General features: G+C 45.9%; 1 protein-coding gene across 1 annotated transcript; it reads right to left on the reverse strand.

Moving 5' to 3' along the window:
• Positions 1–1,346: 1,346 nt before the first annotated feature.
• On the reverse strand, positions 1,347–22,624 carry SMARCA5 (SWI/SNF related, matrix associated, actin dependent regulator of chromatin, subfamily a, member 5). Its single transcript, XM_066573697.1, has 24 exons — positions 22,198–22,624; positions 18,898–18,978; positions 16,687–16,853; positions 16,267–16,367; positions 15,833–15,933; positions 14,995–15,174; positions 14,617–14,772; positions 14,406–14,537; positions 14,248–14,316; positions 14,055–14,164; positions 11,330–11,556; positions 10,615–10,736; positions 10,391–10,543; positions 9,277–9,409; positions 8,999–9,147; positions 8,503–8,622; positions 8,223–8,333; positions 7,997–8,110; positions 7,785–7,907; positions 5,555–5,687; positions 3,889–4,007; positions 3,576–3,788; positions 2,711–2,821; positions 1,347–1,652 (listed from the first exon to the last, which is right to left on the reverse strand). Exons 1-24 carry the CDS (start codon positions 22,369–22,371, stop codon positions 1,584–1,586), a joined length of 3,168 nt encoding a protein of 1,055 aa, XP_066429794.1. The 5' UTR covers positions 22,372–22,624; the 3' UTR covers positions 1,347–1,583.
• Positions 22,625–72,089: the final 49,465 nt, after the last annotated feature.

The raw sequence follows: 72,089 nt of genomic DNA on the forward strand, positions 1-72,089 counted from the left end.
TTTTTCTTCATGCTAGTGTCTCCACCAGCACTCTGTGATCCTGCCTCCTGGCAGGACAGGAAGAACACTGAGCAGGTGGGAGAGGGGGGGGGGGGCTTTTAACCTCGGTGTGTTCCTGTCCAACCAGGAGGCGGCTATCAGGTGGTGCTGTCGTGGAGACGACTGGGAAAACACTGGTTTTCTAAGATTTTTCTCTTTAGCTGACGGTGTATTTACATACTAGTGCTATATTTTTAGGCATTACACACATAAAAGGGTATTCCTGACATGCTTTAGCTATCTTATCCACAGGATTGAGACAGAATGAGCAGTAGTTGCACTAAAAGCGGAGTAACATGGATGAAGGTCAGGGGACCACTTTTCTGAAGAAAAAAAAGTCCTAAAAAGGTCAAATCTGACCCATTATGAAGGAAAAAGCCAAAAAAAAGCAGGATCAGGTGCGCTGAGCAGAGGACCAGAAAGTCACTTGACAGTAAAGCATTTCCATGCTATACCGGCACCAACTTCTGGCTGTTCCAAGTATTCTTCAATTATCCCGGCTCTGCTCCTCTGTTCAGTGTGCTGCCCAATCCGGCTTTTCTTGGGATTTCTTCTTCATGTTCTGCACAGCCAAAGGTACAGACCATGACAGGTATTCTTCTCCCTCTAATGCAGAACAAAAGGATTCATCTTGGACCAGGAAGAACGCTACATTAATTTTACACAGAGTATTTTTTCTTTCTTTTTTTTAAACATTGGTATTCCATTGAAGATATCTATGCCATATCCCAGGATGGGTCCAATAAGGTCTGTCATTCCAGAAGGGACAAAAGGAGAAGAGGGGATTGTACATGCATGCAGCTCTCTACATTGTAGCTTATGGGGGTTGCAGCTTCCGTGAATCCTATAAATAGGGAGAACCTTGACTTTGGAGTGCAGAGCAGAGAATCCCCATTCTCTAAATAGTTGAGTTACTCGAGTGAACCAACCCTCATCCATTATAAAGATACGGTATATATTGTCGATACGCTATAGATCTTGGATGAGAATACCTTCAAGTTTTGTTACATTAAAGAACTGCATTCTGATTGAATTGTTTTTCAGTTAGGAAAAGGTTGTGCACCCTTGCTCTAATTGATCAGTTTTCAAGTAGTAATGGAGGCCTTCTAACCTATAAAGTACTACAATCTTATTTTTTTTTTTTAAAAGATGACACTGAAGCAATTGTTTGGTTAATTCATAAACAAGAAAAACATTGTATTTATCTGAGCAATGGCAGGTAAACAAAAGTTTTTACAAAAATAGTTTTTACAGTTAATTACAGACTACTTAATAGCAGCAGAGAAAAAAAAGAAAGCACACATTAACACAATTAACGAAGCCAATTTTATTACTTCAAATGTTAATGGTAAAAAAATGTCCAGCACAGCTGTCTTTATTTAAAAAGGGAGAATTAACTACAATAAGTACTACTAGTTTAATAAACAGATGAACCTGATGTCGTTGAATGACATTATAGCCGATCAGTGTACAGTACATCTTATGAAGACCCGTAAAGCAAAGAACTACTTCTGAAACGTATTGAATACAGAATATATACTTCTTCAAAGCTTAAGCTTCTTTCTCCTTCCTCCTCTGCCATCCGGAGCACCATCCATTTTCCGTTTCTGAGCCTGCAACAAGAAGTTGTTCATAGTTAATAGGATTTAATATGGTTAGTGAATTATAGATCCAGCTGCCTTTAGCTTCATGCGAATATGGTGTAAAACCAGACCGTCATTAGAACAGACCCGCAACTGATGTCCGAGTCGCTGTGTGAACTTTTAAAATCAGACTGCTGCAAAGAAACCTTTCCTCTAGATAGGAGAGTGTCCTTCTCTTCCTGCTGGCCAAACTGGCAGGCAAGCATAGTACTTTTAGACTTTCTATGCTGCGCATAGGCCTGTGTCCACCTAGCATTCAGGTGATAGCGCTCACAAAGCTGACTGGCGGGGTCTCTGCAGCCAGTGCTCCAGCAAGCAGAACATTTGACACATCCCTATGACATGTCAAAAAGGTTAAGAAAGCACAGTTTCACTTTAAATTTCACAATGTTGGCCACTTGCAGCTCTTAGCACCATGGTAAGCATACTGAAAAGGCATTCAGACATAATAATCTTTATCTGTATAGCGCCAACATATTCCGCAGCGCTTGACCTAAAATCTCGTTGTAGTAGCATATGGTATGGGGTCAAAAAGGATAGTTTCTCCTTAGGGAAAGCACCTAAAAGACTTGTGAGGAGACCTATAAGGCCATAATGCTCTTTTAGGATATATGCAAAATAAAAAAGATAGAACAATGCCTCTACAGCACCACCTAGTGGAAAGCAGACTATTGGAAGTCTAGTTCAGATCTTTTCACAGGCCTTGTAACTGGACCAGGAATATAAACCAAAGCCAAAGCCTTATCCAGAAGAAAAAGAAACCAACAAACTGTTTTGGTGTTTTTGCCCATCAGTGTGCAGTAGGTTGCTGGCTTGGCTGGGTGAGAAGCCTATGATGTGCGTCAGGAGAAGTCTCCTCACACCTAGGTGCTGTTCCTAAGGAGAAACTCTACAAGGCTATGCAAATTAAAATAGGAGACTATCACTTCCAGATAAATACATTCAAAACCTACACAGAATGTTTAGATCTAAAACATCTAAAGAACAAGTTCCCACACACCATTATACACACAAAGTTACAAACTTACTGAAGATTGTTTTGGTCCACGTTTCTTTTTCTCTGCTTTTTCCTTTTCCTCTAACTCAAGGTTTTCCCTTTCAATTAAAGTGATCAAAGTATTACATCTTCTTTGAAGTTCCTAGATTTAAAAAAGGCAAAAAAACTGTTTTATGTATTTAAAAACAACTTTGGTTACAGTGTTTAAGATATTTTAGGGAGCGAATTCAGTTCACATCTGCGATAGATCTTTCCGCTGTCCAGCCTAAGAGCCAATACAACAACCACAGAAGTGCCGGACTTAGCACATCACTGAGTCATGAATGGTGCCTGACTGACTAGAATGGGGTTGGTCCAGCATTTTAATGGAAAATAGTGCAATATACTGTGCCATTTTGTCTAGGATTTTGGACCGGATGAGCAAAGATCAATACAGATATGAAGCCCAGCACTTATCTCAAAATACAATCCTTTTATTGTATTCCTGATATTTAAAAAAAAAAAAGGGAGGGGAAAGAAAAGAGGGAATTTTTGCTACCTGATTACATTTAGCACAGATATACTTTCTATTACAATTTAAATATCACATGCCATTTGGATAATTAAACAGAATCCTTCACTTTTAATTTGTTATTCTAATAATGCTCTGTATGTTCAGAGAAACTGTTTTTTTGTTTTTCTTTCCCACATGCTTCCCGGGTTTTGATCCGGATAAGCGGATTTCTTTTCTTCCCCCCCTTTCTGTATCCACCCCAAAATTTATAAATAAAGCATTTATACAAAAAAAAAAAAAAAGTACAAGCTATTTAGCAAATTCCTAATTGGTATTTTAGGATAAATGTAGCATGCACTGGTTCATTAAAGTAGAAGCTTGCCGACTGGCCAAAACTGCTCACCATTGCGGTCCTTGACTTCAGGAACCAATCAAATCTGAACTGAGGAGAGTTCCTAATGCACTGCCTGAGTTCATCGTAAACATTTTCTTTATCGAAACCAAGTTTGTGTAACATGCAGATAAGGAAACGATCTTCCTCTTCTGTGTAGTTTTTTCCTTTGTTGGTGCCATAAGATATCCTCAACTGATGAAAAGGTGCCTTGTATCGGCCAATCTAAAGACAAAAAGGGTCACAACAACATGCAGATCAATACAAGATATACTGTGCAGTGCCGGAAAAACAACATCTAGACAATAAGGAAATGGCCGATTACCTTTGTGTCCAATGCTTTCTTTATGCTTATTCTCCTCTGTATTCTTGCTTCTCCCCTTTCTATCTGAGCCATGATTTTCTCTATGTCTTGGAGCTCATTACATCGTTCCCAAAAAACAGCTGAAAGACAGAATAGAAGCTTTTTTCCTTGCATTTTATCTCTAACAGCCATTATAAACACATTGTCAATCAGTTTTCATGTCTGCTGATCTTGCTAATGTCCACAGGTTCAATTTTTCATATTTCTGCAAGGTGGACAAAAGCGGTTATTAAAAGAGAAAAAAAAACAAAAAAAAAACCACTTTATTAAAACCAGAGAAGAAAAGGTAATTTGTTTATCCGTTTTAAGTTCTCTATTATAGCATTTTTTTTTTATTCTGTTGTCTGTACATGACTTTGTGGGCGGCCATTTTACCAGAGATGCATTTAACAGCATTTAGGGATTTGCTTTACAGCAGTCTCATAGCCCATTCACACAATGAACAGGGACCTATTGACTTGTGTGGGAGACTATTCTAGACATGCTCTATAACCTGCGACGGTCATTTTGCAGGGAGTGGAGTAGATAGTCACAGCTTATACCTATTGTGAATGGTGGATCCTGCGTTATCTACATACAGGTGTTACCTTTCAGTGTAATCCTGCCTGTGATGTTAGGGTGGTTTTACATGGAACGACTATCATTCTAAAACTTGTTCAAATGAGCGAAAGTGAACGGTAATCGTTTATTCTAAACACGTGCCAATAACTGAACGGCAATTTTTTGCTTTTTTCGGACATAAAAAAAAAAAAAAAATCATTGTTGGCTCGTTCACTTATTGTTCAGTTTAAACAGCGCTCAGTCGTTCTCATTTACTCATACAGCGAATGTGAAGGACAATGATTTCTCGTTTGAATGGGCCAACGATGTATCTGCCTGTCTGCAGGACCTAATGAGCGAACTTGGATGTCAGTCGCTCGTTCAAATAAATCAGCTTGTTTAAAAATGCTCATAGTGAGTTGACTGCTGCAAAGCTGTCTCTACAGATCCCATGTGAAAAAAATGCAAGATTTTAGGATTATTTTTGTAAGTTGCAGATTGTGTCAAAAAAAAAATAAAAATTTGTTAAATGTTTAACACAAAAATGTTATATATTTACATGATTTTCTTATTACACATTCGCTTTAAAGATGGTTGAAAGACGAGTTGTCATTCAACTAGAAGTTCTAGTTTAGCATAAAAACTATATTTAAATACCAATACAAATCCTGTACATGGGAATACATCATGTACTCTTCATTACCAGAGAAATGTTTAAAGGGGTTAAAAAAGTGTTCCAAAATGTTTGAAAGGAAGATCGATCACTCAACCTATGACCGAAGGCCCCGTGTCTAGGCAGATATGCAGCGGCCATCATATTGGTGAGGAGTGACAGGATGAGCACTAACGTATTAGAAAGGAGCAGTCTTCATATTAACCGTATTATGAGGACATTCATTTTAGCAGTGTAATGAAAACAACGGATAAGGTAAACATGAAATGTAATTGAATGAAGAAAAAAGGAGCAGCTTAAAATTAAAAAAATATATATATTATAATTTTATATACATACATATATACACGCACACACACACACTAATACATACATACACACATATACACACACACTGGTAGGAGGAATAATCACCTGAATACTCCATAACATCATCTGGAGTCTTGCCTTCGACTTCACGAGCAATATTTTCAATGTCATCTCTTCCCCATTTTTCATTGGCTTTAATAAATTGATTGAAATCCCTCTTGTTCCAATTTGTGAAACCCTGAGAGAAAAAAGACAAATTATGCTTTCTAATATAGATCCCTTTCTTACAAGAATGTTGGGCTGTGGCATGTTTGTTGCTCACATTCTCTTCAATAAAGTGATCCAGTTCAAAAGTCACAGGTAGGAAACTCTTCCTATGAGATGTTATGATTATTCTTATGTATCGCGGAATCAATGTGGGTGCAATTCAAGCCGCCCATAGAGAGACATGGGCGTTCGCAGCTGAATGGCGAATCCTGTGTTAACTACATAGACCTTTTGGTCTGGAAAACAAAAATCACAGCATGCTCAATTTTGTGCAGTTCCCGCACAGACGGCTTCCAATGAAGTCAATGCAAGCCCTCCGATCCATGGCCCGTCCGTAATTGAATTGAGCATGGTCCTCGGCCACGGGCAGTCATATACCAACCCGCCCTAGCACATGAGGCCTTAGTTTATGATGCTGTGGGGACGAGACATGTTCCCTTTAAAGTAATATCTCGCCACAGCGTTCCTAAACCATTAAACAAACAGCAAAAACACTGCAAAAAACACTTGCGAATCCAGACCTAAAAAAGTTCTAATAAAATGTTCCCGTAAGGGCTTAAGTGAAAAGTCATCATTGTAGGACATAGAACTACAATCCGTTTTTACATGCAGTTTTTAATGCACATCAGTAAAACAAACTGCTGTGATCGGCTAGAAAACATCCAAGCAATTCCAAAGAAAAATCCCGGCGCTCACTGCTGCTCTTCCAAATTTTTTATTGCATTTCAGTAATTCTAAACGAGTATAATCAGGACGTATTTCAGCCCGTCCAGCCTACCTCAACCGTCATGTAACATCGCATTCACATTCCAAATAGGCAGCGCTGTCTCAATCTAGTGACATAATACATAGCAACCGTCTGTATAATCTCAATGCTCCCAACGTCGCTTCCTTATAACATCAGTCAATAACAAAGCTCAATAATCGGAATCAATCTTCAAGTATAACCTTATTTGCGACATTGTAGGTGAACCTTAAAAAATAAATTTAAAAAATGTAAAACCTCATACTCCCTATTCAATCCTTTAGATTCCATAGTCTGCAATGTATCCAGTATGCTTCTCAAAGTAAAAAAAGCCTTAATATTCCCTCCCGGTGTGGGTTGTTCAGAATGCTCAGTCACGCAATATTTCAATTGTGACACTTGTCAAAACATACAGTGGCACAACTGAAATATCAAGTTACTCAGCATGTTGAACAACCAGAAGGGGAGGAATTATTAATATACACACACCCCGTATTTTTCGTTCTATTAGACGCACCGGTCTATAGGACGCACCCCTGTTTTAGAGCGGGAAAATAGGGGGAAAAAATTTTTGAACTCACCCAGGGAAAGCGCAGGGTTAGTGCCGAGCGACAGAGCAGAAGCAGCAGCAGAGGTCTGAAAAAACATCTCTCCATGTCACAGCGGCGCTTGTGTGTGGCAGGAGGAAGGTAAGAAGCCGTTTGGTGGAGGCGGGGAGCAAAGTAGTACCCGCCGGTGCTCACCACCAATCAGCGGTACGTATGAGCGGCAGTGGGGAGGAGAGAAAACTTCTGACTGATCGCACATTTGTTCGTGCGATCGCGAGTTTAACGCACGATGCCACTAACTAAATCGTGATTTGCTAAAAATGGCGATCGGAACGAATTTTCGGCACATGCGCTCTGTAAGACGCAGCAACTTGTTTTCCCCGCTTTGCAGGGGAAAACAGTGTGTCTTATAGAGCGAAAAATGCAGTATATAAATTTCTTTTTTCGTAGGGGAACAGGAAAAGGTTATACTTGAGTGATTGACATTCAGTTATTGCGCTGTGTTATTGAGTGAGGTCATAAGCAAGTGATGTTAGGAGAATTGAGATTATATAGATGGTTGCCATGTATTACGACACTGAATAGAGAAATGTTGCCCATTTGGAACGTGAATGCAGTGTTACATAACAGTTGAAGGCTGGACGAGCTGAAAGGCGTCCCGATTATACTAATTTAGACTTACTGAAGTGCAATGAAAGACTTCAAAGAGCAGCAGCGAATGCTGGGATTTCTTTGGAATTCAGTGCACATCAGTGACCGACACTCCCTCACACACCTGCGTTAGCAACTTTTCCTTTTCTTCCAGCTCTTCTTCATTAAGTGATTCTGCTTCATCAATTTTCAGTTGTTCTTCCTTTTGAACCTGGGCTGCATTAGGCAAATCTGGGTTCCGAGGTACCTGAATAAGCAAAAAGCAGTAGAATGATGCAATAGATTTTACTTTAGACAAAAACCATAAAATTGGAGCATCAAGACCTAAAATGGTACCTTATAGCCAATGGTTTTCCTGTAATAGAGAATTTCTTTCTCCAGCAATTCAAACAGTCGAGGAGGGAAGAACTGGAAGTCCTGAACATTGGGTTGCTTGGGGGGACGTGGAGCCTAAAATGAAAACATGAAATGCATAAAATATATTTAGGATTCTTTGTCATAGACTGACTGGAAGGTGGACTTCACAAAGTACAGTCACAAATGAGGAACTACAGACACTTACTTTTGGAATTTTTGGCTCACTGACACGCAGCGCTTCCCTAAAATAGGCATCCACAGCATAGTTGGCTTTTCTTTCACGCTTCGGTGGTTCAATCCACTCCGTAAAAGCAATCTAGGAAATTAAATTTAAACATCCAACAGTACATTCAGCAACCCCATAGTTTTAAGTTAGCAAGACACAGGTAAAGTAGCATTAATTCTTACTAACAACCAACCATTAAGATCAAAATTCTGTTAAGAATTATTAGGTCTCAATCATACAGATGTGGGGACGGGATTACCTTTTGCTTTTCTCGGTAATCTTCACCTTCGAAGTTATATACACTGGATTCTGTATCCATAGTGAAGTTTCTCAGTGAACTTTCACCCATATTTGAAAGTTTCTCTTTAAGTTCTGCAGTCTAGGTTGGGAGAAAAAATAAATAAAAACATACAATGAAAACTAGAGCAAACGCACTAAAGAGGAAGAGACTTCAGATAAGGCCACAAGGGCGGCACTGACACATCTGCAGTGTGGGTAAAAACTACAGCACATGCAAGCAATTTAATAGATTGTTAAATGGATGCACAATTTTGCAGGTAAACTGCAGCTTCACATGCAAAACATTGTAGCCATAGCTTGTCAATGGCAATACGGTTTTGCATATAAAACTTCCTTCAGCTGCAAAATCCCACATCCAATTATTTCAAAACCCACCGCAACCACACTGCAGTGTCATCCTGTTAGGTATTACCCTTAAGGAACGTCTTGATTCATGCAATAAGAAGCACGCTTACCTTTCTTTCACCCCTTTCTAAGATCGCATCGATATCTTCATCAGTGATTTCACTGTCCTTTGAGGCAAACACGTGTGTAGCACCATGTCGAATCATCTGAAGCATCTCATCCTTTCCTAGCTTGTTTAAATTCTGATCCACCAACCTTCCTGTGTTAAATATATAGGGATTAGTCTTATCAGACAAAGCAATTAACTATCTGATAATCTAGCAGTAGGTAAAGCTTCCCAAACAACTGTCATAGCGATGTGGGAAGCATTTACAAAAACAAGACATACCTTGTTGAATGACTATGGAATCCAAGCGCAGCTTCATCTCCGCTCTCTCCACAATACGTTCTTCAACTGTGTTATCCGTTATGTATCTGAAAACTCTCACTGTTTTCGTCTGCCCAATTCTGTGTGCTCGGTCCTAAAACAGTCATGTTAAACACAGTTGTGAAACCATTCTTTATTTGAATTAAAATGCAGTCAAATAAGTTAGATCTTTCTAGTAGAATTACTTATGCTTTTATGTAAACTATAAAAAGAAACACTGTAATTTAGTGGCTTAAAATCATTAAAGTACATTTATCACAAGTATAACGTCAGGTTTGCTGAGAGAATATGGCTAGCTACACACAAGGGGGGCTAAACTCCACACATGCATGCATTTAAAAGGCTTGTCCTACCAAAAGACAAAGCCTCTGGAGAGGCGACAACTAGCTGATCCGTGGAAGTCCAACTGCTTAGACCCCCAATCACGAGAATAGGGGTCCCAAATCAAAGAAGCAGCAGATTAGCATGTGCGCTGCCACTCCATTAATTTTAACGAGGCTGATGGAGACAGCTGAGTGCTTGAACACGGCTACCTCCAGCAGCTTCATTCAAATGCAAGGATGTGTGACCATTGCTCCATACATTCAAGACCCTTGTTCTGGTGATTGGTGGGTGTCCCAGTGGTCGGATCCTTGACAATCAGCTAGTTATATAACTGGTTTTGATAGGACAATCCCTTTAACTCGTATGCATTAGCTATAGCCCTGTGTGAAGTTCCCTTTGATCTCCTCAACCTCTTTCTATGTACTGAGGTGTACATATACATTCACAGCAGTTACTCAGAAGACAAAAAGTGATACCTCAAGAGGGCACCCCCATATTAATACAGAACTATAAAACCACTCTTTTAGCTCATCACCCAGCTATTACCAAACAGTGCAAGGTTTTGTTTTTTTCATTCATAGTATTTCATAAGACCTGGTATGATACTATGTGACCATTAACTCAAGCAGCATATTTAAATACCTGAAGAGATTTTACTTGGCACACAAGAGGTATATTCACTTATGCCAGCGAACTCTTATAGAACACTGAACAAAAAAAAAAGACAAAAGACAAAAAAAACCAAACATACCATGGCCTGAAGATCTACTTGGGGGTTCCAGTCAGAATCATATATGATAACGACATCAGCCGTAGCAAGGTTAATACCAAGTCCACCAGCACGTGTGCTCAACATAAAAATGAATTTTGAACTACCAGGAGCATTATAAGCGAGGATAGATTCCTGCAAGATATACGAGTTAGAGCAAGGTTCTAACACAATTAGAACATAAGCCAAGACAGACAAATCCCTACTTGTCTTTCATCGTGCGGCGTTTGTCCATCCAGGCGGCAATATTCATAGCCTCTCCACATGCAATAATCTTCCAAGATATCCAAGACTCTTGTCATCTGGCTGAATATTAGCACACGGGAACCTATTTTTTTTAAAAAGAATATACAATACTTGTTACAATGTTGGACTTTCATTACATATTATAAAGATGGAGTGACTATACACAAACATTTAAAGGGGTATTCCCATCAAACTTTTATAGCATACCCTGTGGATATACCATAATAAAAAATTGTGATAGATGCAGGTCCCACCTCTGGGACCTGCAACAGTTATCTAATGTTGGCTCCCAGGACACAGCTGAGTATGCTATAACGGTGAGGGATTTATAGGAATGGGATACGACAGCAAGTTACACCGCTTCAGCAACTCTAGTTAGAGAAATACCGTAGCGTGTTGTGCCATTTCCATAGGGTCACAAGAAATCCATAGTTTTGGGCTCGCTTATGGTCTACGGCAACTTGCATGCACAATGTGACCGAATTGACAAATGCTGCAGGGTTACACTATGAAGCAGGCATCCAAGCCTAAAGAGGGTATGGTGGAATTTAATCCATTGGAGAAAATCTGGTCTAGCTGAAGGGGTGGTCTTCTAGAGGCATTTTTACTGTTATACAGTGAAACCCATCAGTGAACTCTAGTACAATTCAGCATTGTTACAATAAGTTCAGTTACCTTGCTCTCTTAGCTTGGGGAGAAGCTTGTCGAGCACAACCATTTTACCACTGTTTGTAACCAAGTGCATATCTGTGGTGTAAGGAGGGCCAGGCTCGGCACCATCAAAGAGGTAAGGATGATTGCAGCACTTTCTCAACTGCATCAGGATGTTCAATAGCCTCATTTTATCAGTTTTCCCTGAGGAGTTCAAAATGTCAATGTCCTTCATTAAAATCTTTGTATACCTAGAAAAGATGAAGACAAAACAGAAAAACTATGGAATATTTTTGGGGTTACGATTAAAGATATGAGAATGATATTTATACAGCATTTTATCAAGCATTACAATTAGGCAAGTAACATGACAAGTAATCAAAAACAGACAAGGAGAGGGATCCCTGTCTGTAAGAGCTTACTCCAAATTAAATGGGAGATGTGAGAATGGGTACAAGGTGCCAAATTTTGGCTAGGGAACCAGCCCCTTGTGTTGGCAAAGTTAAAGTGCTTGTACCAGAATTACAAGTTATCCCCCATTCACAGGATAGTGGATAACTTGCTGATCTGTGGGTGGTCTCAGCAGACGGAGACCATCACCGATCTCAAGAATGGGTCCCTCTTTGCCTGTCAGTGAGGGATTGCTTCTTCCTTCGACAGGGACGTCAAGAAGAATTTAGGGCTGGCCAAGCATGCGTGGTTAGAGCTCCACTGATTTTAATGGAGCTGATGAAGATACTTGAGTGCTTGTCGCTGGGCTATCTCTAGAGTCGCGTTGAAAATGAACAGAGCGCTTGTGAGAGACAGCGATCTAGTCAAATCTCCTCCTCACTGTATAGGGGAAGGGGTGGGCAGTAGGCCCACATTGAGGATGGGGGAAAACAGGACTCCCTGAGATCAAGCAGGGGGGGGGGGGGGGGGGGGGTTGGGGGAGAACGACCGGAATCCCCATTGAGGAAAAAGGGTCCCAACAAACAGCCTAAGGCACCAGAAATATATGGGACCCGGATGCACCAGTCAACAATTCTATCAAGCTAGGACAGTTCTTGAGAAAGAAAAGTGATGGTATGGGAGAACGATCTCCCGTATTTAGGAGACTGACTAAGTCCTGTATGTCCAAAATAAGCATACTATATGAGAAAGAAAGCTTGTGGGAAGAAAAAAAAAAAAAAAAATCTAGCAAGCAACACTAGTGAGGGAGCAATTTGTGCTTACAAGAGGAAAACCCGACTCGGATTCCAGTCATGCACCAAGTACAGAAATGTTTTGGAGTAGTGCCTGTATACCGCAGGGCAAGTGCTTCCGGCGGCATCTCTGTCTGCGACTATCAAACCCACCAGAGTAAATGTCAGACACAGCATCCTACAGCGAATCCGGCGCTGGGCCCAGCAAGTGGTAATGGAGAGAAGGACACAGCAGTGTCTCTGTAACTCCACCACCCATCATAGGGAAAGGTGCAAACGCAGTACCGCACTACCACAAATTATTCCGAGGTTTTTGCGAATTTGGGAAAGTTGCAGGCGTCAGTACTCCTGGAATGCAATGGGCAAGTCTTACCCTGGGGAGAACCACCTTATGGCCTTTTTAAATGGGCCGACAGTCAGGTAAACAACTGCATGAGTGCTGACGTCACCGCTAAGGTAGTTAGCGCTCATGCAGAGCGTTTACACTGACAGACTTCACCGCTGGATCGCAGGCCTCTCTCGGCACTTCACCTTCTATGTGAAGCGCTGAGCAGGGAGAGTTTACATAGAACGACAAACCCGCAATCCAGTGATAGTTTTTATACTGATTGAAAGTCAAGAGATCGAAACCGGTGAATGAAAAGTGAGCGATTTACACTGCATGATCACTAAAATTCTTTCAAGTGAATTTTGAGCGATAATTGTCCCGTGTAAATGGCCTATAAGTGATCATGGTATCTTCCCTGCTGACTGTAGGTACTACGACACTAGATCCCCCAGACTGTACTCGCAGTTCCGTTGCTCTGTAGAACAGATTCTCCACCTAGGAAAGGAGATATGTAGCAGATGGATATTCACCTAACTCCATCACTGGGAAAATCTACCCAGTAGCCAAAGCGGGTTGGGTGTAAAGTGTGCTAATGTTTGTAGGGAGGTGATTACAGGTAACATACACCTGTCGGATCCACCAAAGAGTCTTGGCACCTAGTCTTCGTCCTATTCTCTCTGGATCCCCAAGGAGCACTAGCAGGGTCATTTCAGCGACAAGCACTCAGTGTTGAAAGATTGCCTGAATTGAGATGGGTAGATTGAACAAGCTTATGTCACCCCATGGCTGGGGGGTACAGAGTAGTTAGACACGCTATTACTTCCTCCTCCAAGAAGACAAAGTGGACCAGTGCAGCACTGTTTACCCTCCCCACTCGGGAACAATCAGGGAAGTTAGCTCAACCCCAATTAGCAGCTAGAAGGTGTGTGTGTGTGTGGGGGGGGGGGGGGGGGGTAGGAGCAGGGAATACCTGCACAGCAAGAAGGTCTGCCTCCTATGGACACCGAGCTAAAACAGATTTAAACATGTGCATTGAGGAGGAGTAAAGCTGGTAGGAGGGACAAAGCTGATAGGAGGGACCAACTCGTTGTGCTTCGCATCCACCTCCTAGTGGCAGGAGCTATACGTAATGGCTTGCTGTATCCCCTAGGAACACAGGCAAGAAATAAAGATTTCTTTGGGCTGGGGTACAGGTATGCTGTAATTTTTTTTTCTCTAAATAAAGAAACATACTTACCATTCTCTCTGCATCTTACTGAGACCAACATAGATTTTAGCTTCTTTCTTTGGAGGAAGACTTTTTTCCACATCAGCTTTTATACGTCGTAGGAGGAAAGGCCTCAACACCTACAAACAGTTTACCATATCAAACAATGTCCTACAATTGCTTTGTTTCACATCTATAAACAAGTGCAGTGACCAGTACTTGCCATATGAAGACGCTCCACCAGTTTTTGATCCCCGAGACAGTTGTTCGTATCAAACCAAGAGTCAAAATCCTATAGCCAAAAAACGTAAAATGAGTAAGAAACAGTCTTTTACACTAGCTACTCCACACAGGCATCCAATAACGTGTGACAATGCTTACATCTGCAGAGTTAAATACATCTGGAAGAAGAAAATTCAGAAGTGCCCAAAGTTCATGTAAATTATTCTGAAGGGGAGTTCCTGTTAGGAGGAGACGATTTGTAGTCTTAAATTCTCTCACAATTTCCGACAGCTGTAAAGAAAAAAAAAAAAATAAATGGATGATTTAAACACACCTAAAAGTTAGATATATTACATAAAAGTTTACAAACCTTTGATTTTTCATTCTTGATTCTGTGAGCTTCATCAATAACCAAGTATCGCCAGTTAAACTTCTTGAACACAGACTTCTCCTTAATGAGCATTTCATATGATGTAACGCAAACATCCCATTCCCCTGGCAAAAGGACATCACGAACAAAGGCAGCCTAAAAATAAAATTAAAAAGTCCAATAGCACACAAAGTAACACATACATGAGTTTTGTGGTACAAAAAATATTTTCATTCTACAATACCAAAAACAATTCCCTAATCCGGGCAAGACCAGCCCACCTCTGCCACGGTACGCACACGCTGCACTTAGTTAGGCATTTTCCTTTTTTGCACATATAACCACAATTCATTGAGACAAATTAGATGGCAGACTTACTCTTTGATCCTTGTCACCAATAAGGCAGACTGCACGTAGGGAGGGCACCCATCTTTTGAATTCAGCCATCCAATTGTGCAAGGTAGACTTAGGAACCAAAACCATATGTGGTCCAGGAATGTTCCTGTAGTGTTTCATATACCCAAGGAGACTAATTGTCTGTAAAGTTTTGCCCAGGCCCTAAGGAAACAAAAAAATAAGATTCATACACAAACTTCAAACACATGGATTATTTGAGTTTTAACAGTTCTCATAGTATAAAAAAAATTAAGCTATGACTAACACCACAGTACTCTCCTCTTCTACATTCCCCACGGATTCAATATCTGTTTGGCAGCAGCAACTTTTTTTTTTTACCCCCTTCTTTTACTGAGACACAATGCAGGGTGTATATTATATAAAAAGTAACTAAAAATCCAGTTCAAGATTTTCTCTCTTAGGGGGCATTTAGACTGAAAAATGATTGCTCAAATATGAGCCGATAGCTCAGAGAAACAGCAGGAGTGCCGACAGCTTCTTCGTTCTCGGAGCTTTCAGCTGGTATCCCGCTGGTAAGTCCCAGCAGGATACCAGCTGAAAGAATGCCATTAGCATCGCCCACTGAGAAAATCAGTGTGCGACGCTGATTAGAGTCATCAGTGATTTCTAGCAAGCAAACAAAAAATTTTTTTTAAAAATGTGATTTTACATTTTGGGCAAAATCACCCAGCCCTTTACCCCACTAGCACTTAAAACTAAAAGGAGCCATTAGCCCCATAAATTATGGTGGGAAGCACCAATTTTTAAACACAAAGACAAGAACAAGGCAAAAAAAAATACAATATAAATGTCCACATACCATTTCATCAGCCAGTATACCATTAATGCCATTCTCGTATAGCGATATGAGCCAGTTCAAGCCTCTGACTTGATAATCCCTTAACGTGCCACCTTTCACATCTGTGAAGACAGAAGATCTAGCTGTGATACCGTACATTACATAGCATTCCTGGTTAGAAGGCTGGTCCTTTCAAATACAAATAAAGAAAAAATTAACCTTAGTGATTCAAGATATGCGAGCTCCAACAACTAAAGGCTTTAGTCTAAAAGCCAAAATATTCAAAATAGGAAAGTGGAAGCAGAAGAGTCTGTACTGACAAAACCCCTAAGGGTGCATTTATATCTCTTAAATAAGACTTTTGTTTTAGATTTGCCACGAAACTGACAGATTCATCCATTGTATTAAATTACACCAAGTGTGAATCTAGCCCAACAGAACATCAATGTCCTTACATGAAGGGGACTCTTCAAATCTGGTGCAAACATTAGTAGTCTTGGAACTTTCAGTTAGAAGTTCTTCATCCTCTTCCTGCTCCGTTCTCCGATGGCGGTTACTAGAACAAAGTTATGCAGAGATTACAAGACAAGCAAAGCTCTTGGGAGTTGGAAATTCCATTGCATTCATACAAACAAATGTAAGTAGAATATATTTGAGCGGACACATTGTAATGAAATAGGTCTGCCACATTGAGCAGCATGCAGTATGTAAGCACCTCCATGATTACAGCCATGCTATAGGTCACAGAGGTAATCCTCTATAGGCGTTCACACAGTTTAGTCCTTTCAGGATCCACGTAGAATACGTTTACTGTGGGAAAAGATACATTTGACCAAGTCTTGTGAAGATTAACAGAAATGCTTAGTACAACGTACTCTCCTGCGGATATCAGATTCTGCTTCTCGTCTTTCTTTATCCTAGGACGACCGGGCTTCATTTTTAACGGGGATGTTGGCGTTTTTTGTGCCGCTGGTTGAATGAAATGTGCGAACAATTCTGTTTGCTTGAGGAGGTACTCAAATCTATTGGAGCGGTCTTCTTTCTGTGTAAGCAACAACACATTAAGACAATACTTGCAGGTTAATAGTGCAGCTTTTTTTCCCCAAGACTGCAGCGATTTAGTAAAACGACCTTTTGCAATATAAGATCAGGATTGAAGGAGTTCTTCCACCAGATATTAACGGTATACCAATAAAATGCCATAAATATGGCAATATGAGGGGCAACTGTCGTCTCCCCTATGATTGCAGAATCTAAGACGCCTGTTCCCATGCCCAGTGAATTGTTGGCTACCCATGTCCAATCCCTGTTCGCTTCCAATGGATTTCCAAACCTTCAATGACCAAATAGATGTTATATTGAAGCTACAGTGTCACAAGGTGCAAGTTTTAAGATTCTTCTGCTCATTTTTCAGGACATTATACATAGGGAAAAGAATGAACAACACGTGGCTAGGGGCCAATTCACAAAGCTGTATTTTAAGGCCATGTGATCTAAGCATTTCCTGTAGAATACAGTCTATGAGGCTATTCACATGAATGATTTTTCACACCGATAATAGCACATGCTGCATTTTTTCCAGTTTTCAAGGACGAGAATAAAGGCCCATTTAGACAGCGATTATCGCTCAAAAGCCGTCTTTTGAGTGGCAATCGTGTGTAACTTCACTGAAATTGTGCAGTTTTCGTTAAGCCATCGCTCATCATTGTCTTTCAGCGTGCTAAAAGAATGTAGAGCCTCACCAGGAATTCACAGCGGGGTACAGCTGATACTATTGTTTCACCTGTATCCCGCTCCCTGATGACAGCTGGGTATGAGGAACAGAGCGGTCCAGCTGCGTTCTCCATACCCCGCACAGAGCGCTTGGCTATATAACAGCCGGGCGCTCCGTGCAGAAAACAGCTGGCTGAAGACAAGCGGGGACACCCTGCTTGTCTTCTGCATCCTCAACTCAGGGCGCTCAACTGTTTACCACCTGGGCACTCAGAGCGGAGAACAGCTGGATGCAGAAGACAAGCAGAGACACCCCGCTTGCCTTCTGCTTCCTCCACTTGCAGCACAAGGTAATCGCTCATCTTGAACGATCATCTTGCGCTATAAATGACACGATTATCGCTCAAAAGACATCTTTTGAGCAATAATCGTTGTGTCTAAATGGGCCTTAAGACATGCAGTGTGCAAGGTCTGTGGAGATCAGACGGGTGCAGTTCGCGTACAGCCATGCAAATTCGGTCTGTTCAGTTGAAAACTATTGATGGCCTATCCTTAGTATAGGGCCATCAAATTGGCCCACAATACCAAGCTTGACCATAGCAGTAAGAACAGAGCTGTCTGCTTCCTGCAGAAATCAGTTCAGTTCATGATCACAAAGGCCCAGCTTACAGCTGGTCGATGTGGGTGCCAAGCAGCAGACGCTCAGCGATCTACCAAGGCTAAGTCATAAATAGTTTACAATCCCTTTAAGTGTTTTTTGGGGGGGGGGGGGGGTTTCTTCCCACTTTACATATTGCATTTCCCACTGGACTGTTGCTTTAAGATTACACACAGGTGCAATTTTAAGGCCCTTTGACATAGTCTGATTTGCTGCCCTTTTAACAAGGGTTGATTAACACATTATGTCAACTGGCGCTCATTACTGCCATTATCATGAGGCAGATGTTTGACAGCATAGGGATGAACGATCATTGAAATGATGACTTGTTCCCATACAGATTGGATTTAATGGCAGCACATCCCTGTTTATATGGTGGGATGTGCCGTTTATGAGAAAGGATTTTTATGCCCACAGATCAGCTGAAACAAACATGTACTCGTTGGCTGTTCATGGGTATCATCATATTGGTTGGCGATTGGTAAAGGAACAACTGACAGTCTTCTACCATTGCCTGCCGCAGCCGCTTCTGGTTAAAAAAAAAAAAAGAAAAACACTACCACAGGACAAACCTCCAGAACTACCAGGATCCATCTGAGCTGGGACTACTAGAATATAAAGCCATCCAGACTGCAATATAGCTCAAAAATTCTTCAAAACATTTTTCAAACCAGTTTCAAAAAAACAAACAAAAAAAAAAAGAAAATAAACGTACCCTCTTTTCTTCATAGCCAGTCTCCACTTCATTGCTTTCCTTTCCTTTACTAGGGGAGTCATTGTCTTCTTTCTCAGGCTCCTGTTGAGGAAGAAAGATCGATTGACAATGTGTGAAATTATTATCCAAAAGAGAAACAAAAAAAAAAAGCAACAAAGAGGCCGATTGTACAAGACCGAACCGAAGTCCCTGCAAATTATAGTGTAACCACACAAAGCAGCAACGTAAACAGGTTTATAAAGATGTGTAACACCAGGCGAGGCACAAGCTCCTGTCTGAGGGTGTTTTACACGGAACCATTATCGTACGGATTCCCAGGACCCATCGAGAATCGGAATAGTCATCGCTTCGTGTAAATGGCTGCGGCGACCAAACCAGAAATTGTTCACTTCTCCTTCGTCAGGATTCTGCAAGGAGAGAACTAAACGAGGCATCACTCCGTGTAAGCAGGCAGCCGCTCGTACGTACATGGAGGGTGGGCAGGAGCAATCGCCAGCCCGCTTCACCTCCATTCAGCCAAGAGATGCTCGTTCCGGTGTAGGGCATCTGCTGCCCGTGTGCAGGTGGCCAAAGTCAAAGTCTGTAGCAGTGTTTAGCCTTTGGATATAAACAGAAACATTCCCACTTAGGCCCCCTGCACACGAGAGAAAATTCCGCGGCGGGATTTCCGCTGCTGGAAGCCGGCATAGGATTGCGTTAACAAACGCAACCCTATGCAGACAGCCGCGATTTGGCCGCGGGAAACATCGCGCGGCAAGCAAACCGCGGCATGCGCTACGAGCCCCGACAGAAATGTCACTCACCCGCCGCCGGCTCCGGTCTGCGCATGCGCCGGCGGCACATCAAACAGCCGGAGCCGGTGAGTACGCGCTGGTCCCTGCAGGCGCTCGGGTCCCGCGGCGAGAATTCTCGCTGTCGGATCCGACCTGCTTGTCTGCAGGCGGCCTTACTGACACCAAGCAGGTCCTGAAAATGGTTGAAAGGGTTAAACCCCCCCCAATACTCTTCACAATTCTGTGCGCTTGAAACCCCCGAATCCTTCAGACCGGCTGCACACGGCTGTGACGGGCTCCGCCGCGGAATTCCACGGCGGAGCCCGTCACGACGCCCCCCCAGAGAGCCAATACTTACCTGCGGATCCGGCATCCTGGGTCCCACATGACGGTTCGGCGTGACGCGCCGCTGCGTCATGTGACACGCCGGCCAGGTCACGACATGCCCACAGCATCACATGACGCGGCCGGCCATGTCATATGACGTGGCGGTATGCAGAGAGGCAATTTCACGCTATCTTCCGCTGTGCCACAGCGGAAGATAGCGTGAACGGACGGCTTCCCTTGACTGCAAATAGAGCATGCCGGGGTGAGGACTGGAGATTTTACGGTGCGGAATTCCGCAGCGTAAGCCCTGAGCTATTAGGTTCAATAGAACCTAATAGCTGCGGGCAACGCAGCGGATTTCCGGAAATCCGTCCGTGGGAAGGAGGCCTTAGGCTGGGTTCCCACACGGCGTATTCCTGGCGGAAATCTTGCAATTCTTCCGCAGCGAAAAACCACGAGATTTCCACCGGGAAAGCGCTACTTCAAAACCCGCAGCACTTAGCCGCAGGTTTTGGAGAGGCTTGGCCGCATGCTTTTCCGTTGCGGCTGGCGCTCCCATAGAGAGCGCTGCTGCAACAGAAAAGAAAAAAAAAAAAGAATGGACATGTTGCGGCCGGGGAATCCGCTCTGCAGTGCCAGCTTTGCCGCGATGGCTTCGCCGTCCCATGTGGACGAGATTTCTGAGAAATCTTGTCCACATGGCTGGCTAAACCCGGGATTAGCGGCCGCGGGCGGATTTGCCATGGGATGGAATTTCTGCAGCAAATCCGCCCTGTGTGAGCCCAGTCTTAAGGCCTCATGCCCACGGCCGGGTCGGAACTCGCAGTGGGCTTAGACCCGGCGCCCTCCCGAGACACATACTCACCTCTCTGAAACCGTTGCGAGTGTTTCGGCTGGCGAGTTGGCGCACATGTGCATGGCGTATTCTCGCGGTACTTCTCGTTAGCACTGTGGAAGTATCAGGGGACAGGCGGCTTCTACCGACTGCAACGGAAGCCGTCCGAGCAATTTTCTGCACAAAATAGAACACACGGACCTCGAATTCCGCAGCGATAATCTGTCCACGGGCATTCGGCCTAAGGGCTCATGCCCACAAGCGATGCAGAGTACGCCCGCGAATTTATGCCATTGGGAGTACCGCGATTCAAAACAAAAAAGTGCCAGCGAGTGATCGTGTTTTTCCATAGTCTCCATTCCTTGATATCAATAGAGCCCTCCCGCAGCGTAAATCCGCGGCAAAATAGAACGTGCCACGTTTTTCCCACTCTACTTTCACACAGTGTCGATTTTGATGTCAGACCGCGACAAACTGCACGCGTATTACGGTACCTTTACAGAGGAAGACTACGGGGCGCACCAGCAACTGACCGCCGTCCCACAAACTACCTGACTGCCGCTCCCGTGCTTTAGGGTACATTCACACAGGTTAGCGCGGTTGTGGAAGCGCACAACCCGTGATATTCCGCGCCCACTGAAAAAAAATATATAACCTTCACAAGTCCACTCACACGAACGGATTGCAATTTGTGCGAGCGGATCTAAAAATCGCAGCAGGTTCTATTCCTGCGCGCTCCCTACACGGACGGCTTCCATTGAAGCCAATGCACTGCGATCACAGCGCTCCCTGCAGGTTCACCTCCTACAAAGGGGCTCATTCACAACCACGATGACATGACATGGCGATGTCGCTCTCCGGTCCGCACCGTACAGATCCGGCGATTCCCATCCACTTGAACCATCACTTATTTGCTGCAGAATCGCCATAAAATCTCATCCGTGCTGAAAAATACTGCCCATTTTTATAGCCGATTCCACTCGGGAAGATTCGCAGAGACGAGCGGAATAAATTCAGAGGTGTGACTGTATCTTATGGACCTTCTCATACGGGATCCTTCGGATAGGCAGATACCGGACGCAGCGTACCGGCCCCCACAACAAAGCAGGAGGCGCTGCGGGAAGGACCCAACTGACTCATCCAACAAAGACTTCCAGGAAGAGCAACAGAGCGGCGCTCACATCCCATTGTCCCTCCGCCGGCACAGGCAGCACATTACAGTAATGGTGCCGGCGGGGATTAGATGGAATATTCTCCAATGGCCCCCATCTATAGGCGCGGGTATTGGGGCTGCTGGCCCTTTAAGACACATGCCGGCAGGACGTATAGATGGAGGGGGTGCCGGCTACATTCCCGTCTGCTCACCTCCGCAGCCTCCTCCTTCACGCCGGCTTCCTCTACAACCGGCGGCTGCTTGTTCTCGCCCGCCGCCGCTTCCTCCTCCTTCTCTTCCTCCACCACCGGCATCTTCTCCTCTTCTGCCTCCTCCTTCACGTCGCCGGCCGCTTCTTTCCGCTGCTCTGCGCTTTCCTCGGACATGTCTCCTCCGTGCACACCGACAATAGAGAGAAGCCGGCTCAGCAGGGGGCGGCGCTGCTACACGAGGCTGGCGGGAGGAAACACTCGGAGCGCCGCTGTTGCTGCTCTGCCGGCTTTTTTTTCCCCCTATCCCTTCAATCAAGCCCTTCTAAAGTGGGCGGAGCTTTGTGTGACGTCTCGCGAGATCTCCCTGCCAAGTTCAGTGGCGCAGTTAATTCCTGTATTAGCCCAGTGTGTATCTGTAGCATGAGCCGATTCATCAACGTCTACGTTAGCAAGGCTATAGAATTATATCTTAAAAGTAATATGGAGGCGGATTAACGCTCCAGGTCCTCTTGTTTACAGTAGGACTACAATTCCCATCGTGCTATGCGCAGGACTCATAGTTCATAGTCTCCGGCTTTCACGCGCGTGGCATCCTGGGATTTGAAGTTTTTTTAAGGGCGGCAGTTATAGTAAGCGCTCAGCTGGTAAAGTAGTAACGTGCGCGTGCCCTCCTGCAGCGGGAGGTGCAAGAGGATGAATGAGAGGAGGAGACCAGGAAGCGGCTCTCGGTGACAAGTCTCGCGAGAGGAGGCGGGAGCCGCGCGCTGTTTGTGACATCTATTGTTCGAAGTTTGGCGCCACTTGCGGTCTGCGCGCGCTGTATAATGGCGGCTCGTTGTGTGGGGTGGAAAGGGATGCTGAGATAGACGCCATCCACTGCAAGAAAGCAATATTGTTTTGTTTCTTTTCAACTATATTTAATTTTTTAAAACTATCTCCTGACTGCAATAACTTTTTTATTTTTCTGTAGAGATAGTTGTGCTACTTTTTTTGGTACCATTATTGAATACATATGACTTTGATCGCTTTTTATTACATATTTTTCTTGGAGACTGGGTGATCAAAAAAGCACAATTCTGGTGTCTCTTTTTTTTCTGAAGACGCTCACTGTGTGGGATAAATGAGTAAGGCCGCTTGCAGATGGCCGGGTCGGATCCGACAGCGAGAATTCTCGCCGCGGGACCCGACCCGAGTGCCTGCAGAGAGCAGCGTGTAGTCACCTGAGCCCCGCGGCCCCGGCTCTTTCATGTGCCGGCGGCCGGTGAGTGACGTTTCTTTGCGAGCCCCGCACAGAAATAGAACATGCTGCGGTTTGTTTGCTGCGCGAGATTCCACGCGGACAAACCACAGCCTTCTGCCTAGGATTGCATTTGCTAACGCAATCCTATGGCAGCTTCCAAGGGCGGAAATCCCGCCGCGGAATTTCCGCCCGTCTGCAGGCGTCCTTACTGTGATAGATCAGACTTTTACAGACGCAGCGATACCAAATATGTATTTTTGTTTTATTTAGATTTTTATTATAAATACGGCAAATGGAGGGTTGGGGAAAGTTAAACGTCCTCCTTTTTTTTTAATAGTTATTAAAACTTCTTAAAACTTATTTTTACTTTTCATTTTAGTCCCCAGAGGTAACAAGAACTTGCGATGCTTTTATCGCTCCTGCAGTATGATTTAATGCTATAGCATTACATTATACCGTGATCTGACAGGCATTCTATCAAGCTATGCCATTCTACTGTGACAGCCTTGGGGCCTTTCAGAAGGCCCCCAGCTGCCATGACAACCTGCGATGTCACTGCGGGGAGCCCGTACGGGACTCTGGAACAACGGTCGGAGGATTTAAATGCCAATGTCAGAATTGACAGCGTCGTTTAAAGGGTTAACGGCTCCGATGAGCTCCCCAGCTTACCAGAGCTGTTGTGGACGGGTATCTGCTATAAGAAATGGCCGCTCCGCGATCCCTCCCAATACATACTTCAAGGCGGAACTGTACGTCCTGTAGCGTTAAGGGGTTAAAGCCTAGGTTGGCCCTTAGCTATAGGTAATTTTCCGAAAGTTAAAGTTTTGCTGCTCCCACTCTCTAATCCTGTTCCAATCAACAAAAAACGGGCTGCACAAAACCTCAGCTCAATCGGACAGCTGCTGGGGAACCCTGAAACGCCTTGAAGTTGGAACATAGTATATGCATTAAGCAAAGATTGATGCCATTCAGAAGCGCTATGCTCTGCACTATTATGGCCATTTTCCTATTAGAGAAGTGTATGTGGATGTATCCAGGCAACCCTAGCAATTGTTCAAAACATTCTGAATCAAATTTCCCAAAAGTTCCTAAAATAACATTAAAAAAAGATTAGTTTTTTTTAATAACCCACATATTTCTATAAGAAAAACGCATTTTTATTTACAACAATAATTGTTATAGAATCAAAACCTAATGTGAAAGAACAAACCTTGACCATTATTGTTTCCTAAGAGGATTTAGTAGCAGTTGGGCCCAATGCACACGGCTGAATTTGCATTGCGGAATACGGAGCGGGCGTCTGCCTTTGGATTCCGCAGCGAATACCGCCCATAGCATGCAATGTAAGAGCGGGGTTCCATGCCCACGAGTGGAAATCAACTGCGGTTTTTGCTTGCGGGAGGAAAATTGCAGCATGCTCTATTTTGAGCCGGATTTTGTGCGGATGGCTTCCATTGAAGTCAATGGAAGCCGTCCGTCCTGCGGCTTTTCTGCAATCATTATTGCGGCCGGTACATCCACAGCACAGACTAAAATCATCTGGACAGGTACGTAGGGTCACCGGCCGGGCACCGGGTTGGATTCCACACTCGGCTGCATGTGGCCTTAGGTATTTTTTTAACGTTCTCCGGCAACAATCTGTAAAATAAATAGTTTCTTAGTTTCATCTTGTGTGAGAATGTTATTGTAACCCTGAATGAGTTCGACATCTTTCTCTGCATCATCATTCACAACAACTCTCTCCTCAAGTTTTTTAATTCCTCTTCTGTAACCAGGATGATCCTTCCATTAGGTACAGTGCTAAACCCCGATAACTCTTCCTATGTATAACGCAAACCAAAGGTGTTCAGCATTATACATAGGGAACCATGTTAAACGTAAGAACGCCATTAACAGCAACGTTACTTTTAACGCAGGAAAAGTACTGCATGCAGCGTTATTGTGCAAATCACATAACATAATTGTATGTTAAAGCAATTGTAGAGCCGGCTTAAAGGGGTTGTCTCGCGCCGAAACGTTTTTTTCAATAGGCCCCCCGTTCGGCGCGAGACAAACCCAAAGGATGGGTTAAAAAAAAAAAATATATATATATTACTTACCCGAATCCCCGCTCTGCGACGACTTCTTTCTTCATTCTCCAAGATGGCAGCCGGGATCTTCACCCACAATGCACCGCAGGTCTTCTCCCATGGTGCACCGTGGGCTCTGTGCGGTCCATTGCCGATTCCAGCCTCCTGATTGGCTGGAATCTGCACACGTGACGGGGCGGAGCTACGATGACGACGCGGGACCAGCTCTCCGGCACGAGCGGCCCCATTCACCAGGTAGAAGACCGGTCTGCGCAAGCGCGTCTAAAAACGCCAGAAGACAGCGAATTTAGATGGATCCATGGCGACGGGGACGCTAGCAACGGAGCAGGTAAGTGAATAACTTCTTTATGGCTCATATTTAAAGGGGTTGTCCCGCGCCGAAACGGGGTTTTTTTTTTTTCAACAGCCCCCCCGTTCGGCGCGAGACAAACCCGATGCAGGGACTTAAAAAAAAAACCGCACAGCTCTTACCTGAATCCCCGCGCTCCGGTGACTTCTTACTTACCGGTTGAAGATGGCCGCCGGGATCTTCTCCCTTGGTGGACCGCAGGGCTTCTGTGCGGTCCATTGCCGATTCCAGCCTCCTGATTGGCTGGAATCAGCACGTGACGGGGCGGAGCTACACGGAGCCGCTCTCCGGCACGAGCGGCCCCATTCAGAAAAAAGGAGGCGACCGGACTACGCAAGCGCGTCTAATCTGGCGATTAGACGCTGAAAATTAGACGGCACCATGGAGACGAGGACGCCAGCAACGGAACAGGTAAGTGAATAACTTCTGATAACTTCTGTATGGCTCATAATTAATGCACAATGTACATTACAAAGTGCATTAATATGGCCATACAGAAGTGTATAGACCCACTTGCTGCCTCGGGACAACCCCTTTAATGCACGATGTACATTACAAAGTGCATTAATATGGCCATACAGAAGTGTATGACCCCACTTGCTGCCGCAAGACAACCTCTTTAACTTAGCAATAGTGATGCTAGTAAAAATGACGGGAAACTCGCATTAATTTCCATTACTAGGGCTTACAAGCGATTATAAATAAAATAACTGAAAAAAATGTAAAAACTTCATGGTCGATGAGGGTTGCCTCGCAGTTGTCTGATTGAGCTAAAATTTTGCACAGATTGGGTTTTTTTGTTGATTAGGGGTGAGGGCTAAACTTTTAGGGCCATCCTAAGATACACCTCTGAGGCAATTCTTTTTTTACTTAAATGATGGCATTTTTGCAGAGGGGTGTAATTTAATATTTTGCCCCATTTGTCGTCTGCAGTTTCTACATATTACTGCATATAGACACTGCAGGAGATCTGTCAATGAAGCAGGACTGATGGCTTAGGGCAATGATGGCAAATCTTTTAGGGACTGCCAAAGCTGCCACCAAAACCCCACTTATTTATAGTAAAGTGCCAACATGCCAGGGGGCGGGGCTTATCACATCTAATTTTTTTTTTCACCTCCATCATTATAAAAAGGACAGAGCCATTTCAAAATAGATGGGGAAGAAAACCCTGTGTTTTTTTTCCTAGCTGGAGCATTGGAGTACCATTGATGTGGATTTTGATGGGAAATCAGTTGTGTACTCGCAGCTGATGTCATACTATGCGGCGCTCCCCTCACCTCTGTAGGCTTCCTGCTGTCAGTGCTCCCCGGCTTCCGGTTCCCAGCGGCCTGTAGTGGCCTCACCTGACCAGAAGCCCCGCACCCGACCAGGCTGTTAGGAACCGTAAGCCGGGGAGTGCTGACAGCGGGAAGCCCTCGGAGAAGGTGAGGTTGAGCACCGCATAGTATGAAATCAGCTGTGGATACGCAACTGATTTCTTGTCAAAATCCATAGCAATAGTGCAGATTTTGACAGTTTTATTATGCAGAAATTGCCACGGAAATTTCTGCTGTGGACATTCTACTGCATTTCCGCCATGTGTAAACATACCCTAAATCAGCTTGAGGTATGCTGCCACATGCAGATTAGCCTCAGTAGAAATACTGTCCTCCACAGTGGCCCCAGTAGTAATAGTGGCCCCAGTAGGAATATTGACCCCCCACAGTGGCCCCAGTAGTAATAGTGACCCTCCCCCCACTGTGGCCCCAGTAGTAATAGTGACCCCCCCCACTGTGGCCCCAGTAGTAATAGTGACCCCCCCACTGTGGCCCCAGTAGTAATAGTGACCCCCCCCACTGTGGCCCCAGTAGTAATAGTGACCCCCGCCCACAGTGGCCCCAGTAGTAATAGTGACCCCCGCCCACAGTGGCCCCAGTAGTAATAGTGACACCCCCCCACAGTGGCCCCAGTAGTAATAATGACCCCCCCACAGTGGCCCTAGTAGTAATAGTGACCCCCCCACAGTGGCCTCAGTAGTAATAGTGTCCCCTACAGTGGCCTCAGTAGAAATACTGTCCCCCACAGTGGGCTCGGTAGTAATACTGACCCCCATAGTAGCCCCATTAGTAATAGTGATCTCCACAGTGGCCTCAGTAGTATTAAGTGACCCCAACAGCGGGCTCAGTAGTAATAGTGTCCCATATAGTAGCTCCAGTAGTAATAGTGACCCCTCACAGCGGGCTCAGTAGTAATAGTGACCCCTCACAGTGGGCTCAGTAGTAATAGTGTCCCATATAGTAGCTCCAGTAGTAATAGTGACCCCTCACAGCGGGCTCAGTAGTAATAGTGACCCCTCACAGCGGGCTCAGTAGTAATAGTGACCCCTCACAGTGGGCTCAGTAGTAATAGTGTCCCATATAGTAGCTCCAGTAGTAATAGTGACCCTTCCCCCCCCCCCCTTACAGTGGGCTCAGCAGTAAGTGTCCCCTATATCAGTCCCAGTAGTAATAATGTCCCACACAGTGGCCTCAGTAGTAAGTCACCCACATAGCCTCAGTAGTAAAAGTGACCCCAACAGCGCACTCAGTAGTAAGTGTCCCCCACAGTAGCCTCAGTAACAATAGTAACCCCCTTAGCAGCAACAATAATATTAACTCCTCCCAGCAGCCCCAATAATATTAACCTCTCTCAGTAGCCCCAGTAATATTAACCCCTCAGTAATGTTAACCCCTCTCCGTAGCCCCAGTAGTAATATTAACTCCTGTTGGTAGCCCCAGTAGTAATATTAACCCCTCTCGGTAGCCCCAGTAGTTATATTAACCCCTCTCAATAGCCCCAGTAAAATCCCCCTCAGTAGCCATATTAACCCCTTCAGCATCCATAGTAGTATTAACCCATCTCAGTAGCCCCAGTAATAATATTAACCACATCAGTAATATTATTCCGTACAATAGCCCCAGTAGTAATATAAACTCCAGCAGCCCCAGTAGTAATATTAATCCCTCTCAGTAGCCCCAGTAATATTAACCCCCTCAGTAGTAATATTCCCCACAGTAGCCCCAGTAGTAGTATTAACCCCTCTCAGCAGCCCCAGTAGTAATATTAACCCCTCTCAGCAGCCCCAGTAGTAATATTAATCCCTCTTAGTAGCCCTAGTAATATTATTAACCCCCCTCAGTATTAATATTATTCCCAACAGTAGCCCCAGTAGTAATATTAACCTCTCTCAGCAGCCCCAGTAGTAATATTAATCCCTCTTAGTAGCCCTAGTAATATTATTAACCCCCCTCAGTATTAATATTATTCCCAACAGTAGCCCCATTAGTAATATTAACCTCTCTCAGCAGCCCCAGTAGTAATATTAACTAGAGGTGAGCGAACATACTCTGCGAGCTTGATGCTCGTTCGAGTGTTAGCGTACTCGATGGTGCTCGTTACTCAAACGAGCATCAAGCCGTGTTTGACCCCGCCCCAGTTTTTGGCTCCGACGCAACGCACGTCAATGGCAAATTTTTTGGCAGGCAGGAGAGAGAGAGAGGGACACACAAACCTAGAAAGAAAGAAAAAAGCTCGGCACCCGGCGTCCCACATACAAAAATGCTTGAGTCTCCCATTGTAGTTAATTGGGTTTGTTACTCGAGTAGAGCTCTCGAAATTTATGAAAAGCTCGACTCGAATAACGCGGACCTGAGCATTTGGGTGCTCGCTCATCTCTAATATTAACCCCTCTTAGTAGCCCCAGTAATATTATTAATCCGCTCCCAGTGTGATTACTAGTGGGAGCTGTGGCACCTGGGCCAGTAATCAGTACAGTGGTGAGCGGCCGACGGCTATGTATGCCAGCAGGGAGGGTTCTATGTGCCGCCTCTGGCACCTGTGCTATAGGTTTGCCACCACTGCTATAGGCGTTAGCCTCTTTAGATACCATGAAAGCCTTTGATTCACTGAAATGATCTTCCTAATAGCTTCCCTCCACCGATTTGGCTTTGGTTCTATATTTATAGCCTGGATTCAACTTTTGTACCATGCACGCCACGGTGAATGTTTGTGTAACTGGTGTTCCATCAATCAGTTTCCAACTCCACAGAGGTACCCTTTAGGGATCCAGTTATAGCATGCCTCCTCAGTAAAGGCCCATTTAGACACAATGATTATCGCTCGAAATTCGCTCTAAAGCAATTGTTTAAGCGATAATCGTTGTCTATCTTGCGCTCGTCGTGCAGTTTTCGTTAAAGATTCGTATATAATTATATATGTACAACTAGTATAAGCTATACACCTCCCTGTATATAGTGATTTGGAGCATGCTAGTATAACCTGGATATTTCATGTATATAATTATATCCATACAGCTGGTATAAGCTATACATTTCACTGTATATAGTGATATGGAGCATGCTGGTATAACCTGGGTGTCTCCTGTATATAATTATATATGTAGAGCTGATCTCCCTGTATATAGTGATATAGACCATGCTGGTATCACCTGAGAATCTCCTCTATATAATTATATATGCACAGCTGGCATAAGTTATATATCTTCCTGCATATATTAATATGGACCACGCTGGTATCACCTGGGTACTTATATATAATTATATATGTACAGCTGGTATAAGTTGTACATCTCACTGTATATAGTGATATAGACCATGTTGGTATAACCTGGGTATCTCCTAAATATGATTGCACACAAAAAAAGGAACAAAAACCTGTGTGCAGTTTTTAAAAGATGGCATGTATTGTTTAGCTCCCCATGTGGTGTTTAATAGTGTATGCGGTTTCTTAAAAACACATAGTTTTTGAATATGTATGCAGTTTTTTTAATGTTTTTTAATTGTGGTTCAAAAATGCAACAAGAAGCCTGAACAGAGCCTAAGGGGCTACAAACACATTTTTACGTAGTTCAGGAAATGAGTCATGTTTTGAAAGCTTATGCCAAGGGGCTAGATCATGTATGTATATTCATTTTTCAGCTGCAGGTACAGGTGGGGGGATTTCCGAACTGAAGTTTTCCACCCAGGCCCCTGTGTTAACCCTTTATAGATGCAGATTAGTTTCAGTCTTAAATGGTTTGTCCAAGTTGTACCATCTCCCAAGTGCACCCATCGATCTCTATGGCAGTCACCAAGCGGCTCCAGACTCAGATAATGTATGCCACAATGGGCATCATATTTGGTATGTCAGCTTTCCTGGCTGGCAATGTTGCCTTTGGGCAGCCCTGGACTGAAGCCATGGGCAACCTATCAGCGGCAATATTAATGTACTGAGCCACAGGTGAAATATGAGTAGTTTCATCTTGTGGTTTTCCAAGTTGAATGAAAAAACCCTCTGATAAATGTATGCCATCAGTTGTTGGATGGGAATGGGGACAATATGTATAGCGATAGCAGTTGTGTCTGTTTGCATTATTTTATATACAGCAACATCATTTTATATAGAGCTCCATAGTAAGATATGAAGCAATAGAATTATACATACAGCCGTATAGTATTACACAACGCCATATATACGGTAGGACTCCCACATGTAGGGTGTTGTGTACTACTTTAGGGCTGTATGTGTAATAGTTGTACTCTATACATCTCTGCGAGGCTATATGCAATATATAGTAATGTAGAAGCTCACACGGATGTATGATTAGAATAATGAAGAGCTTAAACCTGATATCAAGCCGTGCATGGCTCAATGCTGGCTCCAGCGTCATGACGACAGGCCAAATAAAATCTTTATTAATAATTATAAATGATTAAAAAGAATGGCAACAGACATAAAGACCAGGGATTCTTCTTGCGCGTTTCAAACACTGAGGATCTTATCCATGGCAGAACAAAACGTGGCCTCCAATTTAAAATGTCCCTGGACCAATTACAAAAGATACACTCCCATAATGGAAACTTGGCCATGGATGACTTGGAAGAGTCCAATGAATATGAAACAAGTCCTTCCGCCCATTCAGTTGAAGAATCCGAAAGGCCTTTGCCGATTCCCCCCTATCGCACTTCTGGCACATAATCAAACGCAAAAAGGGACATGCTGCACAAATCTCAGTTGTTAATCTCAACAAAGTGTTTGGCTGCACCTGACAACTGGGGCAAATTTTTGTTAATATAAGAAATGTGTTCAATTACATAAAGTTTTAACTTTTTAGCAATGTGTAGCCGATATCTCTTCTATGGCAGGCTGTGCAGACAGTACAGAACACAACACGATCACTGCTGGAGTTAAAAAATGAATCAATCTTCAAAGTTTTTGTCAATTGATAATTGTACTAAAGTCTTCAGCTCCCATAGCAGTCTATGGAAACTCCTGTGCAGCACGTACCAAAGATAGGTCAGGTCTAGAGATGAGTGAGCATACTCGCTAAGGGCAATTACTCGAGCGAGCATTGTCCTTAGCGAGTACCAGCCCGCTCAGAAGAAAAGATTCGGGTACCGGCGTGGGTGAGTTGCGGGGGGGGGGGGGAGAGAGGGAGAGAGAGATCTCCCCTCCGTCCCCCCCCCCCCCCCCTCTCTCCTCCGCCGCTCCCCTGCCAGCACCCGAATCTTTTCTTCTGAGCGGGCAGGTACTCGCTAAGGACAATGCTCGCTCGAGTAATTGCCCTTAGCGAGTATGCTCGCTCATCTTTTCTTACAGCACGGACCTTAGATGCGTGCTTTCCACACACATGTCCTGTCTTTGTTAGGTGCGAGTTTTTTGCTAGTCTAAAATTTCTTCATCTGAACGTTTTTATAGCAAACCATTGGTTCTATTAGCCGCGATCTTTTCACATGCCTATACTGCGCTAAAACCACAGTCGTGTGAACGAGGCCTCAGATAGCTAAATTGTACTGTTTGTCTTTGCTGGGTGAAGGTAAATTTCCCAGTGTAATACCTCTTTTTGCCACACAGGGGCAGCCTTGTTCTCCTCTTGGTATAATATGGGTAAGGATTTGAAAAACCTGTGTCTAATCTGATTAAATGTGTTACTGTAATAGGTGGAAAAAACAATTTTGTCACTTGCTAACCTCTGTTTGAGCCTGCGCTAGACAAATGAGCGACTCACGACTTATGCTGTTGCAACAGGTATGAGGTGTGACGCCGACTATGGAGAGACCACACACAGCTTAGTAGTAACAATAGTTATTTAACGGGGCAATTGAAATGATTGTTGCAACAATAACCGGTTCTATGACATTTAAGGTGAATGCAGACGGCCAGGTCGGATTCCAAGTGCGAGATTCTCGCAGTGAGATGCGACCCTGTGACCCGCGGCTTACCTGTCCGGCGTCTTTGCTCTGCTCTGTGGACATGCCTGCTGACGCACACCCGTATGTGCTCGGTGCAGAGTCGGCGTGTCAGTGATGATTCATAGTAACTCGTTATTATTGAGAGTCCCAGATATTAGCAAAGTTCTTTCGGTACTTTGTGGATTACTGTTACTGTACTTTTATTGTTCTATCTATATCACCTAAAGCCCCATTTACATGGGACAATATTTGCTCAAACGATGTCTTTTGAGCGATAATTGTTGCGTGTAAATGCTACCATTGTTAGCTTTTCGTCTGAACAATGATTTTATGTTGAGTTTAAAATCCATCGTTCGGCCGGAGAGCTGATAGCAGTGACTACACGCGGTGATTCTCTACGGGAGCGCTAATGACATTGTATTCAGCTGCAGTCCCGCGGTAGAACAAAGGGGCTGTATCCAGATAAGACCACCTACTGCTATCTGCATACAGCGATGGGAGACTAATTTACATGCAAATGAAGCTAATAAGCTACTAATAGGCATTAGTGCCCATTAGCAGCTTATGCAAAATGTTTGCTCACGCTGTCATTCTCACTATCTTGTGAAGGAATTTTGGGCAATCATCTTTGCGTGTAAATGGAGCTTAAGTCAGTGTACATCAGGGATGCTGGTGAGAGTAGGAAATAAATACACTGATAAACGGGCATCACCGGTAGCACATTATCTGGATCTATACTTCCCCGTCACATGCTGTCCGTTGGGGCTGCTCCTCATAAAATGGTCCAGTTGTGGTATGGGACTGACACAATTGATCATCAAATGCAGACAACTCCCTTTCCTTCAAAAATTGGAATTGATCAAGAACCAGACACCTTGAATGGATCAGATACATAGTAGCGGTATTAGTGTATCTTAACGCCACCAGGAAGTCCTGGTGGAGTCAATAGTGACAGCTAGGTGACGCCCCCAGTACCTGATAGGCTGTAGAGATAGCTCCCCTGCAATTCCTGCCAGGCCACTTTCATCGACATGTTCTGCCTCTTGTCCTTGCTGGCGGCCCTGAATGAAAGTCCTCGCTGCTGCCGTCACTCTCCCAGGCTCCCCAGGTGTGAATTTGCAAATCCCGGGGCACAGGCCACGTTCGGCACATCTATGCGCTGTGACCATTGCTTGCCCTCCTGAAGCACAGTGATAGAAGGCTGCCAAGAGACCCGACGGTAGGGACATGTCATCCACAGCTGACCACCGCTGGGACACGCATATCGCTCAGACGCGCTGAATGGTGGAGGAGATGGTGATCGGCGGTGGCCTTCATGGGGTAGCAGATGGGAAGCGGCAGTGGCCTGCATTGGGGGAGAACATGGTCAGCTGCGGTGGCCTGCATTCGGGGACGACATGGTGAGCAACGCTGGGGTGCCTCAAGCAGTGCCATAGAATGCACCGTGCAGAGATGGCGGTCCATTGCAACGCTGCTGACCGCCGCTGGGGAGAGTACCGCCAGAGGAGGAGAGCAGGGAGCCTTTACAGCGTGGGGGGGTCAGTCTCTTAGGCCCTCACGGAGGCAATTGAGTGGCGGGGCAGTCAGTGGCAGGCGGCGGGGGCTCACAACAATGCATCTTCAGGTCCTTGCATTCTTGCACCAAGCGGGAGCTAGGGGTGTGAGAGGGGCGTTCCTCCTGTCAAACACCTAGCTTCTGGTGGCATCAAGATACACTAATACTGATATTAGCATTAGGTTTATAGAACTTAGGGTCATTATGATTATGTCTGTCATACAAATTTCCATCATGTAATTGCAGTAAGATACAAAAAGCCTTCTGATCATGAAAGTGAAATGATGAGAAGGCTCTTCTATGGAGATAAACACTACATCACTGCCGTTTGTATTAGAGGAAGATAAAACATCACTAATAGAGATGAGCGAACGTACTCGGTAAGGCCGATTTCGCAATCGAGCACCGCGATTTTCGAGTACTTCACTACTCGGGTGAAAAGTACTCGGGGTTGCTGTGGGTGAGCGGGGGGAGAGGGAGAGAGAGCGAGTTCCCCCCTGTTCCCCGCTGCTACCCCCCGCTCCACCACGCCATGCCCCGCCCCCCGGCGACCCTGAGTACTTTTCACCCGAGTAGTGAAGTACTTGAAAATCACGGTGCTCGATTGCGAAATCGGCCTTACCGAGTACGTTTGCTCATCTCTAATCACTAACAAAATATCACTTGACTATTGAAAATGCAGCAACTTTATTAGACCAGCATTTATTAACAGTCTGAAATACATTGAACTAGTTAGAAGCCATCAAATTCGAGCCTTTAGCTAGAACCTGAAGCTGTAGAAAAGGAATAAATAAAGGAGACAAACTGATAAATCAATGAATGCTGTGCCCGCCACTATATAGGGTCGGAGCATCAGCTTTCACTGCAGACCGTGTGTGTCTTGCTGGTGAAAGCTGGTGCAGCTGATCGGCCAGGGCTCTCGGTGGCGGACTCCAGATAAATCAACTATTGATAAACTATTCTGCAGATAGGCCATTAGTAAAAATTGCCCAGAAAACCCTTTAAGGATTCACACATAATGGAAATACTGCAGGATATGGAGAAAGGGGTTGTGTGTTTGTACAGAGTTGTAATTGGTCCAGAGTTATTTTAAATAGGTAGCAATACCAAGTTTTTGCTATGTCAAGATTAAGAACTAGAGATGAGCGAACGTACTCGTCCCAGCTTGATACTCGTTCGAGTATTAGCGTGTTCGAGATGCTCGTTACTAGAGGCAAGCACCACGCGATGTTCGAGTTACTTTCACTTTCATTTCTGAGACGTTAGCGTGCTTTTCTGGCCAATAGAAAGACAGGGAAGGCATTACAACTTCCCCTGTGACGTTCAAGCCCTATACCACCCCCCTGCAGTGAGTGGCTGGCGAGATCAGGTGTCACCCGAGTATATAAATCGGCCCCTCCCGCGGCTCGCCACAGATGCATTCTGACAGAGATCAGGGAAAGTGCTGCTGGTGCCGGAGCTGCTATAGGGAGAGCGTTAGGAGTTATTTTAGGCTTCAAGAACCCCAACGGTCCTTCTTAGGGCCACATCTGACCGTGTGCAGTACTGTTGAGGCTGCTTTTAGCAGTGTTGCACAAATTTTTTTTTTTGTATATCGGCCGTGCAGAGCATTGCGTCCGCAGTCATTGTACAGAGTATAGGGCCAGTACTGGTGAGGCAGGGAAAGAGATATTCAGGCTATATAGGCAGTGGGCTTTTTCCAAAAAATTGGGGAAAAATACTATATTTGGGCTGCCTGTGACCGTCTTCAGTTCACTGCGTGTCTGCTGGGGGTAGTAGTCCTAATTAATACACAGCTAAGCGTTACAGCAGGCTTGCGCAAAATTGTTTCCTGGATCTGCTGTCTCTGTTACATCAGCGTTGTCATCCCGCCAGAGGGAAACAGTATACATAATATTATACGCTGCCTACAGTATCTATCTGCTGGGGGTAGTAGTCCTAATTAATACGCAGCTAAGCGTTACAGCAGGCTTGCGCAAAATTGTTTCCTGGATCTGCTGTCTCTGTTACATGATCGCCGTCATCCCGCCAGAGGAAAAGACTATACATAATATTATACGCTGCCTACAGTATCTATCTGCTGGGGGTAGTAGTCCTAATTAATACGCAGCTATGCGTTACAGCAGGCTTGCGCAAAATTGTTTCCTGGATCTGCTGTCTCTGTTACATGATCGCCGTCATCCCGCCAGAGGGAAACAGTATACATAATATTATACGCTGCCTACAGTATCTGCTGGGGGTAGTAGTCCTAATTAATACGCAGCTAAGCGTTACAGCAGGCTTGCGCAAAATAGTTTCCTGGATCTGCTGTCTCTGTTACATCAGCGCTGTCATCCCGCCAGAGGGAAAGAGTATACATAATATTACACGCTGCCTACAGTATCTATCTGCTGGGGGTAGTAGTCCTAATTAATACGCAGCTAAGCGTTACAGCAGGCTTGCGCAAAATTGTTTCCTGGATCTGCTGTCTCTGTTACATCAGCGCTGTCATCCCGCCAGAGGGAAACAGTATACATAATATTATACGCTGCCTACAGTATCTGTCTGCTGTATCAGCTCAGCGTTTTAAAAAAATAGAAGCAAAATACATAAGGCCTACTAGTGGCCTTTGGCCACTTGACTGCTTCTGCGCTGTGAATTCCACTAGCTCAGTCATACGCACCTACGTCTCACTACAGGCGTGCGCAAAATTGTTTCCTGGCTCTGCTGTGCGTTCCATAAGGGAAGTCAGCCTCCAACCACAGGCCAATAAGCGGCACATTTAATTACAGTGTTCTGTTTCTGCACTACTGATAATACAGCATGCTGAGGGGTAGGGGTAGGCCTAGAGGACGTGGATGCGGGCGAGGACGCGGAGGCTCAAGTCAGGGTGTGGGCACAGGCAGAGCTCCTGATCCAGGTGTATCGCAGCCGACTGCTGCGGGATTAGGAGAGAGGCACGTTTCTGGCGTCCCCACATTCATCTCACAATTAATGGGTCCACGCGGTAGACCTTTATTAGAAAATGAGCAGTGTGAGCAGGTCCTGTCGTGGATGGCAGAAAGTGCATCCAGCAATCTATCGACCACCCAGAGTTCTACGCCGTCCACTGCTGCAACTCTGAATCCTCTGGCTGCTGCTCCTCCTTCCTCCCAGCCTCCTCACTCCATTACAATGACACATTCTGAGGAGCAGGCAGACTCCCAGGAACTGTTCTCGGGCCCCTGCCCAGAATGGGCAGCAATGGTTCCGAATCCTCTCCCACTGGAGGAGTTTGTCGTGACCGATGCCCAACCTTTGGAAAGTTCCCGGGGTCCGGGGAATGAGGCGGGGGACTTCCGGCAACTGTCTCAAGAGCTTTCAGTGGGTGAGGAGGACGATGACGATGAGACACAGTTGTCTATCACTCAGGTAGTAGTAATTGGAGTAAGTACGAGGGAGGAGCGCACAGAGGATTCGGAGGAAGAGCAGCCGGACGATGAGGTGACTGACCCCACCTGGTTTGCTACGCCTACTGAGGACAGGTCTTCAGAGGGGGAGGCAAGTGCAGCAGCAGGGCAGGTTGGAAGAGGCAGTGCGGTGGCCAGGGGTAGAGGCAGGGCCAGACTGAATAATCCACCAACTGTTTCCCAAAGCGCCCTCTCGCGCCATGCCACCCTGCAGAGGCCGAGGTGCTCAAAGGTCTGGCAGTTTTTCACTGAGAGTGCAGACGACCGACGAACAGTGGTGTGCAACCTTTGTCGCGCCAAGATCAGCCAGGGAGCCACCACCACCAGCATGCGCAGACATATGATGGCCAAGCACCCCACAGGGTGGGACAAAGGCCGTTCACCGCCTCCGGTTTGCACCGCTGCCTCTCTCCCTGTGCCCCAACCTGCCACTGAGATCCAACCCCCCTCTCAGGACACAGGCACTACCGTCTCCTGGCCTGCACCCACACCCTCACCTCCGCTGTGCTCGGCCCCATCCACCAATGTCTCTCAGCGCACCGTCCAGCCGTCGCTAGCGCAAGTGTTGGAGCGCAAGCGCAAGTACGCCGCCACGCACCCGCACGCTCAAGCGTTAAACGTGCACATAGCCAAATTTATCAGCCTGGAGATGCTGCCGTATAGGGTTGTGGAAACGGAGGCTTTCAAAGGCATGATGGCGGCGGCGGCCCCGCGCTACTCAGTTCCCAGTCGCCACTACTTTTCCCGATGTGCCGTCCCAGCCCTGCACGACCACGTCTCCCGCAACATTGTACGCGCCCTCACCAACGCGGTTACTGGCAAGGTCCACTTAACAACGGACACGTGGACAAGCACAGGCGGGCAGGGCCACTATATCTCCCTGACAGCACATTGGGTGAATTTAGTGGAGGCTGGGACAGAGTCAGAGCCTGGGACTGCTCACGTCCTACCCACCCCCAGCATTGCTCGGTGGTGGTATCTGCGGCGGTGTATGCTTCCTCCACTAAACCACCCTCCTCCTCCTCCTACGCAATCTCTGTCTCGCAATCAAGATGTGTCAGCAGCAGCACGTCGCCAGCAGTCGGTGTCGCGCGGCACGGCAGCACAGCGGTGGGCAAGCGTCAGCAGGCCGTGCTGAAACTACTCAGCTTAGGAGAGAAGAGGCACACGGCCCACGAACTGCTGCAGGGTCTGTCAGAGCAGACCGACCGCTGGCTTGCGCCGCTGAGCCTCCAACCGGGCATGGTCGTGTGTGACAACGGCCGTAACCTGGTGGCGGCTCTGCAGCTCGGCAGCCTCACGCACGTGCCATGCCTGGCCCAATTCTTTAATTTGGTGGTTCAGCGCTTTCTGAAAAGCTACCCACGCTTGTCAGACCTGCTCGGAAAGGTGCGCCGGCTCTGTGCACTTTTCCGCAAGTCCCACACGGACGCTGCCACCCTGCAACATCGGTTTAATCTGCCACTGCACTGACTGCTGTGCGACGTGCCCAGACGGTGGAACTCTACGCTCCACATGTTGGCCAGGCTCTATGAGCAGTGTAGAGCTATAGTGGAATACCAACTCCAACATGGGCGGCGCAGTGGGAGTCAGCCTCCTCAATTCTTTACAGAAGAGTGGGCCTGGTTGGCAGACATCTGCCAGGTCCTTGGAAACTTTGAGGAGTCTACCCAGATGGTGAGCGGCGATGCTGCAATCATTAGCGTCACCATTCCTCTGCTATGCCTCTTGAGAAGTTCCCTGCAAAGCATAAAGGCAGACTCTTTGCGCTCAGAAACAGAGGCGGGGGAAGACAGTATGTCGCTGGATAGTCAGAGCACCCTCCTGTCTATATCTCAGCGCGTTGAGGAGGAGGAGGAGGAGGAGGAGGGGGATGAGGAGGAGGGGGAAGAGACAGCTTGGCCCACTGCTAAGGGTACCCATGCTGCTTGCCTGTCATCCTTTCAGCGTGTATGGCCTGAGGAGGAGAATCCTGAAAGTGATCTTCCTAGTGAGGACAGCCATGTGTTGCGTACAGGTACCCTGGCACACATGGCTGACTAAATGTTAGGATGCCTTTCTCGTGACCCTCGCGTTACACGCATTCTGGCCACTACGGATTACTGGGTGTACACACTGCTTGACCCACGGTATAAGGAGAACCTTTCCACTCTCATACCCGAAGAGGAAAGGGGTTCGAGAGTGATGCTATACCACAGGACCCTGGCGGACAAACTGATGGTAAAATTCCCATCCGACAGCGCTAGTGGCCGAAGGCGCAGTTCCGAGGGCCAGGTAGCAGGGGAGGCGCAGAGATCAGGCAGCATGTACAGCACAGGCAAGGGAACACTCTCTAAGGCCTTTGACAGCTTTCTGGCTCCCCAGCAAGACTGTGTCACCGCTCCCCAGTCAAGGCTGAGTCGGCGGGAGCACTGTAAAAGGATAGTGAGGGAGTACATAGCCGATCGCACGACCGTCCTCCGTGACGCCTCTGCTCCCTACAACTACTGGGTGTCGAAGCTGGACACGTGGCCTGAACTCGCGCTGTATGCCCTGGAGGTGCTTGCTTGTCCTGCGGCTAGCGTCTTGTCAGAGAGGGTGTTTAGTGCGGCTGGGGGAATCATCACGGATAAGCGTACCCGCCTGTCAACCGACAGTGCCGACAGGCTTACACTCATCAAGATGAACAAAGCCTGGATTTCCCCAGACTTCTCTTCTCCACGAGCGGACAGCAGCGATACCTAAACAATACGTAGGCTGCACCTGCGGATGGAAGCATTGTTCTCTATCACCATCAAAAACGTGGACCTTTTAGCTTCATCAATCTGTGTATAATATTCATCCTCCTCCTCCTGCTCCTCCTCCTGAAACCTGACGTAATCACGCCGAGCGGGCAATTTTTCTTAGGCCCAACAATTTTTATACGTTTCAATGCTCATTAAAGCGTTAAAACTTTCACCTGAACCAATTTTTATTTTATCTGGGCTGCCTCCAGGCCTAGTTACAAATTAAGCCACATTAACCAAAGCGATTAATGGGTTTCACCTGCCCTCTTGGTTGGGCATGGGCAATTTTTCTGACGTACATTAGTACTGTTGGTACACCAATTTTTGGAGGCCCTCGCCTACAGTGTAATCCAATTAATTTTTTGCCCACCTGCATTAAAGCTGACGTTACATCAGCTGTGCTGGGCACTGCAATGGGATATATTTATGCACCGCCGGTGGGTTCCAGGGAGCCACCCATGCTGTGGGTCCACAGGGAGTTGTAACTGCATGTGTCCACTTCTAAAGAACCCCAGTCTGACTGGGGCATGCAGTGTGGGCCGAAGCCCACCTGCATTTAATCGGACGTTACCTCAGCTGTGATGGGCACTGCAATGGGATACATTTATGTACAGCTGGTGGGTTCCAGGGAGCCACCCATGCTGTGGGTCCACAGGGAGTTGTAACTGCATGTGTCCACTTCTAAAGAACCCCAGTCTGACTGGGGCATGCAGTGTGGGCCGAAGCCCACCTGCATTAAACATGACATTATTACCTCAGCTGTGATGGGCAATGCAATGGGATATATTTATGTACCGCTGGTGGCTTCCTGGCACCCACCCATGCTGTGGGTCCACACGGACTTCACAATAGGGAGTTGTACCTGCCTGTGTCTATGAATTAAAAACCCTGGTCAGGTTGGGGCATGCAGTGTGGGCCGAAGCCCACCTGCATTTAATCGGACGTTACCTCAGCTGTGATGGGCACTGCAATGGGATAAATTAATGTACAGCCGGTGGGTTCCAGGGAGCCACCCATGCTGTGGGTGCACATGGAATTCCCATTGCGGAGTTGTACCTGCCTGTGACTATTTATAAAAAAACGCGGTCTGACTGGGGCATGCAGACACCTTGACAGAATGAATAGTGTGTGGCACATAGGTTCCCCATTGCTATGCCCACGTGTGCAGCTCCTGATGGCGGTGGCACAGGATTATATTTCTCATTGCTTCTGTACAGCATTGTGGGCTATCGCCCCGCCCCTTTTAAAGAGGGTTGCTGCCTAGCTGTGCCAACCCTCTGCAGTGTGTGCCTGCGGTTCCTCCTCATGGCAGACGCACTTATAAATAGTCATGAGGGTGGTGTGGCATGAGTGCAGCTGAAGGCGCAAGGACACTTTGGTGTGCGCTGTGGACACTGCGTCGTGCGGGGGGGGGGGGGGGCAGCATGTAACCCAGAGAAGTGGCAGCGGAGTGTCATGCAGGCAGTGATTGTGCTTTGTTGGAGGTAGTGTGGTGCTTAGCTAAGGTATGCATTGCTAATGAGGGCTTTTCAGAGGTAAAAGTTGTTAGGAGGGGGGGGGGCCACTCTTGCCGCTATTGTGGCTTAATAGTGGGACCTGGGAACTTGAGATGCAGCCCAACATGTAGCCCCTCGCCTGCCCTATCCGTTGCTGTGTCATTCCCATCACTTTCTTGAATTGCCCAGATTTTCACAAATGGAAACCTTAGCGAGCATCGGCGATATACAAAAATGCTCGAGTCGCCTATTGACTTCAATGGGGTTCGTTACTCGAAACGAACCCTCGAGCATCGCGATAATTTCGTCCCGAGTAACGAGCACCCGAGCATTTTGGTGCTCGCTCATCTCTATTAAGAACCTTGGTGTTTGAAATGCGTAGGAGAAATCCCTCGTCTATAGGTCTGTAGCCATTCTTTCTAATCATGAATCATAATCTAATGATTAATAAATAGAGATGAGCGAGCATACTTGCTAGGGGCAATTGCTCGAGCGAGCATTGCCCTTAGCGAGTACCTGCCCCCTTGAGAGAAAAGGTTCGGCTGCCGGCGCGGGGAGTAGCGTCAGTCAGCAGGTGGGAGCGTTAACCCCTTAACGCTCCAGAACGTACAGTTGTGTCATGGAGGTTCTTAGTTTGTATGGGGGGGGGTCGATCTCGCTCTATGCAATGCGAGTGTTGTCTGTTTCTTACTACAGTGTGTACATTGCAGAAACAAGACTCTCCCAAAGATGGTGGAATTTTTTTTTTCCATTTTACTCTACATAGAACTTTTTAAAATGTTTTTAAGTGATTAAATGGTACATTAAATAGCACCATTGAAAAATACAACTCGACCCGCAAAAAAAACCAAAACAAGCCCTACTCAATATTACGCTTTCCTCAGACATTGCAAAAAAAACCTAAATCTAAATCACAATTGCAACGGAGTAGGATTCCTTCCTAAAAAATCGAATCCTTTCCTCTCTCCTCCACCCCCACTTCCTACTACGATAAGTCTTTGATAGGCTTTTAAGAAATCTAACTCCAAGCTAACGGTTAAGTTTCAGCTTTCACCCAGCGCACGCATCAAACTCAAGGCCTGCGAGCCGAATACAGCCCGACACGTCATTTTATGTGGTCGCAACAAGGTACAGACACAGAAGGACTGGCTCTCTGCTTTCCCTAGAGGACACAGCCAACACTTGGCAGAGGGGACAGCGCCAGCACATGGAGTAGGTGCCATCTTGGATTCACACCTCCACACGACTCTGTTTAGCTGCTCAAAAAGACTGTTATCATCTTTTTGCAGCCTTCTCTGAGAGCACCATAAGGTATTGCCTGTCACACTGATTACAGTGATATATGTCTGCTGTATGCATCTGTGCTGTAGTTTAGGAGAAGCTTGCATTTTATTAGTAGCAACCAGACACAGAACTAGCCACACCCACCCCGCCCTCCAGCCAATGATTGGCAGCTCCCTATGCACAGTAATAGGCAGATAACAATCAGTGGGTGCAGGGTGGGGTGGGTGTAGCTAGCCTGCAGCTCATGAATACCCTCGACTACTTTAAGTAGTCCTCTATGTATTTTCTGCTACTGATAATAGGTAAGTTTCTCCAAAACTACTGTATGGATGCACACACCATATATCACTGTAATCAGTGTGATTGTCACTATCTTATGCTGCCCTCAGGGGGAGTGTAAAAAGATGGTGACTGAGTCTCTTTAACAGGTGACAAGCTATCTGCATGCTGAATCAGAACTTCCTGATAATTACATGTAATATATATTGTTGACTGGTCCCTAATTAAAGTTTTATGAAGGAACTTATCTTTTTGTATGTATACGCCATCACTTACTAATCTGCAAGGATTTTTTTTAAACTGATTTTTCTGTGTTTTTGGTACATTGCTAAAGATTTGAACATGATCTACGTTTTGGCTTTTTTTCTGATCGTATTCCACACTACCTCTGCAGAAGGAAAAAATAAACCATATACTGGCAGCCATTCCAGGGTATTTGCCAGTCATCAGTGAGAGGCCTTTGATCTTGGTCAGGAACGGTATGGTTTCTCCTTAGGGAGAGCACCTAGTGAGGAGACTTTAAGGTCTTCCATGCTTCTCTGGGAAATTTATGCAAATGGAAAGATGGAACACTGCCTCTACAGTGCCACCTATTGGAAGGCAGCATTCATTTCAGTAGCACCTTTTAAAGCTCTTTTGTAATAATACCTTTTGTTCGCCAGCAGGCTATCCATTCCTTAACAGTCATACGAATAAAGAACAGACTTGTACTCATCTCCAAATAACAGCTTCATATAAAATGTGTGAAACTCCCCATACTTTTAAAACAACTCATTATTACTAAGTTATTCATATATGACTAGTCACATGATCATCTTCATTGTTATCTGCAAAAATAACTGTATAACCTTAAATTAGAGTACTCCTATAGAAAACCAAAGGACAGAGCAGCCTAAATGTGCTTCAAAAATACTCTTTAAGGGTGAATACCCACTTGTGTTTTTCTTGCGTATTTTTTCACGCGATATCGCTGCGTTTTTTTACGCGATTGTCAAAGGGACTTTCTAATGTTAAAAACGCATCGCAAGTTGGTGCTTTGCAATTTTTGTGCGATGCGTTTAAAAAGTCCCATTGACAATCACGTAAAAAAAACGCGCAAGAAAAACGCAAGTGTGCAGGAGCCCTAAGGATCTTTCACATGGTGCTTTTTAAATCCAGTGCTGGTTCCTTTGAGGGTGCCAAACCCTGCATAGAGATGGAACCAGGACAGAACTTGTACAGCTCCATAGGGAAGATTATGTGAGATGGAGGCCTCTTTGGTCTCCATATCACTAAAGGTCCATTTACAGACGCAGATGACTGCTCAAAATTCGTCAGAAACTGACAATACTGAGCTATTATGTTGTATAAGTATTAATGGGCTACTTCATTGCATGTATTTAGAGAACAGCAGTTGGGCTGTTCTCTAAATACATTGCTATTATTCTCCAGGGAGACAGCCGCTGTTAACAACTGTTAAAGAATGTTATCAGCGCTGCCGCGGAGAACACAGCGTGCGGACCGTCTTATCTTAACATCCTGAGGGACGAGGATTTCATGCGGACCTGAAGTCAGTGATGAACGAAAAGTGCACAGTAAGTGCACGATGGGCGCACATTTACATTGTTGTATGTAAAAGGGCCTATAGAGTCTGTCCCTGTCACATCTTTAAACTGTGCGGGTTCCATTCTGGGTTCCGTCCCCATGCTATTTTATGCTTGGAATACGGAACTCTGGACTGATCAAGTGCTATATTTAAAATACGCCAACGCGAAAAGAGCCATACACTAGAGTGTATTTTATATACCCCTTAACTGTAGCATCTAGTGATTAACATTGTGAACCAGATAGCAAATCAGTCTTTAAAAACCCTCACAGCAGCAGGAAATAAGTTTCGTAGCTGTGGGAGGTAGCAGCCTGTCCAATTATTTGAGCTCATTAGTAAAGGTTGGGTCTTTTGTGGCAGGCTTAGTACTGAACAGTGAAAAGGGCAGTTTAAGACATGAACTTTTAAAGTGTGCCATTAATAACAAGACAGATCCCATTGGTAACACCACCTTAATTATTTCTCAATTTTTATATGAATGAAACCCGCTAGTTTAATTTCCCAAAGAACAGAACAGTAGTATAAAATGGACTGAATCAGAGCTGCAGTACTTTGGGTATATCACAGAGTGCAGGTCAAAGCCTATACTTGTAAATGTAAGCCCTTTCACAGAGAAAACTTCATTAAAACCTAAATTCTTTATTCGTATATTCATAAAAACGCATACACTCAGGGCACACACTAGTGGCATGGAATTGCCAACAAAACAGTGTCGGGTCCACGTCCACTAACTGAGGACAAACCTCACAAAAACACAGAAAACAATAAGGACTAATGGTCTCTGATACGGTCCATTCCTGGACAGTCCTTAACAAATTCCAAGACTAGTTATCTTGGTACTAGAAACAATGCAATGCAGCGTTTTTGTATTTTATTTCAAATGCCAACCCTGATTGGTAAAATAGTCTTAAATTTGCTGTGCCCATACAGATACAAAGGGTGGGTGTGAGGGTATAGTAAATAGACGTTTGAAGCAAAGTGTCAGGAACCTGAATGTATATGATACTTGGTTACCGACCTTAACCCCGCAATCGGAAATTTTCCAATTTCAAGGGGTCATGTGCTCAGATTTGGCAACTCTATCACAAGGAATTGCCAGTTTTATAACAAGCTCAGATCTAACAACTCTACGTGCTTCACCACAGAAATCGTGGATCTTCAGGAGATTTAAAGGAGCTATGCACCTTGAGTGGCGACGTGATTAGTACACCAAGCCCAAGGTGCCGGCATTAAGATGTCGTCTGAAAGTGTTGGTAAATAAGGTATGTCCTCCAATTCACCCACCTCCTTTAGTTCTCCAACCTAGGGGTATAGTATTGCTTTTTCCTTTACCGGGGTAAAAAGGTATGTATGATCCCTTCTCCCGGTGCAACTAACTAGATGCTAGTAGCTTCTTATGCTGTATTTTTGGCCTGTCCTGATGAAAGGATTGCTAATACTTTGAGGTGCTAGACAAAAGCAGACATGCTTCCTGTGCTGCAAAATGCCCTAGGCTCACTATTAAGCTGACAAGCACATAAATACTCTTACTCGCATTTCAATCAAAGAGCCTGATAACCCATAATGGTGTGTCAATCCCCACCCAAATATAGCAAGCAGCAGAAAAGAGTTTCCCCCATTCCAAATTCCCTAGTTAGAAAGAGGAGTATTCCCCCATTAGAGATTTTCTGGTTAGAACATTAATAAAAAGGAGAGGCATAAACTATAGCCTTGATGGTAGGCTTGGGAATGAGGAGCAGAAGGAAAAGCCCTGCTTTTATAGTGTATTGAGTACCTTCCCCTGGTAAGAGTGATTAAGGAAACTCCCATTGAGAAATGATGTGTTGGAGCCGCAAAGAAGGGTACCCAAATACCTCAATGCATAGAGTTAAAAGAATTCCATCTTTATTGAAGCCACACAAGGGCTTGATGCCAACGTTTTGGCTGTCGCTGCAGCCTTTGTCAAGTCTTGTTGAGTTTGGAAACTCCCATTGAGTACAGCCCCCTACTCTATCGCCCCATGTAATGTATAATGCATAAGTCCCCTAAACGATCCAACTGGATCGTGTTATTGCATGGGTACCCAATGTAACCTTAATGATGAGGAGTGCTTATAAGTTGCAAATAGATCATCGTGATGTTATTTAGGAGGAGGTTGCTGCTGCAAAAGACAATCAATGATGATGAGCAGCTCCTCTGAGTAGTGATGTCCATTGCTTACTCTCCCCGGTATCTAAAGAGTGCGATCCGCGTCAGGAGGTGCATGTGGAATGCCACGTTCAGAAATGCAAACGTCTGTATTCATGGTAACATGCGGCAGTACAGGCTTCCCAGGCGTGATGACGTCTGACAGATGCGGCGTGCAGACCACGCCCGGGGGTGTGTGTGGCACTGTGCACAAGGAAAGTGCAGGGCGTCCGTATCCATGGTAACTGCCCACGGAGATCTGCATACAAGGCATGATGATATCTGATAAACACAGTGGGCCGGCATCATCTCAACGCCTGGGGTCTTAGCAGAGTCACATACTCACCCTATTAAATTTATGTGCTGGCTTACCAAAATGTCAGGGAAAGACTTGTAACTGCTGAATAATTATATCTAAGTGGAAGAAACATGGATACATATAGCTTCACTAGCGATATATATTGATCACTTCAAACAGTTAGAGGCCCCACATCAGGATACTGTATACAGTCTTGTTCCCATTATGTAGAAGAAAAGGTAAGTAGCACTGCATACGGAGGGGGGGGGGGAATTTGCCACTTACCTGGGCACCAGTCGATAAAGAGTGACAGTACGGTAGTCACTTAAAGAAAGCAATTGAATGCCAGCTGTTCATTCAGTCTGGTAGTTTGAAGGGATTCGGGTCGGTATATCAACCCAGCCTCCTTTTTAAGTAACATCTGGTCGATATCACCTTTTCTCCTGTCCGATTTTACCAATTCTCTGCCCTGAAATTTTAGGCAATCAGGATCACCAGAATGTTGCTCCCAGACATGTGTAGCAACTGAAGTATTTTAATTTCTGCGAACATTACCAATGTGAACCAGGATGCAATGTCTAAATTGTTGGCATGTTTTGCCAATATATTGTGTCGGACAGGGGCAAGGTATTGAATATACCACATTGGTGGTCCAACAATTGATGAATTCCCTTATTTTGTATGCTGTACCAGTTGACACTGAATTGAATGACTCACCCTTCCTGATAAATGTGCATGCAGCACAATTTAAGCACGCAAAGGTCTCCTTTGGCTTAAAGCTAGATAGCCAATTCTCTCGTGTGTCAATGGGCTTCATATGGCTCTTGACCAAGTGGTCACAAATGTTGTGGCCTTGCCAAAAAGTAATTTTTGGGATGGTTGGAATCATAGCTTCAAGATCTCCATCATTTTTTAAAAATATACCAATAATTCCACAAGATATTTCGAACCTCATTTTGGCCGGTGTCAAAAGTCCCTATTATCCTTAGTTCAGTCGATGTTTCTGGTTTCCGTGGAACAAGAAGGTCAGATCTATTACAGCTACGCGCAAATTCTTCAGCTTGTTCGAGGATTTGCATTGGATCATTTCTTTTCCTGAATCTTGCCTTTCATTTGGTACATTCGGTGCAGAACTATTGTTCATTAGAACAGTCGTATACATAAAAATTGCCCTTTCGGGATACCTTTTTTAAGGGGGTACGAATGGTCACTGTTCCATAAAAGCAAACTGTTTGTCGCAGTGCTTTCCGGAACAGGTTAGCTGTCACACTTCCATCAGGTTGTAATGTAATTAAAACGTCCAAGAAGCCATAGAGGTGTCACTTATTTTGCCGTAAATTTGAGATTGAGGTCATTGTGATTCAACCATACCACAAAGCCATTGAATAAGGACCTTGTTCCGGTCCACAGGATCACTATACCGTCTATATAATGGATTTAGGAAAGAATATTGTTGGACCAGATGGTGTTATCGGCTGAGAATACATGCTTTTCCTTCCACCAGCCCAGGAGCAGGTTAGCATATGATGGGGCACATGATGTCCCCATCGTGGCGCCCCTGAGCTGGTAGAAGTACCAGTGAAGAGCTGTAATACTTTGGGAAGCATTCTGGTTATACTACTGCTAATAATAATAATCTTCAGCAACATATTTCACAGCACCTAATAAATCAGAAGATATATAAACAGACAAAATCAGATATTAAGCAATTTGAATAATAGGAGTGATGGTCCTGCTTTTAAAAGAGTTTATAATCTATGAGGAAATAGTGGCTACACAGGAGGTATAAGTGCTAAACGTGTTCTGTACAATGGTCCAGCCATATTTTTCTAAATAAGGTGCCTTAGGGACAGTGCTCTGACTGTACGCAGAAAAGTGTGTATATATATATATATATATATATATATATATATATCAGATTTCAGTGTATATCAAGATGTAATATTATCCAAATCCACCACAAAGGAGGAGAGGGCAGGACAGATCATTGTATACCAGATGGCAGAAGAATAGGCAATCCAGGAAGAAGTAACAAATCTTACGCTAGTAGGGTGAAGTACAGCCAGCTTTAGGAGGTTGTACTTACTGCTGTGGGTGGTCTCTCTCATGGAGAGAGCACACACAGCAACATGGAACATTCAGGATTTGCTTGATAAAGGAGTGTTACCAGCTCCAAAACGTGTTGCATGATACACCCTTGGACTCCTCTCCTTCCTTTGTCTCTTGTGCTCTGTTTGAAACATTAAACGTTTTTTTGTATTATTAAGACAAGGACTCTTCTTTTGCCTGAGTACAGCCTTTCAGGGGGGTCTCCATAAGAGAGACCTCCAACAGCAGTAAGTACATCCTCCTAAAGCTGTCTGCACTTCATCCTACGAGCGCTGAGATCATCTTCTCAGACGTTTTTTTGTTTCTAGATAAGATACTATGCATGAGCCAGTCTCCAGCTGGTTCTGTGTATATACAGATGTGAAGTGCATTAGAATGGAAGATGTGAGGGGGATACCATGAGATGAAGGGATCAGGTTTTGAAAGAGTATACAAACAGGGTAAATGGAAAAGTGATTACGGAATGTGATAAGCCTCCCTAAAGAAATGCGTTTTTCGGGCATGCTTAAAATTGTGAGTATTGGGGATGATTGTCTGGGGTAGTGCATTCTAGAGAACTGGTGCAATACAAAATCTTGGAGATGGGAGTGAGAGGTTTGGACTACAGAGGAACGTAGTCTATAAGGATTACCAGAAAGAGCAGCTCCTCTTCCCAATATGTGGTAGGTATATGTGCAACATGTGACAAGTGAGTATTGGCCTCCACTCTGAGCTGTTTCTAAGAAGTGGCTGAGGAGCCATGTCATGGTGTTGATGAGAGCAGCCGGCTCTATGTAATCTTGTGCACAGATGAAGGTAAACAACAGGATATGGATAACTAATGAAATTAGGTAAACGTGACGTCAGTGCCTGACTTAAGAGGTCTTGGTAGAGAAATAAGACTAACAAATGTATTAGAGTAAACAGCAGGCATACCATTTACTATTGAACGTGGCAGTCTGCAAAAAGCACCTGAGATACAGGAGAACTATAGAGAAACTAGAGAGGACTGCAAACAAAACCCCTATCATCCAACTAACAATTTTTCCCAACCTGAAACACGCTACAATTCTTTAGTACTCACAGCGTGGGATCCTGGGATCTTTGCAGCCTGCAATGCTGTGACTGGGTGGACTGTTTGCTGGAAGCACAGCTTGAAAGAATTTCAGGTCTTGGTGGCAAACACAGACTTCTTTCAGCATTGTGGAGGATTGATCTGCTCACAGGGGGTTACAGGATGGTGCAGTAGCTTCTCCAGCATTAGATCAGGGGAGGATGCCAGCAGGAATGATAACTTCACCTGCCTGCAGACATTCTCCCCCCCTCCCCCCGCCTCTCTCTCTCTCCACTCAACACATTTTTATCCTATGACACAGATCAGAAGCACCAGAAATTTACTAGTCCCCTCCATACAGGGAACTTGCGTCAGCTCAACCCCGATTAGCTCTGCTCCTTGACCAACCAGGAAGCTTCTTTTTTCTGCTGGGTCACGTGATCTATGACAGTGGCAGGTCCTTCGCTCTCTGAGTGAGTTTTCCCAAGGTCCTAAAACAATTGCTTTACAGTGCAATTACTAAGTTAAATTAACTATTTAGTTCACTATCCTGACTCCATCTTCTTATTAAACAAAATCCAGTATAACTACCCTTTGTTAAATGCAGTTACAACAATTGCTCTTGACTTGCAGTTAAGTACTTTTATATTGTAGTGCCACACTCCAGGTCACTACATATGAGTGGTTGTTCATCAGTACTTCTGCAATGCTCCTCCATATAGCAATCTGCCTGTCTGCATTCTATTGGGAAGTGGTGTTTGTACCTGCGCTTGTGTATCTTTGTATCAGTATATCGGTAGGTTTGGCTGCTGGCAGTGATTTTTGCTTGCAAGATAAACATGTATTAACATAAATTGACACATTTTGTGGCCATAACTACAGTTGCAAGGAAAAAGTAAGTAAACATTTTGGAATTTCTGCATCGATTGCTAATAAAATGTGTTTGATTGTTATCAAAGTCACAATTGTAGCCAAACAATTTAGCTAAACTAGTAAGACACAAACAGAGGTATTGTTCATGTCTTATATTCCTTGCATGCACATCCCTCTTTAGTTTATGCTACAACACCTCAATAAGGTAAACCCCTCGTCTCGTCCTCCACACTTTCAAAAAAATCCATTGATATAGCTGTCTAAGCGCCTTTATTTTTTGCGGGCAAGTTCTATTTTTTCAATGGCACTATTTAATGTGCCATATAATGTACTGAAAAACTCTAAATGGAGTGAAATGGAGAAAAAATGAAATTCTGCCATATTTGTAGGGGTCTTGTTTTTAAAACATACACAATAAGGAAATAATGACATGATAACTTTATTCTATGGGTCCGTATGATTAGGACGATACCACTAGAGATGAGCGAGCACCAAAATGCTCGGGTGCTCGTTACTCGAGACGAATTTTTGGCGATGCTCGAGGGTTCGTTTCGAGTAACGAACCCCATTGAAGTCAATGGGCGACCCGAGCATTTTTGTATATCGCCGATGCTCGCTAAGGTTTTCATTTGTGAAAATCGGGGCAATTCAAGAAAGTGATGGGAACGACACAGCAACGGATAGGGCAGGCGAGGGGCTACATGTTGGGCTGCATCTCAAGTTCACAGGTCGTACTATTAAGCCACAATAGCAGCAAGAGTGGGCCCACCCCTCCCCCAACAACTTTTACATCTGAAACAACAAAGCACAATCACTGCCTGCATGACACTCCGCTGCCACTTCTCCTGGGTTACATGCTGCCAAATCCCCCCCCCACGACCCAGTGTCCACAGCGCACACCAAACTGTCCCTGCCCAGCCTTCAGCTGCCCTCATGCCACGCCACCCTAATGTCTATTTATAAGTGCGTCTGCCACAGGAAAAGCAGGCACACACTGCAGAGGGTTGGCACGGCTAGGCAGCGACCCTCTTTAAAAGGGGCGGGGCGATAGCCCACAATGCTGTACAGAAGCAATGAGAAATCCAATCCTGTGCCACCTCCATCAGGAGCTGCACACGTGGGCATAGCAATGGGGTACCTATGTGCCACACACTATTCATTCTCTCAAGGTGTCTGCATGCCCCAGTCAGACCGCGTTTTTTTATATATATAGTCACAGGTAGGTACAACTCCGCAATGGGAATTCCGTGTGCACCCACAGCATGGGTGGCTCCCTGGAACCCACCGGCGGTACATAAAAATATCCCATTGCATTGCCCATCACAGCTGAGGTAGAATTGTCATGTTTAATGCAGGTGGGCTTCGGCCCACACTGCATGCCCCAGTCAGACTGGGGTTCTTTAGAAGTGGAAACAGATGCATTTACAACTCCGTCGACCCACAGCATGGGTGGGTGCCAGGAAGCCACCGGCGGTACATAAATATATCCCATTGCATTGCCCAACACAGCTGAGGTAGTATTGTCATGTTTAATGCAGGTGGGCTTCGGCCCACACTGCATGCCCCAGTAAGACTGGGGTTCTTTAGAAGTGGAAACAGATGCATTTACAACTCCCTGTGGACCCACAGCATGGGTGGGTGCCAGGAAGCCACCGGCGGTACATAAATATATCCCATTGCAGTACCCATCACAGCTGATGTAATGTCGTGCTTAATGCAGGTGGGCTTCGGCCCACACTGCATGCCCCAGTCAGACTGGGGTTCTTTAGAAGTGGAAACAGATGCATTTACAACTCCCTGTGGACCCACAGCATGGTTGGGTGCCAGGAAGCCACCGGCAGTACATAAATATATCCCATTGCAGTGCCCATCACAGCGGATGTAATGTCGTGCTTAATGCAGGTGGGCTTCGGCCCACACTGCATGCCCCAGTCAGACTGGGGTTCTTTAGAAGTGGAAACAGATGCATTTACAACTCCCTGTCGACCCACAGCATGGGTGGGTGCCAGGAACCCACCGGCGGTACATAAATATATCCCATTGCATTGCCCAACACAGCTGGGGGTGGTAATGTCGTGCTTAATGCAGGTGGGCTTTGGCCCACACTGCATGCCCCAATCAGACTGGGGTTCTTTAGAAGTGGACACATGCAGTTACAACTCCCTGTGGACCCACAGCATGGGTGGCTCCCTGGAACCCACCGGCGGTACATAAATATATCCCATTGCATTGCCCATCACAGCTGAGGTAATGTCATGTTTAATGCAGGTGGGCTTCGGCCCACACTGCATACCCCAGTCAGACTGGGGTTCTTTAGAAGTGGACACATGCAGTTATAACTCCCTGTGGACCCACAGCATGGGTGGGTGCCAGGAAGCCACCGGCGGTACATAAATATATCCCATTGCATTGCCCATCACAGCTGATGTAACGTCAGCTGTAATGCAGGTGGGCTAAAAATTAATTTGATTACACTGTAGGCGAGGGCCCACAAAAATTGCTGTATCAACAGTACTAATGTACCTCTGAAAAATTGCCCATGCCCAACCAAGAGGGCAGGTGAAACCCATTAATCGCTTTGGTTAATGTGGCTTAATTTGTAACTAGGCCTGGAGGCAGCCCAGTTAAAATAAAAATTGGTTCAGGTGAAAGTTTCAACGCTTTAATGAGCATTGAAACGTATAAAAATTGTTTAGAAAAATTATATGACTGAGTCTTGTGGGCCTAAGAAAAATTGCCCGTTCGGCGTGATTATGTGAGGTTTCAGGAGGAGGAGCAGGAGGAGGAGCAGGAATATTATACACAGATAGATGAAGCAAAAAGGTCCCCGTTTTGGATGGTGATAGAGAGCGATGCTTCCATCCGCGGGTGCAGCCTACGTATTGCTTAGGTATCGCTGCTGTCCGCTGGTGGAGAAGAGAAGTCTGGGGAAATCCAGGCTTTGTTCATCTTGATGAGTGTAAGCCTGTCGGCACTGTCGGTTGACAGGTGGGTACGCTTATCCGTGATGATTCCCCCAGCCACACTAAACACACTCTCTGACAAGACGATAGCCGCAGGACAAGCAAGCACCTCCAGGGCATACAGCACGAGTTCAGGCCACGTGTCCAGCTTCAACACCCAGTAGTTGTAGGGGGCAGAGGCGTCACGGAGGACGGTGCTGCAATCGGCTATGTACTCCCTCACCATCCTTTTACAGTGCTCCCGCCAACTCAGCCTTGACTGGGGACCGGTGACACAGTCTTGCTGGGGAGCCATAAAGCTGTCAAAGGCCTTAGAGAGTGTTCCCCTGCCTGTGCTGTACATGCTGCCTGATCTCTGCGCCTCCCCTGCTACCTGGGCCGCGGAAATGCGCCTTCGGCCACTAGCGCTGTCGGATGGGAAGTTTACCATCAGTTTGTCCACCAGCGCCCTGTGGTATAGCATCATTCTCGAACCCCTTTCCTCTTCGGGAATGAGAGTGCAAAGGCTCTCCTTATACCGTGGATCGAGCAGTGTGTACACCCAGTAATCCGTAATGGCCAGAATGCGTGTAACGCGAGGGTCACGAGAAAGGCATCCTAACATGAAGTCAGCCATGTGTGCCAGGGTACCTGTACGCAACACATGGCTGTCCTCACTCGGAAGATCACTTTCAGGATCCTCCTCCTCCTCCTCCTCTGGCCATACACGCTGAAAGGATGACAGGCAAGCTGCATCTGTACCCTCAGCAGTGGGCCAAGCTGTCTCTTCCCCCTCCTCCTCATGCTCCTCCCCCTCCTTCTCCTCCTCCTCTGGCCATACACGCTGAAAGGATGACAGGCAAGCAGCATCTGTCCCCTAAGCAGTGGGCCAAGCTGTCTCTTCCCCCTCCTCCTCATGCTCCTCCCCCTCCTCCTCAACGCGCTGAGATGTAGACATGAGGTTGCTCTGACTATCCAGCAACATACTGTCTTCCCCCGCCTCCGTTTCTGATTCCAAAGCGTCTGCCTTTATGCTTTGCAGGGAACTTCTCAAGAGGCATAGCAGAGGAATGGTGACGCTAATGATTGCAGCATCCCCGCTCACCATCTGGGTAGACTCCTCAAATTTTCCAAGGACCTGGCAGATGGCTGCCAACCAGGCCCACTCTTCTGTAAATAATTGAGGAGGCTGACTCCCACTGCGCCGCGCAAGTTGGAGTTGGTATTCCACTATAGCTCTACGCTGCTCATAGAGTCATTAAACCGATGTTGCAGGGTCCGCAGGGTGGCAGCGTGCGTGTGGGATTTGCGGAAATGTGCGCAGAGCTGGCGCACCTTTCCGAGCAGGTATGACAAGTGGGGGTAGCTTTTCAGAAAGCGCTGAACCACCAAATTAAAGACATGGGCCAGGCATGGCATGTGCGTGAGGCTGCCGAGCTGCAGAGCCGCCACCAGGTTACGGCCGTTGTCACACACGACCATGCCCGGTTGGAGGCTCAGCGGCGCAAGCCAGCGGTCGGTCTGCTCTGTCAGACCCTGCAGCAGTTCTTGGGCCGTGTGGCTCTTCTCTCCTAAGCTGAGTAGTTTCAGCACGGCCTGCTGACGCTTGCCCCCCGCTGTGCTGCCATGCCGCGTGACACCGACTGCTGGCGACGTGCTGCTGCTGCTGACACATCTTGATTGCGAGACAGAGGTTGCGTAGGAGGAGGAGGAGGGTGGTTTAGTGGAGGAAGCATACACCCCCGCAGATACCACCACCGAGCTGGGGCACGCAATTCGGGGGGTGGGTAGGACGTGAGCGGTCCCAGGCTCTGACTCTGTCCCAGCCTCCACTAAATTCACCCAATGTGCCGTCAGGGAGATATAGTGGCCCTGCCCGCCTGTGCTTGTCCATGTGTCTTTTGTTAAAGGGGTGGTCTCGCGAAACCAAGTGGGGTTATACACTTCCGTATGGCCATATTAATGCACTTTGTAATGTACATTGTGCATTAAATATGAGCCATACAGAAGTTATTCCACTTACCTGCTCCGTTGCTAGCGTCCTCGTCTCCATGGTTCCGTCTAAATTCGCTGGCAGCTTGCTTTTTTAGACGCGCTTGCGCAGTCCGGTCTTCTCCATTCAGCACGAGCCGCTTCAGTGTGCTCCCCGCTACAGCTCTTCTGCGCATGCGCAGACGAGCTGTCACTGCTCGGGAGCGCGCTGAAGCGGCCATTCTGCACCATCCTCTGTTAGAGGAAGGTGCAGAAACTGGAGCTGCCCAGCGGAGAAGACCAGCCCAGCCCAGCCCAGCAGCCCCGAGAAGCCTCCCAGGTAAGTGATGGGTCGGGGGGGGCTGCCGCTGCGCCGGGCTGCGCCGCCGCTGCGCCGGGCTGCGCCGGGGGGGGGGCTGCCGCTGCGCCGGGGGGGCTGCCGCTGCGCCGGGGGAGCTAGCGCTAGGCCGGGGGGGCTGTCGCTGCGCCGGGGGAGCTAGCGCTAGGCCGGGGGGGCTGTCGCTGCGATGGGGGGGGCTGTCGCTAGGCCGGGGGGGCTGTCGCTAGGCCGGGGGAGCTAGCGCTAGGCCGGGGGGGCTGTCGCTAGGCCGGGGGGGCTGTCGCTAGGCCGGGGGAGCTAGCGCTAGGCCGGGGGGGCTGTCGCTGCGCCGGGGGAGCTAGCGCTAGGCCGGGGGAGCTAGCGCTAGGCCGGGGGGGGCTGTCGCTGCGCCGGGGGAGCTAGCGCTAGGCCGGGGGGGCTGTCGCTGCGATGGGGGGGGCTGTCGCTGCGCCGGGGGAGCTAGCGCTGGGGAGCCGGGGGCTAGCGCCGGTTACCTGCTGTCTGGTCGGCGGCTGCGGGGCGTCTGGTCGGCGGCTGCGATGCGTCCGGTTGCCATGGAGACACAGCTGGCGGCGTCTCGGGAGCGCGCACGTCGGGCTGCAGCGAGCGACTGGGAAAGAGCCGGCGGCCATCTTGAGGAAACTTTTATAACTTGCTGAAACGCTGGAACGGTAAGTACGAACCAGCTAGAAATGTCATTTACAGGGGGGCTTAGTAATGTGTGTTTAATGGGGGGGACTGGGCAAAAAAAAAAATTAACTGCTTCCTCGAGACATCTCCTTTAAGTGGACCTTGGCAGTAACCGCGTTGGTGAGGGCGCGTACAATGTTGCGGGAGACGTGGTCGTGCAGGCCTGGGACGGCACATCGGGAAAAGTAGTGGCGACTGGGAACCGAGTAGCGCGGGGCCTCCGCCGCCATCATGCTTTTGAAAGCCTCCGTTTCCACAAGCCTATACGGCAGCATCTCTAGGCTGATCAATTTTGCAATGTGCACGTTTAACGCTTGAGCGTGCGGGTGCGTGGCGTCGTACTTGCGCTTGCGCTCAAACTGTGGTGCTAGCGACGTCTGGACGCTACGCTGAGAGACATTGCTGGATGGGGCCGAGGACAGCGGAGGTGAGGGTGTGGGTGCAGGCCAGGAGACGGTACTGCCTGTGTCCTGAGAGGGGGGTTGGATCTCAGTGGCAGGTTGGGGAACAGGGGGAGAGGCAGTGGTGCAAACCGGAGGCGGTGAACGGGCATCGTCCCACCTTGTGGGGTGCTTGGCCATCATATGCCTGCGCATGCTGGTGGTGGTGCCTCCCCAGCTGATCTTGGCGCGACAAAGGTTGCACACCACTGTTCGTCGGTCGTCAGGCGTCTCTGTGAAAAACTGCCACACCGTAGAGCACCTTGACCTCTGCAGGGTGGCATGGCGCGAGGGGGCGCTTTGGGAACCAGTTGGTGGATTATTCGGTCTGGCCCTGCCTCTACCCCTGGCCACCGCAGTGGCTCGGCCTGTGCCCACACCCTGACTTGGGCCTCCGCGTCCTCGCCCGCGTCCACGTCCTATAGGCCTACCTCTACCCCTCAGCATGGTGTATTAGCAGTAGTGCAGAAACAGAACGCTGTAATTAAATGTGCCGCTTATTGGCCTGTGGTTGGAGGCTGACTTCGTTTACGGAACCCCAGGAAATAATTAGGCGCAAGCCTGCTGTAACACTTAGCTGGCTGCGTATTTATTTGGAGAACTACTACCCCCAGCAGACACGGACCCAGAACACTGAGCAGAGTGACAGGCAGGCCAAATAGATTTTTTTCAAATACTTTTTTTTCAAAAGGACCACTGCGTATATTCAATCTATATATGTCTTCTGGCCCTGCCTACACAATTCTGTCCCTGATGTGTGTGTCACGGAACTGCAGTGTTGCACTGTTATTAAGTGCAACAGTCCGGTGATTTCAGAGCCAGGAAATAATTTGGCGCAAGCCTGCTGTAACACTTAGCTGGCTGCGTATTTATTTGGAGAACTACTACCCCCAGCAGACACGGACCCAGAACACTGAGCAGAGTGACAGGCAGGCCAAATAGATTTTTTTCAAATACTTTTTTTCAAAAGGACCACTGCGTATATTCAATCTATAATATATGTCTTCTGGCCCTGCCTACACAATTCTATCCCTGGAGTATTACTGCAGGGCGCAATGCTCTGCACGGCCGATATACCAAAAAAAAAAAAAAAGTGCAACACTGCTAAAAGCAGCCTCCACAGTACTGCACACGGTTAGATGTGGCCCTAAGAAGGACCGTTGGGGTTCTTGAAGCCTACACTAACTCCTAACACTCTCCCTATAGCAGCTCCAACACGATACCACTGTCCCTCAGCTATCTCACAACGCATCTGAGGCGAGCCGCGGGAGGGGCCGATTTTTATACTCGGGTGACACCTGATCTCGCCAGCCACTCACTGCAGGGGGGTGGTATAGGGCTTGAACGTCGCAGGGGGAAGTTGTAATGCCTTCCCTGTCTTTCAATTGGCCAGAAAAGCGCGCTAACGTCTCAGAGATGAAAGTGAAAGTAACCCGAACATCGCGTGGTACTTGTCACGAGTAACGAGCATCTCGAACACGCTAATACTCGAACGAGTATCAAGCTCGGACGAGTACGTTCGCTCATCTCTAGATACCACATTTCTATATATATTTTTTTGCTGCACCACTGTTAAAAAATGAAATATCTTTAGAAATACATAAAACTATTTTGTGTCGCCATCTTCAGTCAGCCATAACTATTTTATTTTTCCATCTACATAGTTGTGTGAGGACTCCTTTTTAGTGAAATGTCTTGTATTTTCTTGTTAACTATATGAGCCTTTTTAATTGCTTTTTATCAAACTAAAGTGACGCCTTGCTCACTACGTGAACATAAAATGGGTTCAATCACATTTGTGATGTTTGCCTGCATGCACCATATTGCGATGCTATGCTCAGGGAAAAAAAATCACAACATATCCTTTCTTTTTATATCGCCCATTGCTTTCAATGGGGCTGGCAGCAGCGCCGGCCCTATTGAAGACAATGGAAGAACATCGTGATTCCCTGCTGTGGCTGTAACAGCCGTTCCAGGGGATTCTTTCAGCCCCACAGGGATGCGTGGCTGTTTGCATGTGAAAATGCCTTGCATCCAGGGGTTTTTACATGGATTGCGAGGGTGAAGCATATTCTTTCTTTTTGCGATATTGCCCATTGTTTTCAATGGGGCCAGTGGCTGCTGCGTCGGCTCCATTGAAAACAATGGGAGAACATTGTTATCCCCTGCCGCAGCTGTGATAGCTACACCGAGGGATTCCTTCAGCCCTGCAGGGATGCAAGGCTGTTTCCATGTGAAGATGCCTCGCATCCAGGGGTTTCCACATGGATAGTAAGGGTGATATCGGTCCGTGATACGATTTTTTACAGTGGTGGTGAGGATGTCACAAATCTAATAACACCAAAATCATTCACCAAAGGTCATGCAAAGGGGTCAAATGGTGGTGCAAGAAAAAGCCTGTAGGCTTTTTTTCATATTAGATATGTTCTTGGAGACGAGGTGGCTAATAATATGCAATTGTGGCGTCGTGCATTTTTTTCTGGACAAAGTTCACTGCTCGGGATAAATAATGTGTTATTTTGATAGATCTGCCTTTTATGGATGCAATGATACCACATTATATATATTTTTTAAATTATGAATATGGCAAAAGTAAAAAAAGAAACTTTTAATACTTTGTATTTTTACTAATAACTAATAAAACTTTTTAAAACTGATTTGTACATTTTCTTTTTTAGTCTCCATAGGGAACTTACGATCGCTTGATCACTCCTACTATATAATGTAATACCTTTGTATTACATCATACTGCAATCTGGCAGGCAGTCTTATCAAGCCATGCCACAGTCATTGTTCCCTCCATGGTCACCAGGTCTCTAGGTCCAAACTAAAATACTCCCGTTTACCATTTGTAGGGGGATAGTGTAAATTGGTAAATGTTACTGTGAAGAAACGGCTACACTGTATCACAAGAGTGTTTGTTGTATAATGCTGACCTCTGGTGGTCCTATACCCTGTTTCCAAGTGTACTATATTGTCCGATGTTCCTCTTTTCTATTAGCGGCAGTCAGTCATGAGGGACGTGCAGACATTGAGACTTTGTTCATGCTATAAAAACTGCATACACATAGTGTTAGGCGTGATCCACACAAGGGTGCTCAATGTTCAAGATGTGATTGCCAGTTGAGTGCTGTGCTCTCTGGCATGGCCTCGGAAAAGTTGGTATCCAACTCTGAGAAGCTGATCTACAAGAGCTTCAAGATTACTGTGGAATCCCTTCTGATGTCTGCAGTTAAGCCGTGACTCATTATTCTTATTAGCCAGCAAGTGCCTTCTCATCTGGACATGGAGGAACTGTATTACAAGGTTTTTCACACATGACAGTAAGTTGCTGTCTATAGACTTCCTCCGCCTTTGTGACCTGTTTGCGTTGTGTGGAACTGAACCTGTTTAAGTCTTTGCCTTGGAAGATTCAGACGTTCATTGTGTTCCAAGTTAACAAAAAGTTGCTGCATTATGGCTGGTCCAGCTTTTCTTGTAAGCCTCTATCTCTGCTGATGCATGACTGTGAACGGGTGTATTTTTATAAATATGGACCAGCAGCTGAGGCCCGAATAGTAATTCCTGAACTTGTGCTCTTGGTGAAGAAGAGCCCCACTTCACCCTTGGTGGTACCTACAACCCTGTTTCCCTGAAAATAAGACATACCCTGAAAATAAGACATAGCATGATTTTCCAGAATGTTTGAGGATGCAAAATGATTTTTCAGGCTTTTTGAGGATGCTTGAAATATAAGCCCTACTCCAAAATTAAGCCCTGCTAACAGTTAATTAAAAAAGTCAATTCAAATAGTGTCTAAGCAGCTATACATGTAAAAAAGTTAAACCTTTTTGAACAAAAATTAATATAAGACACTGTCTTATTTTCAGGGAAACACGGTAGTTCCCAGGAGGCATTGAAAGCAGAAGGTCAGCCCCAATCTCTTACCCAGGGGCCACTCTCACACATTCATTTTTTTCTGTCTGACATAAATACTGGAAACCAACCGAAACCTATTGAAACAGAGACCAGAGCTTGCAGCTTTGGTCTGCGTTTTAGTAAATGATAGCTTATGGTTGCATCTGGATGCCATTTTTTTGTTGACACAGACAATAACCCAGGACAAAAAGCCTGGATGCACACATATATGCTGTGTGAACCCAGCCTTGCAAGCAAATATTGCTGTTTATTTGCTTCTTACTTTATGGTTGACATATATAGACAGATATATAGCACATAGAAGAATGCCAAATCATTGTCATGCTATGAAATATCAAGAATACAACTGTATGCTATATACTATAGCTTGTATGATATTAGATATTGCATTTCTTTATACACAGATTGTCCTTAATGGACCACAACATTACACTGCTGGTCTACTACAACAATGTATCTGGAACTCATCAGCATAGTTGCTGGGTGCCAAGTACATCATTACATTACTGTCTTTGTAACTATTCCATCAAAAAGCCTCAAGTAATTTATTTGTGCTGATGAATGCATATTCGTTTTCTCAAGACATTCGAAATGCAAGCCAAGGCTTGCCCCAAGCCCTATTATCTGGGGTCCCTAGAGAATAGCAATCGTAAAGAGCATTACCTGGTAGAACCGCAAAAGTCATCTTACCTGCAATCCGGAGCACTTTTTGTATATTGTTCATCCTGATGTTATTGAGCAGAATGGTTGTCACATTTCGTTTCTTGGCAGCTGTAGGAATCTTAGCAAACTCATTTTTAATGTTTATGATAGGCGCCAATTTAAAAAGATGTCAACTCCAGAACTTATGATGATGTACCTCTCTGTTAGCAACATCATGCAGCTGAGTTCCCATATCCTGACCATAGTCATTCCAGATCAACAAGGGATTTGTTATCCTGTATCATCTCCTTGCAAGATTTCTATCTTACTTCTATGTATTGCACAAAAAGGGAGTATGTTATTTACCATCTTTCTTGGCCTATTTCATGAAGATAAAGAACCAACTACTCTTTATTCGGACAAATGCTCACGTGCCCCTGGCTCTGGCAGCAACCTGGTTAATTATGCTTGCTGGTTGTTCCCCATACACAATACTTATCCCGGCCAACCGACCACATCACCGGAACATGACTGGAACTTGTACATGCTGCTTCCTTCATAGTCTGACAAGGATTTGGGGGTGAAGATCTTTGACTGGGTATGTACCACTGGAGCCCTCTACATTATCATCACTATAATGTGCTTTGTAAGCATTAAGATGGTGTTGGTTCTCCTAAAGCACCAAAAGACACTATTTGTGGATGGAACACTAAGCCGATACAGGATCAGACATAGGAACTTCATCACCATTAAATCTGTTATTGCCCTTTTGATTTGTAAAGACCCATTTAGACACAATGATTATCGCTCAAAAGCCATCTTTCGAGTGATAATCGTTGTGTGTAACTGCACTGACATTGTGCAGTTTTCGTTAAGCCATCGCTCATCACTGTCTGTCAGCATGCTAAATAGACAACGATGAGTCTTATCAGGGATTCACAGCGGGATACAGCTGATACTATTGTTTCAGCTGTATCCCGCTCCCTGATCACAGGCTGGGTATGAAGAACAGAGCGGTCCAGCTGTGTTCTGCATACCCCGCATGGAGTGCTCAGCTGTATAACAGCCGGGCACTCCGCGCAGAGAACATCTGCATGCAGAAGACAAGCGGGTGGCCCCTTGTCTTCTGCATCCTCCGCTGGAAGCGCTCGGCTATATGACAGCTGGGCGCACCCAGTGGAGAGCAGCTGGCTGCAGAGAACAAGCGCCCACCCCCCACCCCCCGCTTGTCTTCTGCATCCTCCGCTGGGAGCGTTCGGCTGAATGACAGCTGGGGACTGCTAGCGGGAAACAGCTGGATACAGAAGACGCTGACTTTGACTCAGAGGACTGCACAATTCCTGGGGTGGGTGGTCGGCAACAGGATACAAAGTGGACGCCGGAGTTAAACAATGAACCGGAAAAATGTTACTTGATGCAATTGGGGGAAAAAGGTTTAGACACAAATCACGCCTGCACATGAATGGATTTGCATTGTAGAATCCGCAGTCAGCGTCCGCATCGCAGATGTGCAGCACATACCGTTTGTAACAGGCTATGGAAAAAACGCTTCTTCCTGCATTCGCGGAAACCAATTGCGATTCCTGCAGCATGTTCTATTTTAGTATGGATTTAGCACAGATGGCTTCCATTGAAGTCAATGGATGTCGTCTGACCTGCGGCTCATCTGCAAATGACATTGTTGATAAGTAGGGATGTGCGAGTATACTCGCTAAGGCACTACTCGCTTGAGTAATGTGCTTTAGACGAGTATCTCCCTGCTTGTCCCTGAAGATTCGGGAGCCGCCGCAGCTGACAGGTGAGTTGCGGCGGGGAGCAGGGGAGAGCGGGCGGGAGAGAGGGAGAGAGAGATCTCCCCTCCGTTCCTCCCCGCTCTCCCCCGCAGCTCCCCGCCCACCGCCGGCCCCCGAATCTTCAGGGACGAGCGGGGAGATACTCAGCTAAGGCACATTACTCGAACGAGTAGTGCTTTAGCGAGTATACTCGCTCATCCCTATTGATAAGCGATGACGCGGTACGTGCGACCTATCGACGCAATGGGAAAAACAAACATTTAAAAGAAAATCTGTGCTGCGCATGACCGACAGCGAGTCTTCTGGACTATCTATCCGCAAAACAGATGAAAGTGAAAGACGACATGTATGAGCTGACACTGGCCATGGTCAGGGCCAGATTCCGCTGCGGTCTCCTGCATGCAGAATCTGACCCGGTTGTGTGCAGGCAGCCAAACTATGCCTATCAACAGTTTCTTATACATGTATCATAGAATAACAATGTTTGGTATCTCATAGCGAGCAATATCTGCACGCAGTAGTGATAAACTGATTTACACTTCAACTTGAACTAACGGAATAGTCAATACTGAGCTGTCTCACAGCATCTAGGAATAGTGACGCACTTTTCAGATTTCCCTGGTAATAGGTAGAAGCTGCCGTGTGATTTCTCAGAATAATCTAGCTCGAGGAATTAGGACGTTCCCAATAGTTCGTTAGTAGATGTCCAAGCCCCACGACTGAGAGTCTCCAGTGATTAGCATGATTGCAAGCCTGCTAACTCTCTGATAGTCTCTGCAAGTGCGCACTTGGTTAATTTTTTTGAGGCCAAACTCACTTACGATTCCCGATGAAGCATTTGTGGATCCGATCTAGTATAAGTCCGTAATCTCCTCTGTAATGCGGATGCACTCTCCTCTTTTGCATGGTGCCGTCAGCCGTCACTTGCTGTAGGGAGCTCTGTGGTTGATTGTCTTCACACTTTTGTCTGGTATCAGAAGTCTCCTCTCTCACACACTCCAGCAGCCCCGCGCTGCTCCTCAGTGACCTGAGAGCACCGCTCAGGCTCCGGACCCGTCTCAGTTTCCCTCATTACAGTACAGGTACTCCTGTAATTGCTCTGCACCTCTCACATCTCTGTGACACAGTTTCTCTTTCTTGCAGTTCACAGGAAGTCCCAGCACATTCTGAGGGCGGATCTTCAGTCAGGCGCCAAAATACTCATTCTGATATGTCAAAAGTGTTTAAGAAGTTCACTTACTCTTAATACTCCCTATCCCCTTATTTGTAGAGAACAGTTAGTCTTCCACGTGCGGTGACTCTTCATTATAGTAAATAGGAGATATATAAATGGTCAAGTGCAAACCCGCAGCTCCCAATATTTAATGTCCTGCCTTTTGAGGCGATTTATTTTTTCCCCACAAATCCGGCTCACATGAGCGCAAGTTTACCGCACAGGTGAAACATAATAATTTGCAAGCAATCAAATACATTGCCTCATGGTGTTTCGCTTACATTTGCATGTATTCATTCCGTAATATGCAAGCACAAAAAAGAACGCAGCATTTTCTATTTAGCCGCATATTACGTGCAAGAAAGCCCACTGTAATCAACAGCAGCCTATAGGTAATTACATTGTGCATGGGCAACTTATATACGCTCTGTTGTCATGTGACAGCACAGGAAATTAATAAGAAAAACCCCAGAAAAGTGTACATGACAGCATGCGCGAGATAGACTGTCATGCGCTGTACAATATCGCTGCCATACATGGCGATAGGCCAGCTGACTGCCAGCTCCACAGCGGTAAGACCATAAGGGATTCATGCATCATTTTACGCATACGGTTGTGTGAGCCCAGTCTTAGAGTAACAGCTACAGCTTATAATTAAAGTCACACAGCTCTGCTACATGGTACTTCTATTATGATCCCCACACATTACACACACAGCTCTACTACATCCATCCTGATTAACACACATACAGCTGTGTTACATCCATGCTGATTTCCAGACATAGCCAGCTCAGCAGACTCCTGGATGCATATTTCTGTTTAAAGGCCGCACTTAAGCAGCGCTGCTGATTAGAGCCACCTGATTGGCTCTTCGGCACCACGTGACTACACAGCGTGCACGTGGATTGCCTTCAGCAGCCGTGTGCACTACACACTACACTTAAGCAGCATGGCGTTAGGGTTTAGGGTTAGGGTTTAGGGTTAGGTTTAGGTATAGGTTTAGGGTTAGTTTTAGGGTTAGTTTTAGGGTTAGTTTTAGGGTTAGGGTTAGTGTTAGGGTTGGGGTTAGGGTTAGGTAACCCTAACCCTAAGCCTAACCCCGTGCTGCTTAAGTGTAGTGTGTAGTGCACGTCTGCTTAACTGTAGTGTGTAGTGCACACGGCTGCTGAAGGCAATCCGCGTGCACGCTGTGTAGTCACTTGGTGCCGAAGAGCCAATCAGGTGGCTGTAATCAGCAGCGCTGCTTAAGTGCGGCTGAAAACAGAAATATGCCTCCTGGATACAGTGATCAGCCCCTGGTCATGTGATCCCTGACTTCACCCCTTCAGGTGATCACATGACGGTGATGTCATCACAGGTCCTGGTGGCTGCTGTCGGCTTATCCAGTATACAGTACTTTCTACCAAACTCCAGCATGGCTCCTCCCACAGCAATGACATCACCACAGATCCCTCAGCCCACGATATCTCTGTGGTGGCGGTAGGTCAGTGTCTTCTGTCGGGACCGCTGAGTTGTGTCTAAGATAATAACAGCTTTCTTGTATTCTTATTTTTGTCCTCCCCTTCCAAGAGCCCTAACTTTGTTGTTCTTCTGTTGGTGAGGCTCTGTGTTTTATATATGTTGTAGGACCTGCGGTGACATCACCAGGGAAGGGGGGGGGGGGTCATGAAAAGCACCCACACACACATACATACATACATACATACATACATATAACAGACAAGTGGTTGTTAGTAGCTTGATGACAAACGGCTACAAAACCTGTGGACTCCCCTGATTACAACCATTTATACATTGTAGCCTCTTGCTTCATATCTACATGCATCATGCTTACTTACCACTCTTGAACTGCAATTTTTTTTTCTATTGGCTCTGGTATCCTAATGTAGATGAGCAGGATAGAGCTTCACTGTGTGCGCCATGTGAAAGACATCATTATTAAAGCTTTCTAAGTTGGGTACTCAACAGGAGAAGACAGGGCAACTGTGGCCTGCAGGAAGCCCAGCTGCTGACCACTGGTACACCCACCTAGTAGCAGGTTAAGTACACACCAACTGCAATGATGTATATGTTAAAATATTTCAGCTGAAGTAAATCTATGGTCTTCCAGCGATACTATTTCAAAAAATGGGAGGTGAAGATGAGCTCCAAGGACTTTTTACACGATAGTTGATACAAAATTCATGGCATGCTCCATTAGATGCCACATTATTCTCAAAGTAATTCTGTTACGTGACACTGTACAAACCACCATCGTTCCTTGGTTTATACATAGAGACAAATTTAAATGACTTACTGCGTAAGTCCATGTTGTACCACTTTTCCCATTTTCATTGTTAGAGGATATGATACCTGCTCACTAATTCCTCATTTACTAACCCACAAGGACAATTTGCGCAATCGAGCTCTATTAGAGAGTGCTAGTACTGGGACAGTGCATGGTAAGTTTAGGGTCAGATATACAGGGTTATCCAAAAGGAAGGAGCAGATTTGGAGATTTAATTACAGACAAACTATAAAAGACAGGAACACAATCCACACATCACCAAGAGGAGGAAGGTTTAAAGGCTTTTATGACGTACCAGTAAATTCCATTTTCTGCCACATCGCAGCGCTGGGTGTCTTCTTTACAGTTTTATGGTTCCTGACCTGGGACCAATCAACACAGAAATTTACATTTCACTTGAACAACGGATTCACACTTAGCAAACTACAGCATACAAAATGATTTCTCCTGTCATGTCGCCATTTTCCTATAAACTTTAAGCAACAACAAACAGCGCTGTGATGTGGCAGAAAATGGAACTTACCAGTACAGTATGTCATAATTAATATATGTTCTATTGGCAATAAAACTGGCACAAACACAGGGGCCTGAACGATGGTACTACCTGGCTTAGAATGGCGGACAACGAAACCATTGGAGCTGCTCATGCTTTCAGATGATCCTCTCTACTGGTGGTCTGTCAAAGGCATCCGGAGTTTGGTCTTCTTGTGTGCCCTCACACATCCACTGGTCCCAACATCTCCTAACAGTCTGGTCAGAACGGCCCAGGTGGTAGACAGTTTGTCAATACGACCATCCAGCTTCTTTCATTTCCATAATGCGCCCATCTCAAACTTGTCAACCACTTAGTAACCGGCCTATCGTGTTTTTACATCCTGCACCTGTAGGACATGTATGGAGGGAGATTGTGTGGCAATCTCCCTCCATACATCACGGCTGCTGGCTGTTTCTTACAAGCAACACCCGGCGGCAACAGCTCCGATAAGCTGCACGGCTAATCAGAGCGGTTAACCCTTTAAATGCCACTGTGAATTATGACAGTGGCATTACCTTACAAGTTGTCGCCCCCTCTGGGGACTTAATTAGTAAAACTTTTTTTTTTTTTTTTAAATAAACTAAAAATAAAATCAATAAAACACTTTTGCCATATTTATAATAAAAGAATCTAAAAAATAAAACAATACATATTTGGTATCGATGTGTCTGTAAAAGTCCAATTCTTCAGAAAAAGAAAAAGAGATAAAAGATGCAGAAGAATATGCGCAGATAACATCAGTAAAGCCAGGCCTAAGGCCCCCTGTGCACAGGCGTTGCGGTATCCCGCGGCGAAGCTCCGCCGCGGGAGCCGCCGGCGAATCTCCGCCGGTCAGCCCTATCTGATAGATAGGCTGACCGCGGAGAATCGGGGCAATTCGCAGCATGCTGTGATGCCACAAGCGTAGAATCGCAATGACTCTCCGCTCATGGACAGGGGCCGGCGCTTTCCATGGCAATGCTATGGAAAGCGTCAGCCGGCGTGATTCGCCAGCGGTTTGCCGCCGGAGAATATATGTCCGTGGATAGGGGGCCTAAATAAATTGCACCGTGCAACACAGTTTTTGTTTCCCAGTTGTAACCCTTCATTCCTGATGTCTTATATCACACATGCTTAGTAAATATCTTTCACCAACTTTAAACTTTGAGTTTGTGCTAGAAAAACACTTTAAAATGCAATAAAACTTGTGATTTTTCCTTATTCTTGTTTGCATGAAGTCAGTAAACCTGATTCAGATTAGTAACTTTAACATTTATTCCTACACAAAGAACACTACTGTAGGTAAGCTAATGTTATAGGTGTGTATGGGCCTCAAACGTCAAAGTCGGCATTACCTTCTAATCATAGAAATACTCGGGTATTGTTTCAGCGCCATCTACTGGACAATCTGCAATGCTATGAGGTGGTTTCTAAATGAGCTTATTTTACTTATAAACGGAATTGCAAAGTATTCTGTAGGTTTGTAATTCTACTTTATGTTCACAGGTAGGGTAACTGAAACGTCCCTGAAATAAATTCAGGAAGCCTTTTATGGAAGTCACAAACATCTTTTACGCAAAAAAAACAGAACATGTCTGCATTTACTAGACGTTCTGACCTAGAACGTCATGACCTTGCTATGGATCTTCCACAGTGAAAATAATTGCTGCAAATCTGTACTATATGATGTGAAAATCAGCTATCTGAACACATCCTATACCATATAGATGCATTGGGGGGAAGGGGAGGAGGGGGGGGGGGGGTTATAGCAGGAACTTGGGTTACTTTTTTGGGAGACCAGATTTAAAGCAGAGATAAAACAATTGTATCATAGGAGCCACTTAGTGAATTGTGATTGTACTTTAGTTGTGTTTTGGCTATAGAGACATTATAATGACTCTATATATACACAAAGCTCAAAATTAAGATTTTTAGTATAATTTCGCATAAAACATTTTTCTTTTTGTTTCTTTTATTTGAGTTTTTTTTAATAACCTGTTTTTGAAATGTTTACAGCTATTTACGGTTCACAGGTTTTACTGCATCTTATTTTGGTAAGCAAATGGGAGTTAGGCCTCATGTCCACGGGGAAAATCAGGCCCGCCGCGGACTCTTCATGCAGAATCCCGCAGCGGGTCTCTCCTTTCCCACGGACACAAGGCCTAAAAAAGAGAATTACTTACCAGTCCGGACACTGCGGATCTGCCCTCTGTCGTGGCCGGATCTTCTTCCTTCGGCCCGGAGGATGTGCTCGGTACGCCAGCAGCGTGCTGCGCGCATGCTCCGTGCACTCTCTTTTTTTTAACTCCTGCTCTCCCGCGTCGGAGAGCAGGGATTCAGCTGCGGGTGTGCCGTGGATCCGGACGGCTTCCATAGAAGCCTGCGGGAGCCGTCTCGTGTGGGAGACCCGCACTAAAATGGAGCATGCCGCGGGTGTTTTCCCGCACACGCAATCCGCGTCTCAAGGGAAAATGACATCAGCAGGTATTTAAAAGCGCTGCATTTTTTAAAAACGCGATTGTCAAGGGGACTTTGTAATGTTAAAAACGCAACGCACAAAAATTGCAATTTTTGTGCGATGCATTTTTAACATTAGAAAGTCCCATTCACAAACACGTTAAAAAAAATGCAGCGATATTGCAGGATTAAAAAATAAGGCTAGTGGAAAGGCATCCTTACAGTGCTTTTCAGGTAGGTCATCTCAGTCACTTACCCAGCAGACGCAGGCCAGATCCTTCTCACTACTCTTCAGAGCTCAGGTGCAGCTTCCGCAGTCCGTGGTTCAGGCAATCAATGTAGCTCTCTAAGAACCAATCACAGCCATCGCTTCGTAGAGGTGGAATTTATGACTCCTGTAACCAAGAAGTGATCCTTCGTGGGCGGCTGAGGGCTTTGTCAGCGTCTTTACTGCTCTGAATATGCAGTAAAAACGATAACAAAGGTCTGAGCGACAGTAAGGGTTGGAGGTGCCAGCATCTCACACACAGATCAGGTAGTCCTGCTGTCATCAACAAAATAAGACATCCCCTGAAAAGGAGTGAATTTCTTATCGAAAATTCCTTTTTTCCGAGTCATCCTGACGGTAGACATGGAGGTTGCACCTTGACCTCGTAGGGACAGGAAGCAAGAGACTTCAAAAGGCTCCTCCCGCCTCCCATTCACCAGTGTCTTCTAAATTACTTACATGGACATGTCGTGGTTAACCAAGGAAGATATTTATTTGCTCCGAAAAAAACAACATGGTTAGTTCCATTTGAACATAAACAATAAGAGGGTAGCTTACCCGGACTTAAACACAAGATATTATGCACAAATTTATCGCATAAAAGGAAATGTCCAACATAGGAGCCTCTGGGCTACTGGTTCGTGCCCACATAAACG

The sequence above is a fragment of the Eleutherodactylus coqui genome, chromosome 7 (genome assembly GCF_035609145.1).
Source record: "Eleutherodactylus coqui strain aEleCoq1 chromosome 7, aEleCoq1.hap1, whole genome shotgun sequence".
NCBI classification, from domain to species: Eukaryota; Metazoa; Chordata; class Amphibia; order Anura; family Eleutherodactylidae; genus Eleutherodactylus; species Eleutherodactylus coqui.

Coding starts and splice junctions, on each gene's coding strand:
- SMARCA5 (XM_066573697.1), bottom strand. CDS start 22,371: ATGTCCGAGGAAAGCGCAGAGCAGCGGAAAGAAGCGGCCGGCGACGTG. Junction 10,737..11,329: donor CCCCAAGCTAAGAGAGCAAG/GTAACTGAACTT, acceptor TAAAAAAAATAG/GTTCCCGTGTGCTAATATTC. Junction 3,789..3,888: donor AGAAAGCATTGGACACAAAG/GTAATCGGCCAT, acceptor TTTTGTCTTTAG/ATTGGCCGATACAAGGCACC.